The following is a 60948-nucleotide window of genomic DNA, read 5'->3' as shown; positions in this document are numbered from 1 at the left end:
TTATTGGAAAAAAAAAAAAGATTGCTAAAAGATTGTTAAAAGATTGTACACGGATGAGAGATCACTTTTACCTGGTCCCTGGGACATGTATCAGACAATATTGAAACAAGGTGCTTCCTCAAGGTCCCTAGTTTCTGGCTCTGCTTGCTGGGGATGCCTGTTGCTGGTTGCCCTGCTGAGGCTGTGCTAGTTTCAGTCTCTTGCAGATGGAAGGCTGCTGCTACCTTCTTGGGTTTGGCAATGAAGGGGCTGATTGCTGCTGCTGATATGCAGACAGACTCAGTGGTTTTGGAGGGGCTCTGCTGAGAACTGGAAACCAAACCCATGGATGTGGCTGCAGAGTTGTGTCCCAGAAAACTCCCCCTTGGCAAGAAATAAACCAAGAACCCAAACCAAAAGCAGCCAGGTGATCCTGGGTAGAAACAGGCTAATTTAAAAAAATACCAAGATGTTGTCTGAACCATAACACTCAACCCAAGCTGCATTTCCAGAACTAATTTGTGCATCGATTTTCTCATTGATCTGCAGTAAGTGCTAGGTTCCAAGCTAGATTAGCAAAGGTATTAAGATGTTAAACTGGAGTCACATTAGTAGTCAGAGTCACCATAGTACTTAAATCCAGTTGATAGTTCAGATTAGGTCTCTATGCAAGACGCTGTGATCCCACTTATCTCTTGCTATTTTTCAATAGTTCAGTGAACACATTAAAAAATCTGGTTTTATATGCCCCAGATGCTTTGAAAATGAGGTATATCATCCAAACCACTTGGGCTTTGCAAAGGCTTTTAAAACATGGACCTAAACCCCCAGCCACATACCCTATGTCAGGCTAACTGGGGTTTCTTCCTGCCTGGGAGTTAAGGTTCACAGCTTGGTGTTTCAGTGAAGTTTCTAAATATTTTTACAGCTTATCACCAACTTGTTAAAGGATTCACAGATTCTGAGCTACCAAAGACAAGGGCAGGCTATAGATAAATTGGCCAGCGGTATCATTGACAGCACATTTGGGAAACATTAACCAAAAGTAAAAGCCTTTTATAAGAAGGCCATAAAATGGCAGCAGTAATTATGTTTTCCCAAAGTTAATAATTGACTTTTGTTTATTTGTCTTTTTATAAAAAACTTTTTCCTTTCTCTCCTACAATGGATAAAACCCATAAAAGGCCCCACAAATTAGATTCAGCCTTTTTTCTTCACTCTAGTCATGCTTGAAGGCTGATGAGATATAGCCTGACACAGAAGCTTACCTGAGGAAACCTACTGAGTGGTTCTTAGCCCAGACAAGAATATGTTGGTCCACCTTTGGCTTGTCTGTGGTCTGAGCGCTGTCGTGACCCCCCAGGATGTCACACTACAAGCCCAAATGTTTCTAGAAGAATTTAACAGGAAGGCAGAAGACATCAGCTATGAAAGCGCCCTTGCCTCATGGAACTACAACACCAACATCACTGAGGAGACTGCCAGGCAAATGGTAAGTGCTCCATCCCACGGGTTTTACTGTTTTTTGAGGAATCTGACGGCTACTTTCTAGCCTATTTTGGTTCCAGTTAAGTTGGCTGAAATTGGACTGCTACTTCTTTGGTAGCTGTGGTTTAGTTTCAGGAGGGTAGAGGGTCTTGCTTTAACACAGCAATGCCTCGCTGGAGGTGCCTGGGCCACTACCAGCCTCTACAGCTTAGGGTTGGTGCCTAGGCTGCCTATGCAGTACATGGGGATGGTCAGAGGCTGGACTTGTCCCTAGCCATTACCCTGAGTCACCCTGGTGAGCGAAGAGGAAAGGCAAGGAAGTGGTGCATGTTCTGCTCTGAAATGTGAGAGAGATGCTTCCTTCTGATTGGGGTCCACCACCACCAGCGCTTCCTGGTGCACCGTTCCTGTGTAGGACCCCTTTCCTCTTGGAGAGGTCACAGGCTGGAGGCATGGTCTTCTTCCAGGGCCCAGGGGAGATGCTGCCTTGCAGCAGAAAAGACCACAGCATTTGTACGTACGTTATCTTGCAGTACAGTTCTCCCTGCTTCTCAACCTCTAGCTGTCGAGGCAGGTGGGATCTGTAGGCAGGTACCGTGTTTATGAAGAGCAGTTAGCCATGATCTAGGTGGTTACAAGATCATGGCTGCCATGCCTCAGCCTAGCATCTCATAACAGTGGAACCTTTCAAAATGGACAGACACCTTGAATTTTGTAGCTGTGTGTATTTTAAGATTAACTCAAGCTTTACAGAAAAACAATTCAGAGCAGAAAAATGAAGCTGAACATCCTACATCCAATTTTCCGTAATGGTTTAACTCTTCCACTTCGTGGTCTTATAGCTTAATTAAAACATGGTTTAATGATCGTATTTCTTAATTAAAGCAAGGAGACTGGTTGCTGGAAGAAATCTGAATGGCTAATCATTGTCAACCTGGAATGTTTTCTGAGGCACCAGGTACTTATACTCTAACATTTCCAAACATGTAAAATAAAAGCCCGATATAGTAGCTTCAGCATTAGTGAGATGATAATAAAATACATGAGAAGACACCAGCAAGAAGAATCAATTAGTTCAGTGCTCAAAGAGAACATTTTCTCTCACTTGATCTCTTCAGTAACACTTGAAATAAGCCCACTTATGAGAATCAGAGTTAATGAATACTGTCTTTTCTGGCTCCTTCCCAACCATATTCCTTGTAAACTGTGCCACAAACACCTTAACTATTCCTCTGACTTCTCAACCAGTACCTCTAATTGAGGAAAAATCAGACAGCAAGCTAACTTCTTTCCCCCAGCTTTTATAGCCAAAGAGCCCCCTCTTCTGCCTCACTGCTACTAAGGCACCTATCAATCCCTGCTCAGCACAAGGAGTTCAGACACAGATTTACACAATGTGCATGAAAGAGCTTTTCAGAGTCAATATGACATTGGTGTTTCCTGATGCTTCAGCAGGGAGGGGCTCTGCTGAGGGAGATGTTACAGGTGCCTTCTCCACAACCCAGGAAGCTCTGGCATGAGCACAATTAATTAAAATGTCCTGAGGATCCAGGTTAATTAGTACTGTTCTTGTTACCATTTGGGATGGGTATTGATATGCAATGTACAAACATTTTAAAAAGGGGAATAAAAATAAAAATAACACAGTCCAAAATCCAAATAATGTCTTTATGGGGCTACTTTGTGCACTGAAATCGGGGAGTTTCACATCTCATGGTATAAAACTGTAGCAGTGATAAAAGCAACCTCATGCAAAACATTGAGGTTTTGCATGCCCAATCTAGGCACCTATTTCTGGGCTTCTAAGCTCAAGTATAATAATTTATTTACCAGAACTTCAGGAGAAATTGATATTTGCATATGGTTATTGATTTTATATATATTGATCTATTATGATATTATTGATATATAAATTGATATATGCATATGGCTGCTGTCTGTCACTGCTACTTGAAGCAGAAATGGGGAATGACATCTGGGATGCAGACCTCTCGTGCCCTGACTTGTATCTGGTTTTTGTTAGGCACAGGTGGGTGGAAAAAAGCACTAAAGGAAGAACACATGGTGTTTTAAAGTATCAGGGAACAGAGGTAGGTGATGCTGGATCAATTATAACAAGCATGGTGTGAGGTGACAGGTCTGCTTTTTGCTATTTCCAAAGAAAAAGTTATCTGGATATGCTAACAAAGCAAAGCCAAAGCATTCTTCAATCATTTGCAAATCAGTGCAAATGCTCAGCCTGCAATCCCCAGGTGGTCTCCACAAAGGAAGTTTTCCCAGAAGTAACATTCTTGCCTACTGAGTATTTCAGGATGGTGGACTCTTTCAGCAGAGTAATTCAGGGTTTGTGTGAACCTCTTTCAGAATGAGGCAGGTGCCAAGTGGTCCATGTTTTACGAGGAGGCCTCCAGGAATGCCAGCAGCTTCCCGTTATCCAGCATCCAGGATGCTCTCACCAGGCTTCAGATTCAGGCTCTCCAGGACAGAGGATCATCTGTGCTGTCACCAGAAAAATACAGCAGAGTAAGTTGATGAATGTAGCTCATTATTGTGAGGTGAGCTGAGCTGAGCTGCCTGCCACAGCACCCCCCAAGCAAGGGCAGAGTGTTGTTGCCACCCTGCTTGTCTCAGGATGATGCCTTTTTCCAGCACCAGAATGGAGAGTGTACCTGTTCAAGGTACTCATAGCAGTGCAGGACTGATGGGGAGGTCTGGTTTACGAAGCTGGTTCCCATCCAAGTCAGCAGTTTCGTTGTGTAATCCATGCAATGAATTTCGAACATGAACACACGCCTCAAAGGTGTCCTTGACAAATAGCTGTATTGGTCCTAAGTGGAAAAGAGTACCTGTGAGAAGTGCTTGGCTAAGTCCAGACCTAGAGCAATGAGCAGAAAGAGATGGGTCAAAGGATATTCAATGAGTCAAAAAGGTGGAGGAAGACTTTCTTTCTTTGCTCATGTTTCATTATTAACCAGTGAAAAAGGGGGTGTTTTATGCAGCGGGCACACTGGGTTGCCTGAAATTGCAGAGGGTTGGTGACTTCCTTCCACAGAAGGCTGCTGAAGGCCATCAGGATTTAGCAAGATTCATAGTAAGGCTTGATGTTTCCACTGACAAGTTTATGTAAGAGGCATGTGCATGGATAATGACTATATGTGGAGTTGGAATAGCTGTGCAGACGCAAAAGGGATTTATAACCAAACACTTTAAGGCTAAATTAGTTTCCTTTTGCTGCAGATTAAATTGAAAGAGCATTGAACTTGGGGATCCTGCAGTCCTGATTCTAGAAGGATCCTGAGATTTTTCTGCTGAGATCAGCAGTGTTAACCACCATGCAAGAAAAGCAGATTGGATGGATCTCCTGTCTGATCCAAATGAGATGTGTTTCTGGGCAGATTACCTTGGTGGGAATGCTGACAGTTCCTACAAAGTTGTGTTTATTTTGGAACACAGCAATGCACTGATGGCAATACTTTCTCTGTTGAGGAGGATTTTTTTCAGTATCCTCCCTGTTTTGACGCCTGCAATTTCCCAGATAAATGGCCTTTGGGGGTGAAATTGGCTTTTGCTTGACAAGTGACTTTTTGTACAGTCCGATGGGATTCATCAATACAAAAATTTCTCTAGGCACCAACTTACTTTAATGCTAACAGAGATAAAGTTAGAGCTAGTCATTAACTACCCCTCCCACTGACAGCTCTACATAGTTATGATTTAAAGGTTTAAATGAGAAATAACATAGTCCAAAAAGAGAAGCTAAAAGTGGTACATGGATTTTTTGAGGTATGAAAATCTGAAACATAAAAAAACACCTCAAACCAGAGCTATTGCATAGTTTCGGAGGTAGAGCTGAATGATTTCAGATTAATTTGGCCTTCAGCTGACCCAAGACATAAGCTGTAACTTCCCTGTAATGAAGTATAAGCAGATCTATGCAACCAGTGCCATGTGATGTAAAAAACCGCAAGTAACAGGGAGCGTCGCAGCACCTGCAGAAGGGGCCCTTTTTGCTGCCACTGAAAACCATGACCTACCTGAAAAATTTAGGTGCATCCACGCTTACGGAAGCATGTTGCTAAACTGTATTGTTTGATTGCTACTGTACATTGCTAGCTGTCATGATAATCATTAAATCCAGGGCTCTCTCTGACTGTATACTAAGGACCTGAATATTACATCATAAATTTGGGAGATTATCTGCCTTTTCCAGCTAGGTCCTGGTTCAGTAATGCATTTAGGAAAATTCTTTCATTAATCTCTACTGAGTTTAACCGTTTGTTTAAATGCTAAGCTGGTGGGTGAAGTGTTGAATTGAGCTTTTAAGGAATTAGCATAATTGGCTGTTATTTTGCACAAAGTGTGTTTCTAACAGACTATCTCACACCTAACTTGCAGCTGAGCACTGTGCTAAATACAATGAGTACCATCTACAGCACTGGGACTGTCTGTAAAATCACCGAACCATCCGAGTGTTTGGTGCTGGAGCCAGGTACAGTACTAACCATAGCCCCTACTCTGTCCTTTACACTGAGGGTTCAAAACCAAAAAGCCCAAGAGTGGCTCCTGACTGCAAGAGACCAGGCTGTCATTTCAATAGATATATTCTGTTATCTAAAACTTAGTCACAATTTAATTGCATCGTGTGGTTCAGGGACCTCCAGCGGGCCTGCTGCCCACAAGACATACTGTCTCCTACCTGTAGTAGACAGAATTTGAAGAGAGCTTTCAGCTTGTGTGACAGTCTGCCTGTCACCTGGAGTTTGCCTGTGTCACAGAAAGTCCATTTTCTTCCCCATCATCAAAGTCCTGTTGGACTCAACATTACATTGAGGCCAGTCCCAAGAACACTGCCCGTTTAAGGGAAGCTAATGTAAAGAGAGCATATAAGGGACTCATGATCTGCTCCATGTCTCTTAAAGAGAAGGACAGGAAAAGCTCAAATCAGAAAAGGATGCAATAAAATAGTGAGTTCTTGAAAATTTCTTTTGCTTTGGCTAATTTGTTTCCTGTGAAAGAAAAACAGAGATTCTGCTCTTTCAAGTCTTAGTACTTATTTTTCTTTTCTGACAGGTCTTGACACTATTATGGCCAACAGCACGGATTATAATGAGAGGCTGTGGGCCTGGGAAGGCTGGAGAGCTGGCGTTGGCAGAACGATGAGGCCATTATATGAAGAGTATGTTGAACTTAAAAATGAGGTTGCAAAGCTTAATAGTAAGTCGCAATTTTATCTTTCTTTTCTGGCACCCAGAAAGTAACAAACATGCATGAGTCTTGCACAATTTGGAACTGTTTTCTCAAGGGACAATGGCAGATGGCTGCTAGTTTTCTTTTAAAATATCTTTTGAAGTAGCTATATTATCTGTCTCTTGGCCAAACTGCACCTGTATCACCTGCTTTCCTATATCCTTGTTTTGTGAAAAGTGTCAAGCTGGAGCTAGACATAAGGAATAAGAAATTATAGCCTGAATAGTTAGACACAAAAAAATCAAATATTAAGAAATGATCATAAAGAACTTTCTCCATATCACTAAGGAAGAGGCCTCAGCTATGAGACATTTCTACTCCAGGCTTAATGGAGCTCAGTGGACTGGAAGATTTGGTGGAACTGGGAGATGAGTTCCAGTCCTGGTATCTACACCTGCCCTGGTGATTTCGTTGCTAGAAGGGGGGGGCCATATTCAGTGTCCACCACCTTACATCTTCAGTGAGAACCCCTTAGTACACAGCCTGACAGAGGCTGCCCTCCCTCATAGCCACAGGTGCTCCAGTCAGGAGTGACAATTTCCTTTGACCTCCAACTGGAATGACCTTAATTAGCAGATAACCGTGACTGCAATAACTGCATTTCTTGGAACACTACCATACCTGCATATTCATGGAACAGAGCCATGGATGAGCACTCTCCCCCTGCCTAGACCCTTTGCAGGTCTGCATGGGATCAGCAGGGAGCAGCACTTCTGCAGACCCACGTGGTTCCATGTGTGGTATCCTGATTTGATGCATCTGTGCTTTACAGGTTATTCTGACTATGGAGATTACTGGAGAGCAAATTATGAAGCAGACTATCCAGAAGAATACAAATACAGCCGTGACCAACTGGTCAGAGATGTGGAGAAGACATTTGAGCAGGTAGAGGCAGAAAAAAGCTCTCATCTGAGCCACAGGGTTGTGTTTTGTGATGGAGGTCTCATGTGTCAATGTTGTGAAGGAAGACCTGCTTTAAACTGACTAATCCTAGCCCGCATGGGGTTAACAGATGTTGGGAAACATAAACTTTTTAACCTCCGCAGCCATTCTAAGATCAGCTTGGTCCCCTTTGGCTGCGCTGTGCCAAAGGCTGGGAAAAGAGGGGGCTCTGCAGAGCTGAGATGTCTCTCCTCCAGGCAGGGCCCATGTGGGAAACCATGTTACCCATGGGTAGATGGCATCTGTGATACTCCTCATGTAAAGTTAGCAATTCTCCCTCCCTCATATCTGAGCAGGACTTCTGGGGTTAGGATCTGGACTCAGCACTTGAGCCCTGAGGCAAAGCTCGGCTGCAGGTTTGGGGTACACTTACCTGCCAGGAGAACTTTGTCAGACACTTTTGAGGCTCTCTGTTTAAGAGGGATGAGTGGTGTAGAGCAAAGAGAAAATAATTTGTTTCCTTCTTCTCCTCTGCCTCCAGATAAAACCTCTGTACCAACAGCTGCATGCCTATGTGAGGCACCAGCTGGAGCAGGTCTATGGCCCCGAGCTCATCAGCTCCACAGGATGCCTGCCTGCTCACTTGCTGGGTATGTCAACGCGGCCGTGCCACGCAAGCCTGACTTTGTACACAGGGCAGACCCCTTCAAGGCATAAGGGAAGAGAGTAATCTGCCTGTTTAATCAGGATATTAACAAACAGGTTACAGATAAGAGAAAGGGAGAGGAGAAATGGAGTAAAGTCCCTGGCAGAGATGACACAGGTGCTTAGCAGCAGTGGCAGGTAGGGAAGGCAGGTGTCCTCATCCTTGCTGGAGCTGGTAACTCTCAGCTCAGAACTCCAGCACTGGGTGGGACATTTCCCTCTCCTCTGCAGCACTTGTCTTACTTAGAAATGAGAGTTTCAGAGAGACCCATATTCCCTTTTAAATCGTATTTTAAGGACCCGCATTTCCACAACTTTGCTTCCAAAGCACAAAGCATCAGGTTGCTGTAACTGTAATGTACCTGAACACGGCATCAACAATCATGTGGACTAACAACATGAAGTTCGGTTGTGAACAGACCTTTAGGAAGGTGACCTGTTCTGAAACTGCATTTTAAAATAATAGCTGATCTTGTAGAATAAAAGGATCTTTGATCTGACTTTGACCTATGCATGACTTCCTAGAACTTCTGACCTCCACAGCTGAATCAGACCTATTTACATGTATAGGACATCCATTTATGACACTGCACAATTTCTAGAACTGTCTAGCACTTTTGAACAATATATAATCAATCATTTAAATTCTTTCTTTGTTTCTTTCTTTATTTGAAGGTGATATGTGGGGTAGATTTTGGACAAATCTGTATGCCTTGACAGTTCCCTATCCAGCCAAACCCAACATTGATGTAACTTCTACAATGGTTCAAAAGGTAAGACGTGCTTTTATGCAGTACAAATTACGCAAGAAATCTAGATGGAATAACAATTATAGAGCAGATCTCAGCTGCTTTTTTAGAAAGCCATAGCTGCCCTAAGGCAAAACATTGCTTTCAGCATCCTTTTTTGTTTGCTCTTCACCTTAATGTGTTCATGCACTGTACCTTTTCCCTTAGCTGTTCTCCTCTCTTTCTTCTCCAGTTTCTTTGACTGGCTTAATCTTGGCTCCACATCTATTTTCCTCAGAGACCTCCATCCATTAAGAGATGTATTTTGTACATATAAATATTTCAGAACTCATGGAGTTGGCTGGTTTCAAATATGACCTTTGCCAGCCATTACCATAATCAAATAGTTTGTGTATTGCAGTTTGGGTTGTTGTTTGGTTTGTGGGTTTTTTTTCCCAGTCTTGTTTATTTGAATACAGCTAGGAACTGCAGTGCTGCCTGTTATCTTTTGATAGCTGCATGGCACCATAAGGTCTGTGTTTGAGATCTGTGGTGCTAACAGCTGTGACAACACCTTTACCAAAACGGGAACATGGATGAAGATAAATCTCTGTAGCCTTGACTAAGATTCACTCCTTTTACAAGATAAAAGAAGTGAAGCTCTGGTGGAATTTAATTTCTAAAATGTGATTATTCACCGCAAATCTACCTCCTTTTCAATAGGAGCACTCCATGCAAAAGTTATGCTGGCAAGAGAAGGAATGGAGAAATTTGATTCATAAGCAGTTTGAACAAGTCTGCATCAATCTCACCTCTGTTTTACAATACTGACCCCCTTGTAGTCATAAACTTATGTATATTAAAGTACCACTGTGAGGAGGAAAGCATTATTTACAGAGCCTTGAGGCAAAGGCTGAACTCATCCTTGTTAGTGGATGTACCCAATTTAGGATTCTCATCCAACTGATCTGTCTGCCACCTAAATGACTCTGAAAACTCAGTCCAGTACATGCAGAGGTCCTCCTATGTGGAATAATAAAACTGCTGAATGACAAAAATGTTTTGAACATTACCATGCAGTTATAATCTGAGAAGTCTTCTAGATGCATTTGCCAGGTTTTATGGTTCTGGCTGAGATCTCCTGTAATGCTCATATTCTTGGAGTGCTGCTTCGCTCTCTCAAATCAGTAGTCCCCAGCTGAAATGGCCAAAGGGTTGCACCCCAGATCTGACATGCTATTGAGAGTCATGCCTTTTTTATGTGCACTGCCTTATCTTTGGTTGAGGGCTTCTCTGGTCTGGGCCAGGTGCTATCTGCTGAACCTCTGAGTGAGGAAACCGGTTTTGTTTGTGGAGAAAACACTTAATTCCAGTTACCAGCAGAATTTACGGAAATGCCAAAGGCAAACACTACCATCTTATTCCCAGAAAATGAGGTGCTGATCTGAAGTTCATGGGAGATAAATACGAAGGCAGCTGCCCTGTGTTAAGCCCACCACAGGGAACAGGCTCTGTGGGAAGCAATGGTTAATGGTGGCGTTGTCTCCCTCAGCAGTGGGATGCAATGAGAATATTTAAAGCTGCTGAGGCCTTCTTCACCTCCATTGGCCTCGACGAAATGACTGAGGGCTTCTGGAATAACTCTATGCTCACAGAGCCAGCAGACAACAGGAAAGTTGTCTGCCATCCTACAGCATGGGATCTGGGGAAAAATGACTACAGGTACTGTGTTTACTAAAACCCCTTTTTATACCATCTCATAAAACACTCATATTTTCACTAATGGTACGCCATACTGGTATAAGTTATATTTTTTCATTATTAATAATTTTCTTCTAGCTGATAAGATGGGAAAGGAAGACAAAAGAGCAGGCATTCCTGTGGGACTGTAAACCTTTCTGTGTAACTTTTTCTATGAAGATCTAATAACTACTCTCAAATTTATATGAATTACAGAAATGGCTATGCTCTAGAGCTTAAGGAATAAGCATAAATACTGGTATTTGTGGATACCAGTGAGATTTGGGGACACTTGCCCACTCAGCAGCAATGGGACACGATTCCTAAACAGCAAGTGAAAACCTGAGAGCCCACCTTCTTCTTTAGCAGATATATCCAGTTTTGTGAAAATCCAACAATCTCTTCTGTATTTGGGAAAGGAGAGGGACAGCAAATTCCCACACAGGGAAGTCTCTTGGGGCAAATTCTGTGCCCTCCCTGCGGTTACCTGGGGAAAGGGGCTGGTCCCCAGCAGAGCCTTAGTGAAAGCTGCCAGCCTCACACCTCACCAGTTGAGGAAGCCGAAAGGAAACGCTATTTGGAAGAAATTCCATTATTTAATAGTGCCAATGGAAGGCTGAAGTAGCCAGAGTCAGTGGCACACAGTTTTTTTACACTACTCTCTTCCTAAGCTTGATGGTGGGTACTCGCTCTAACACAGTGACTTTATTGCCAAGATTCAAAGTGCATCTGCTTCTCACAAAACAACAATTTTCTCATACCCCCAACACAATTTCAAGGTGGGTGAAAGTGTTCTGCTGAATTCCCCATCCAAGTATAGCTCTTGCAGGAGAAACTGCATCCCACGCTAAGATGTGTCTGCCCAGGCTTTGCAAGGGGCAAAGGGTGTTTGCAAGTTGTGGAGGCTGCTTTGTAGGTAGGGCTTGGGCAGCAGCTGGCTGGACCACTGTCTCTCTAAACACAAACATGTTGCTCTGGTGTGCAGGATCAAGATGTGCACCAAAGTGACCATGGATGACTTCTTGACCGCGCACCATGAGATGGGCCACATCGAGTATGACATGGCGTACTCTGTGCAGCCCTACCTGCTAAGAGGCGGTGCCAATGAGGGCTTCCACGAAGCAGTGGGTGAAATTATGTCACTTTCTGCAGCCACCCCTCAGCACTTGAAATCTCTTGACCTCCTAGAGCAAACTTTCCAAGAGGATGAAGGTAAATGCATACATAAATATTATATATTTATGTGAAAACACTTGCAGGTCTTATTTTGTAGCAGAAGATTGTGTCTGCAAACTGAGTGAGCAGCTCAGAGGCTTCTAAAAGTCTTACCCCACTAACTTACCAGAAATACCATTTTTTTTCCCCAGATCACATCATGAAGCAAGGGTCACTACTTTATAATGCTGCTACATAATTTAGAAACAAATAGCTAGCACTTCATTATCTTCAGTACTGAACAACTTATTCCCAAATCTTCATTGTTCATTTAGATGAGACTCCAATAGTCTTTTCAATTTCTGTTGCATGAATCTGTACATATTTCTACCAAGTATGTACTTAGCAGTTCAAATGAAACTGAAACCTTGAGATTTCCATCTCCTACTTAAGTGAATATTGAGCAGACAATGTAGGTAGGCCTTCGTTATAATGCATTTTGTCTGGCTTCTCTGAATATTACCTTATAAAGATGGAGATGTACACTTTGTACATTCTGAGATGTCTTCAACTTGATATTCCCCAGAGCCTGGGAAGATTTCCAGTGGTATATAATGAAATGTAAATGCCAAAGTACTAGGTTATTTAAGGGGGGGGGGAGAGAGAGGCAAAAGCGTATACAATACCTAAGTGATCTTTTCTCGTGTTGCTTTTTTCAGTAGTATTCACTTTTTCTTTAGTGAAAATTTGCAATTCAAACCAAATGTAAGCATTAGCTGTAAAAGGAAGCAACTTAAGCTTTCTAATCAGATACTAATTGCTACCATAACCATTACCTTAACTACTTCTCTCTTCAGAAACGGAAATCAACTTTCTGCTCAAACAAGCACTAACGATTGTTGGAACAATGCCTTTTACTTACATGCTGGAGAAGTGGAGGTGGATGGTGTTTAGCGGTGAGATTACAAAGCAGGAATGGACGAAGCGGTGGTGGGAGATGAAGTAAGTTTGTGAAACAAAAGCAATTTTTTGCAAATGAACCTGCAAAACCAGCCCTTCATAGTTACTCAGTGCAGTGAAGTGCCTGTGCCCCGACAGGGCAGGATCTGTCTTTCAGGCTGTTTCTACATTGCCTGGTAGAATACCAGCTACAAATGCTCAGTGTGGTAGAGACAACATCTCACAAGCAATGTGTCCCCATTAGCACTGTGTATAGCCCCCAGCAGTGTACCCTGCCTCTCAGCAGACTTTCCCCTCATTTCTAATGTCAGTTCCTCTGATAAAGACAGCACTTGGCCTTCACATGAGATGTTCCAGATCCCAGGATTGACCCTGCCGTTTCCCTGACGCACACCTCTCCTAAATCTTATCAGCCATAAACTCTGGTTTGCTTCCCACCGCCTTAAGGACAAGTGGAAAGTGAAGTTCATCATGCTTGCCAGCCTGAGAAGCATAGGGACCTCAGTTTACCAAATATCTGTGCACTCTTATCTCCCCCTTCTCACGTGGTTTTGGAGGCAAATTGTCTGAAAGACTCCAGACTGATCCTTTACTTTCTTATTGAGATACCACTTTTCTCGATCAAGGAAATACAGTTCCCTTGGCAAGTAGAGTCCAGAGGTGTCTTTTCAGATAATGCCCACCAGCCAACCTGTTTTCAGTACCCTGGTGCTCAAGATTAAAAAGCAGTTTGATTCAAACTGGAGACTGTAATTTCCCAGGTTTGTTAATATGGGGGCAGAAAAATGCAAAGAAACCTAACAAGCCCACACTGAAAATGGGGTCTGAACTCTTAACATGACCAAAAAACAGCCTCCACCAGCAAACAAAATCTGTAACAAAATTTGATATAAGCAAACCTCCTGACCCACTGTAAAAATCAATCAGCTTCAATTTATTCAAAAGTAGCAGAGATGTCAGAAAATTGAGAATGACAAATTGTTCAGGGAAGCTTATCACATCTGTTGTAGCAGCACCACAAAGCTCTCTGCTGGAGCAAGACCTTGAAGTGCAGGTTTATGGAAAATATTTCCATGGGAGCTTATTACGATTTTCAGAATTTAGGGAATGGGCTTGTTTCCATAAATCACACTCTCAGGAGAGGAAAATAGAGAGAAATTTAATCTCCAGCCTAGTGGCACAACAGGCCATACAGCACAAAAAGTGCAAGTGTTAGTCTCCAAAGTGGGGATGGTCCAGGACATGAGGTGTACACATGAAGCTTATGTCTTGTAGATTATTTCATTCCACTAGTTACTCCGTTCACACTCTGCTGTCACACAAATCCCTTTCTTGCACTATCAGTTTCAAAGCAGCTTCCTCTCTGTGGTCTCCAGCTGTGGAGCAGTACTCATTTGGGGTTACTGCGAGCTGTATGGACTTAGAATCGTAGAATCATAGAACAGTTAGGGTTGGAAAGGACTTCAAGATCATCAAGTTCCAACATCCCTGCCATGGGCAGGGGTGAATACCAGGCTATGGGTGCAGCCTGGTATCCACCACGGGCGGGGACACCTCACACTAAACCATGTCACCCAAGGCTCTGTCCAACCCAGGCTTGAGCTCTGCCAGGAATGGAGCATTCACAACTTCCATGGGAAACACATTCCAGTGCCTCACCACCCTCACAGTAAAGAACTTCCTCTTTATATCCAATCTAAACTTCCCCTGTGTCCTGGGTTCAGCAGTAGCAGTCATGTTTTTCCTTTGTGTTAACTGGTGCAGTGCTGTGTTTTGACTTCCAGCCTGAGAACAGTGTTGGTGAAGCCGATGTTTTCAGTTGTTGCTAAGTGATGTTTACCCTGACCAAGGACTTTGTGAGGCTCATGCTCTGCCAGGGAGGAGGGGAAGCTGTGAGGAAGCAGAGATGGGGCACCTGACCCGGGCTAGCCGGGGAGGTATTCCATACCACAGCACGTCATGCCCGGGGTGGGGGGTAACTGGGAGTTACCCGGAAGGACACGGGCTTCCGGGTGGAACTCGCTTTCTTGGCCGGTGGTATCGTATTCTCTTCCCTTGTTATTTTCCCTTATCATTGTTTTAGCTGATAGTAGCGGTGGTGATTTGTTACTGGACTGTTCTTGTCTCAACCCATAGGTGTTGCACTCTCTCCATCCTCCTCCCCGTTCCTCCGGGAGTGGGGAAGGGGAGAGCCCCGGTGCAGGGGGGGGAAACGGACACGGACCTCGATTGTTGTCAGCTCGGCACCACTCACTGGAAGTGAGTGAACAAGTTACCTGACTGGGTTTAAACCACGACACCCTGTTTAAGTTTTAACCCGTTACCCCTTGTCCTATTACTACAATCCCTAATAAAGAGTCCCTCCCCAGCATCCTTACAGGCCCCCTTCAGATACTGGAAGGCTGCTATGAGGTCTCCACACAGCCTTCTCTTCTCCAGGCTGAACAGCCCCACCTTTCTCAGCCTATCTTCATATGGGAGGTGCTCCAGTGCCCTGATCATCCTCGTGGCCCTCCTCTGGACTTGTTCCAACAGTTCCATGTCCTTTTTATGGAACCAGAACTGCACCCAATACTCCAAGTGAGGTCTCACGAAAGCAGAGTAGAGGGGCAGGATCACCTCCTTCCACCTGCTGGTCACGCTCCTTTTGATGCAGCCCAGGATACGGTTGGCTTTCTGGGCTGCAAGTGCACACTGAAGGCAGCTCATGTTCATTTTCTCACTGACCAACACCCCCAAGTCCTTCTCCACAGGGCTGCTCTGAATCTCTTCTCTGCCCAACCTGTAGCTGTGTCTGGGATTGCTCCGACCCAGGTGTATGACCTTGCACTTGGCATGGTTAAACTTCATGAGGTTGGCATCAGCCCACCTCACAAGTGTGTCGAGGTCCCTCTGCATGGCATTCCTTCCCTCCAGCGTATCAACCAAACCACACAACTTGGTGTCTTTGGCAAACTTGCTGAGGGTGCACTCAATCCCACTGTCCATGTCAGTGATGAAGATGTTGAACAAGATCGGACCCAACCCCGATCCCTGAGGGACACCACTCGTTACTGGTCTCCAGCTGGACATTGAGCCATTGGCCACAACTCTTTGTGTGCAGCCATCCAGCCAGTTCTTTATCCACTGAGTGGTCCATCCATCAAACTGATGTCTCTCCAATTTAGAGACAAGGATGTCGTGTGGGACAGTGTTTGACACCTTGCACAAGTCCAGGTAGATGACGTCAGCTGCTCTGCTCCTGTCCATCAGTTCTGTAGCCCCATCACAGAAGGCCACCAAATTGGTCCGGCAGGATTTCCCCTTAGTGAAGCCATGCTGGCTGTCACCAAGCACCTTGTTGTTTTTCATGTGCCTTAGCATGCCTTCCAGGAGAATCTGCTCCAAGATTTTGCCAGGCACAGAGGTGAGACTGACTGGTCTGTAGTACCCTGGCTCATCCATTTTCTCCTTCTTGAAAATGGGGGTTATTCTACCCTTTTTCCAGTTGTTGGGAACTTCACCTGACTGCCATGATTTTTCAAATATGATGGCCAGCAGCTTAGCAACTTCATTCCCCAGCTCCTTCAGGACGCGTGGATGGATTTCATCAGGTGCCATGGATTTGTGTACATTCAGGTTTTTAAGATGGTCTCGAACCAGATCCTTTCCTACAGTGGGCCCAAGGTCTTCATTCTCACAGTGCCTGCGTCTGCCTTCCAAGACTTGAGTAGTGTGGTCGGAGCATTTGCCAGTGAAGACTGAGGCAAAGAAGTCATTCAGAACCTCAGCCTTCTCCAAATACAGGGTAGCCAGTTCTCCTGATAGCTTCCAGAAAAGTCCCACGTTGTCCCTAGTCTGTCTTTTATTTGCAGTGTAAATATAGAATCCCTACCTGTTCTCTTTCACATCCCTAGCCAAGTTTAATTCTAACTGGGCCATAGCTTTCCTAACGTGGTCCCTAGCTTCCTGGACAACATCCCTGTATTCTTCCCAGGCCGCTTGTCTTTGCTTCCACCTTTTATAAGCCTCCTTTTTCCCTCTAAGTTCCCTCAGCAGCTCCTTATCCATCCAAGAAGGTCTCCTGGCCCTCTTGCTGCACTTCGTTCTAGTTGGGATGCAACACTCCTGAGCTTGGAGCAGGTGATCATTGAATATCGACCAACAGTCTTGGGCCCCCCTCCCCTGTAGGGATGTATCCCATGGAACCTTACTGAGGAGGTTCCTGAAGAGGCCAAAGTCTGCTCTCTTGAAGTCCAGGGCAGTGAGCTTGCTGCACGCTCTTCTCACTGTCCCAAGGATCTCGAGCTCGACCATCTCATGATCGCTGCATCCAAGGCTGCCCTGGAGCATCACATTTCCAACCATCTCTTCCCTGTTGGTGATCACAAGGTCATCACCATCATGGTGATCATGGCACCCCTCCTTGTCGACTCTTCTATTACTTGCAGAAGGAATTTGTCTTCCACACAACCGAGGAACCTCCTGGATTGCTTGTGCCAGGCCGTACCGTCCTTCCAACAGATGTCAGGGTGGTTGAAGTCACCCATGAGAACAAGGGCCTGCGAGCATGAGGCTGTTTCTATCTGTCTGTAGAGTGCTTCATCCGCAGAGTCTTCTTGATCAGGCGGTCTGTAACAGATCCCCACAGTAATGTCTCCCATTGCTGTTCTCCCTTTAACCCTGACCCACAAACTCTCTGTGCACCGCTCACCTGTCCCCAGACATAGAGTTCCATACTCTCCAGCCTATCCCTAACATAAAGGGCAACTCCCCCTCCCTGTCTGCTGGGCCTGTCTTTTCTAAAGAGCCTGTAACCTTCCATTCCAACACTGCAGTCACAGGAGCCACCCCACCATGTTTCTGTGATGCCTATTATACCATACCCCTGTAGACGTACACACATCTCTAATTCCTCTTGTTTGTTCCCCATGCTACGGGCGTTTGTATTGAGGCATCTGAACCGAGCTCCAACTGAAGCCAGCTCATTGGCTGGAGCGGCTGGAATATCTCTACATTGCTCAGAGCATTTATTATAGGTGCTGGCAACTGACTGGGTGTGTTGGGATGGAGTGATGCCCCCCTCCCCCAACACATCTAGTTTAATGCTTTCTTGACCAGCCTGGCAAGCCTCCTACCAAAAACTCAGCTCCACCAGCCTCCAGTAGACCTGGCCTCTCAAATCTAGACCCATGTTCTAAATACCCAAACCCCTGACTATGGCACCACCGTTCTAGCCATTTATTAACCTGCCAAATCCATCTACCCTTCTTAAGGTTCTCACCTCTGGCCTGCAGGATTGATGCAAAACCTGTCTGAGCCCCAGAGACCTTAACCACCTCTCCCAGGGCTCTGTAGTCCTTAATGCTCTCTGAGCTACTGCTATCTATATCACTAGCATCCACATGGATCACTAGAAGTGGGTAAGTCAGTGGAACTTACTAGACCAGGCAGCCTCTCTGCTGAACCAGGCCCCTGGTAGGCAACACACATCCCTTGAGACTGGGTCAGGCTGACAGATGGTTGCCTCTGTGCCTGTCCAAAGTAGAGTCCCCTACTACTACGTCCCACCGCTTTTTCCTGGTGGCACCAGTAGTGATCCTCTTTACCGGTGCATCAGCCGGTTGTTCATGTGGTGAGGTGTGTGTTTCCTCGTTAGGCCCCTGCAGAACTACGAAGCAGTGCTGGGTGGGGACATCAGATTTAGGAGGAAGCCCCTTGCTTTTAATTGTCCTCTTCCTCCTTTTTTTTGTTGTCTTTTTTTGACTTCTGTTTGGAAGTGAAAGAGGTGTCCATATGTATCTGAACATATAGAGGAAGAGCAGAGTCAGGTCGTCCCCGTCCCGTCCCGTCCATCCCTCCCCACCTTATTATCTACTAACAGAAATCATGTGTTTTTTCTTTATCCCAGGAGAGAAATAGTTGGTGTTGTTGAACCAGTCCCTCATGATGAAACCTATTGTGACCCTGCAGTGCTGTTTCATGTGGCTAATGATTACTCGTTCATAAGGTAGTTCAGTGTTTAATTAATGCCTTACATTTTGGGTACAGAACAAGCCCCAGCTACCTAAAACATCTGCTGGGGAGTCTCGGGACAATCTTACTTGGTTTAAAGTCCTGATTGGGTCATTGATTTCAGTGGAAGCTTTTCCGTGAACACCAGGGGCTGCTGCATAGCAACGTCTAAGCAGTGAGGAGGCTGCTGAGCTTCTTGTGGGGCAGAGAAGCTTTGTGCTATCATCAAACCATTGGGAGCACATCTGTAGGAGGTGCTTGCCTTTTGAGGAGACAGTGTACCCTGTACCACTGTCACTTGGGCTATGCACATGCAGCCCTGAAGAAACTAACTCTGGATGTTCCTCTATGCCCCAGCCATCTCATTTCAGAATGCTGAGCTGGAGCAGAGAGTTGGGCCTTAAAAACCTTACTTGCTCCTGGTTTCTGTGGCAGCAAACAGATCTGGGATTCTTCTGCTGCATCTGATCTTGGCATTTTGTTAAATCTGAGTTAGCATAGCCTATAAATATCAGCAGGAGCACCAGCTGACATAGCGGAGCTCTCCAAAGGCAAAGGGCTTATAGGTTTCCTTGCCAGATGACTAACGAAAACTGTGCCTTCCTTATCCTTTCCCTTCCTTTAGGTATTACACCCGGACCATCTATCAGTTCCAGTTTCAGGAGGCACTTTGCAAAGCAGCTAACCATACTGGCCCTCTTCACACATGTGACATTACCAACTCCAGAGCAGCTGGTCAGAAGCTGAGGTAACAAAACAAATTTCTTGCACATAATAAATCAGAGTATAACGAAGACTAATTCATCCTTGAAAGCTTCTGGAGTCAATGAACCTAGAATGAACCTGGCTTAAAAATTTAGCATTTATCTACTCAGTTTATTTTGATAAATTGACTAAGTTTATATCTACTGAGGATCTAAACATCAAAGGTTTAATTGCCCATTAATGGGAAAATAATTTATTTTTATTAATAGGAGTGATGGGAGGAAAGGGGGAATTCAGAAGCAAAAAGAAAATTTTGATACTGCTTGCAGATTGTTTTGCTAGATTGCTGGATGGAACATAGCAATAACATATACTGCCTCTCCTTCCATGTACCCAGACAACTGCTTGAATTAGGTAGATCCAAGCCCTGGACTCAGGCACTGGAAAGCGTAACAGGAGAGAAATACATGAATGCATCACCGTTGCTCCAGTACTTTGAACCTTTATATAACTGGCTGCAAAAAAACAACGCTGGCAGATACATTGGTTGGAAAACAGACTGGGCTCCATGTATGTATGGCTTGTGGATGGATTCAGGGCCACACAGTAGTCCTCACAATTCTTGATCAGCAAATTCCCTCTCTCTCAGCTATTGAAGGCTCTTCTTCCTAGGGAAGCAGGGTTTTGGGAAATACACACTGAGCAGTAAGTTTCACTCATGGGAAGGCAGTCTGGCTTCCTCATGGCCAAAGCTGGAGAAATTGGCATACATGAGGTTTGTCACAGCTTCATCAGTTTTCAGAAATAGTTTATGTTATTGAGTAGTAGTAGCACTAAGAATGTGGGATGGCTGTGTAGAGGGAAGAAAGACCAGAGGCTTGGACTTGTTTGGTGCTTGCCTGGGAGTAGTGTGGCTGTTCTGCAGGGCTGGGAGCCACCAGTCCTGGGAAACAGAGGACCTCGAGCTGGGGGCACAAGGGAAAACCACTACAAAAAATTACCACTATTGTTTTATTTGCTGTCACATGCTAGTCAAAGAAGGGAGCTCAAGGGGAGGAATTGCATATTTCAGCCTATTGTGATGACATTGAGCATTGAACCACCCAGGTTATATACGTATAATCTCTGCCAGTACTGGAGCATACCATAACACAGTGATGTGCCTAATGGTGGGATTTATCTAACCAGACAAACAGAAACCAATATTTGCATCTGAGCTGCTCATTCCTAGTGGTAGGAAAGAGTCACTTCCTTTGGGAGATGTTTAAAGACCAGAGGACTGCGCTCTAGATGTGCTCACTCTGTCTGCTACAGAACCAAACTTGGGTACAGACAGCTCAGACATTGATGTTTGCAGTAAAGGTGGTTGAAGGGAAACAAGATCAATCCCACCAAGCTGGCCATTTGGAGCAGGGGAACCTATAAGGAAACTCTAGTCCCCCCAGCATTTCCCAGGGGCAGACTTTCTGTCACTACAGCTGTGACACAGCCCTTGTTTCTTCTTAAACCAGATTCCAACAATGCCATCAAAGTACGCATCAGCCTGAAGTCAGCACTTGGAGACCAGGCGGTAAGTGTGTTTGTGCTGTGGCACTCTTTGCATTGCCTGGGCAACAGAGATGTTGTGCTAATTCTCAGAAAATAAAGCAGGGTATAGCTGATCTTTGCATCTGAAGAGTGGCGTCTGCTCAGGTGAAGTGTTATCACGTAAACAGTGTCTTGTCTGAGTTTGTGCTCAAGACTCCTGCTACAGTTGGTGGAGGGACCTCTCCAGGGAGTGATCCTACCCATTTTAGACAAACATCTCAGCTAGATGAGTTCAGTTATTCTGTGGAAATACTGGTCCATTTTTACCTGTTACAGGACATGCCTGGAGGGTAGTGTAGGGGAAGTTGTGTACCTGAAAATGACTATATTTTTCCCAGCTATGCTGGTGTGTCTAAGCAAAGCCTCTATCTAATTTCCTCTAATTTTCTTTATGAATGGTACTGTGGCTCTCTTCAGAAATTGCTATTAGAGCAGCTATTTCACATTTGAATGTGGGGCTTAACGCAGAGGAGTTGAATTCCACTAGCTAGTCTCAAATGCTCTTGATTTCATGCTGAAACCCTTCGGTCAGCATTTCTTTGTAGATTTTTGTTTGCCTGTTTGCTGTAATCTTTCCAGGCCTTGATATATTTGGCTGACTCCCTGCCCTCCAACTCCTACGCAGAGACAGCTTTGTTATTAAGATTGCGGGGAGCAGCGCAGCTGCTTCTGTTTCAGACAAGAAGGGCTTTCATTCCCAAGAGCTTGTCTGCTTTCCCCGGTTATACCAGCTGGTCCAATAAAATGTATTACAGCAACTGGAAAAACTCATCAAAGCCAAAGATGGCTTTTATGATTTTAAACAGAGCATTGTCTTAGCCCAGCTGCTAAACCCAGGCTGAAAATTTGCTCCTTACTCTAGCTGTGCCTCTTTATGTTAATCTCACAGAGGTGACATAGAAGGCTTAAGTGCAGACACTTCATTCTTGTCAATAGCCATTTTCACCTTGCAGAACATTAGTGATTTTCCAGGAATGAGTACGTCATCAGGCAGATCATTCAGACCGGCATGTTGAAGCCTATTGGACTAGCAAAGACACAATACCATGGACTCATTTTTCATATGAATGGATGCTCTTGCTTCCATTGCTGTCTCACATGCAAACCCCACTGGAGTTTTATTGCTTCCTAGACCACTGAGTCGAGTTAGATACAATTCAAACCTGATATTAGGAGCATGAAAAGGTTCCATATTACAACACATTTATTAGTCATTATGGTTAATGTTTAGCTTAATACCATTTTTATGCCTGCTTTTTGCCATCACAGTCTTTTGTTGTACAATTGAGCAGCTGTAAAATAATCTCATGCAGATTACTCAATTTGAATTATTGTATGGACAGTAGGTTCCTAAGCTCCAAAGAGCAAGCCATGCATTTTCCTCTCAAAACCAGTCCACATTACTAACTTTCAAGAAACCTTTTTTGTACAGTAGCTTTCTGCCTCCCCACAAATTTCTCTTATGCTGCGCTCCCAGGCACATCACTCTGTATATTTGTATGCCAGCAGTGGGTAATAGCACATGCAAGAACTGGCATAGAGAAAAGGCAGGGAGAACCTCAGGCAGGAATCTCAGCCCAGCTACACAAAGCAATATGTTTTGGCAGCTTTACACACCTCAGAGCGTATAGAAGCCGAGAACCTGATGCAACTGTTTGTTTAAGATGTCTTTCGAGCTGCTTTGCACCATTATGACAGCAGAAAACAGTCTGAGTATGCCAGCAAATCTTTTAATATTTCTGCTTTTTAGCACTGAGTTGAGCAGAAAGGGAAAGATCCCCCCTCCCAGCAGAGGGAGAGCTGCCCTGGGGCAGCTGCAGCTCATGCAGGCAGTCCTGCACCCCACGACTACATACCCTGGCTATTACCAGCAGAGATGTTTCAGTAGGCCAAAGTTATGCAAATTAAGCTCCCAGACTGACGGATGGGTTTACAACAGCTGTACCAGAGTGTGTGCTACTGCAATTACCCTGCTAATTGTTTTCAGGCTGATGAGATTAAAGCTGCAGCCTAGCTTTGCTGGATCATCAGTGAAGCTGAAACACCCACAGCTTTTGCTTCAGCTGGCCCTTTATGAAAAGTGCCCTTTCAAGGGAAACTGCTACAAGACCCCATGCTTTATCACATGGGGTCTGTCTTATTTAAATTAAAGGGTTCCAGAGTGTCAGTCCCCTGAGCAAAACTTGACAACAGGACCCCTCTTCAAACATTGATTCAATATTCTCCACTGGGTCAATGTCATACATCTGATTACACTGTAAAAAGCTGTCACACAAGACAGCGTTAGGGAATGGGGAGCTGTCAGCCTGCGGGCATTTGGACATATTTTACAATGGAAAATGCATTTTGAATCAGAGGCCAGACTTACACTGTCATTTAAGTCGCACATGGGATCTTGGAGGGAACAGGCTATAATAGAGCAGAGGCACTTAGCAAAGTTCATTTTGTTCTGAAAGCAAAGCAGCCTCTGTAATGAATACCAAGCACCAAGGTAGGTTTCTGAGATGCCTAGGGAAGTTGTGTGGGTACTCATTACTCAAACACAGATCAGAAGCCAGCCAGGTACTTCCCATCCACACAACCAGTAATGGTATTTATAAAGGCACTTGAGAGGCATAGTGGCAATTAAAAGACATTAGAGTAAAAAAACCAAAATATATATGGAAATGAATAAATAATTAAAAAGCTAAAATGCTAAGTACAGAAAGCAGCAAGAAAGCAGCAGTAATCAAGCTCAATTAGCTCCTGGTTTAAAAAAAAAACAAAACACAAAAACCAAAAACACTGCAGTCTAAAGATGTTGGGGATAAATGAAAAATTGAGAAACTCCCACAGCAGCATCCTAGGCTGCGATGGTGAACACTGCCAGCTGCTGGAGATAACTGCGGTAACAAGAAGAAGTGCTTCAGCACAGGGATTTACTTGCCACTCAGCAAACAGGAGAAAGCCACAGGCATTCGCCAAGGCGATTCACAGCTTCAACCCTTGCTGATGGGAACACCCAGAGCTGGCACAGCCCTTGCCCTCCGCTCTCTAATGAGGCTGCTTTGCTAGCAGTGGCTTTGGGACACCGGTGTATTCCCGGGGCCTGATCCTGCACAAATTGACAACAGCAGGTTCTTTCTGCTTTTTCCCTTGTATGTCTCCTTTTTCATTTTATATCAGTGTCAAGAGGAGGACAAGGTTAAAATATGGGGTTTATAAAACCTGTTACAACAGAGCTGCCTTCAACCACACCTTCCAGAATGACACTTGAGTGAGTCAGGAGCTATGTAAAACTATCCCTGGCAACATTTATAGGGATTCCTGCTAGGGTACCATAAACACAGTCAAATCTAGGCAAATCTAGGGGATAAAAAAATTGCTACAGAGTTCAGACAGGAATTTTCCCTTTGTGCCCACAGTGTTGCACAACAGAGCAGGCTGCATTATCAGCTCCTGTGATGGTTTTTGTCCTGTGTACAGCTCTCAGTTCCTGGCCCTGAGAAGCTGTTTTTGATTTCCATTGCAAATAACTTTGGACTCATAAGGCAGGTCAGGATGAGTCCACACACAGGTAGTGCATTTTTTTATATCTCCCCTCTATTCTTCAGGGAAAAACAGCAATTATATGCCTGTTTCAGAAATACTGATGAAAAGAGTTTTTATTGAAATAAACCAAACCCCAAATAAAAATCCAAGCTCACCAGGCAAATAAATAAATCACCTTCACATAATAATCCCACCCCAAAGTTTCTCCTCAAAAGACTAGGTCTGCAAATAAAATGATGAGCTGGGACTGCAGCACCTTCAGCGACCTCATGTAAAGGTACCAGAAATTGCAGAGGGACAGCCTCATGCGGTGTTTGGCAGCAGGGCTGCCTGCATGTTTATTCTCCTGCAAAAACACTCAGATTAACAGAGCTAAAAGGTTTGAGGAGGTTCCTGAAGTGCTATCATGGCGCAAATAAATAATACTGAAGTGCATGCCAAGCATTACGATTGCTATTTCTTTTCAGAATGATTTCTTGGTGTCAGGTAACTTGCCATCTCTCATGAATTTCACTTATGCTGTTTCTGCAGTATGAATGGGACGAAAGTGAGCTCTTCCTGTTCAAGTCATCCATCGCCTATGCCATGAGAAAATACTTTGCAGAGGTGAAGCAACAGGAAGTTAACTTCCGGTGAGTGACTTGCTTAATTGTGCCAGCTATGTCTATATTGCTTCTGGTTCGCTAGCAGCATGAATTGGTGGAATTAATTGTGCCTTCTGTCAAATGTAAGGTGATAGCAAACAGTGTTAAACATCAGCTGGTTGCAAAAGGTAAAATGCCACCTTGGTTACATGCTGTCTTTACACTCAAGAGTCTGAAGGTTAGGAATAATGTGTGAAGCTTAGGTCACTTCAGTGGATGCAGAAGGCTTTGCCTCCCACAGTTATTTGGTTGAAGCGAGCCTTGAGAATTTGACACGTATATGGGAATATCAGGGAAGATGCATTTATGACAATGTGTGTGTATGATACTAAATATACAAGAGGTTTTGGGCCAAGGAAAGATTTGTTAATTACAAAACACTAGAATTCTGTGCAGACTTACTAATTTTATCTAGGTTCACTTACACATAAAATCTATCATCTGAAATCGATTCTGGTAGGAAAACAGCCCTTTTTATTAGGTCTCTCAAAAATTTTTCAGGCTATCTACTTAAGCTGTTTGATGCTACTTTATAGAACATCAGCCACGTAATATTTAGGACCTATGACCAGCAGGATATAAGGAAAAATGGTTAGGTACTTCGTACATCACCTCATTCACAAGACTTGCCTTGAACACTTTTTCTTCTGCAGCTGATTATGTGCCTTGGAAAAGGTACAGGGTAGAATTTCTCCATCTGAGTAAAGAAATAGCACATAGAAAAAGAAATTCTGTGAGGAAATTTATTTCAGTTTCCAGCTGAGGTCACTAGGAAGCATTCACTTATATAACTGAAATTCACTTAAATAAACTAACCCCTGGCATTGTCCATCACATCTGCTCACTTACCCAAATTTAAAGCTAATTTTGTCTCAGCAATTAAAAAAAAAAATCTTTTAATTCTGTTTCTTATTCAGAACTACAGACATTCACGTTGGGGAACAGACACAAAGGATCTCCTTCTACCTTACTGTCAGCATGCCAGGCAATATCAGTGATATTGTGCCCAAAGCTGATGTGGAAAATGCCATCAGGTGAGATTTTGCTCTCTGGGGAAAGAAAAAAACCTCATCAGCCAAACAACCAGGTGAAAGGGTGGAAAGGAAAGCAATGCTCAAGTCAGCTGAGGCAGAAGGGGTGATAAGAAAGTCATTTATGCAGTCAGCAGAAATAGTGGGATGTGAGAAACTGTTATGACAGAAAGAAAACAGTCCATCTATCTGATGATGTCTTGGACAACAGCCAATGTAAAATGCTTCAGCATGCTTGTAAAACTGCTGTAACACACCCAATTGCATCATACTTTGCCAGAAAATATCATATTGCTTGAACTTTAACAGGATCTTATATTCTGAAATACAGAGCACCGTAACTGTGTGTGAATGCATGTGTGTTTTCTCCTCTCATAAGTGAAAATTCAGTGGAAGATTTATTGTCAGTAAGGACTTCAGAACAATGATGTATTAGAAAGATAGCCAGATGTATTCAATTATACAGAAAAGAAGAGGTCAGAACAGGAGATTGTTCCTACTTATGGATCAATGAAGAGCTCCTTATAGCACAGTATGACAGTACTGTAAGTCACTGCTGTAAAAATGATAAGTAAAACTGCAATTCTGCAATTTGTCACAGGTAATCTACAGTGGGAAATGAAGAGGGCACAAATCTAAAAGCAGATGCAGTATGAGATGGGGTTGAAAAAGCAGTGAGATAAGTTGGTGAACCAAGGGAGAAGAATATGGCTACGATAGTCACTGTCTGGTTAGCACTCAATAGCAGAAGTTCAGGGAAAAACAAAGCACAGAAAATACACCAAAGAAAGGGGTTTCAGGCCAGTGAAAAACACAAGAATAAAAACTATGGAACACTGTAGGAGGGAACCAGGTCTTCTGTGGTTTCCTTCAAAGCCGTGGTTTTCTATCACATGTTGAAGAAACTTACAGATAGCTAAGACACTTAAGGTAATCATGGGAGAAATGCAAATAGAGACGGAGATCAGAAGGCTGTTTGCCTCATTTTTATAAATGTCAAGACTGAGGTTAAGAGTTCATTCAGTCTCTGAACATGCCAGTTAAGCTTCAATGCATTAAGAGCTTACGTTACTGTGGTTGTCACTCACTGACCTATGCCAGAAGGAACATGGGCTTAACAGTACCTCTTTTGCAGCCTTTCCAACTGAGCAGTCCAGGGGAAGCTGACACTGGAGATTTATAAATCAACTGAAAACTGTTTGTATGCTTCCAATAAACATGCAAAACTCTTTGAATTTGCTCTCAATGGCAGGATGTCTCGGGGACGTATCAATGAGGCTTTCAGACTGGATGATAACACGCTGGAGTTTGTGGGCATACTTCCAACCTTGGCCACACCTTATGAACCACCAGTCACCATCTGGTTAATTATATTTGGGGTGGTCATTAGCCTGGTTGTCATTGGAGTTATTGTGTTGATCATCACTGGTCAGAGAGATCGCAAAAAGTGAGTAATATTTTTGATACTATGATCATGACCGCTGGAAGATGTCCTGATGATTGAATCGCCAGGGTGCTCACAAATAGGCTGCCAAATCTAACTGAAGCAAGTTAAGGAATTACTGCTTATAATTCCCCTCCCACCAACAGTGATAGCTAAAGGCTCAGCTTCCTGCTTTTCCTGCACAGCAGATTTGGCAGCTTAGTGCAATTTCCCCATCATCATCACAGCTGGATGCTGTAGCTTCAGGGAGTTGTGAGGAGCTAGGCTTCTGCCAGCCTCACTGCAAGATTGATGGTGTGGCCTGCTGGGAACACAGTGCCTTCTCCGAGAGCAGAGTTGCCCACATTCATCACCAGTGGCAGTTTTCAGTAATCTTGTTGGAGGCTGTCCAGTAATGTAATGTTCTTTAAATATTACTGCATTAACAGCAATGTAGCTGGGTTGGTTTTCTATGTGTCTCCGTTAATGGTGTTTCTAAGAATGTAGTAGGTTTGCTACAGTTCCCTTAAAACCGACACAATTCCTTTTATATAAAGATTCCTGTTTAAACACAGTATTATTTACAGTAGGGGATTCTGGGGATCCAGAAGGACTTGAACTGAACAGAGGCTTCTAATAAGAAACTGCATTTTCATTACAGGAAAGAGAGAGAAAGGAGAGGTGAAGCAGGATCAAACTGTCAAGAAGTGAACCCTTATGCTGAAGAAGGAAAAAGCAACATGGGTTTTGAGCCATCTGAAGAGACACAAACATCATTCTAGAAGATGTGGGTACACTAAGGATTTGTGGGATTTTTCATCTCACTTTTAGCAGTAGTGCCTAGCAAGGACCAAAATACTATGGATGTCATAGTGTTATGCATAGTATCTTCTGATTGACCATTAACTTACTGGTTCATAGGCAACATCAACTACATCTATTGTTTATGTGGTAACTAGAAAAAATGCAAATTTGAAGATATATATGTCCTGTGGCTTTTCTATGAATTATGCACATAATGTTATACACTGCTGCTTTCCATAAGTGTGCTGTATCCAACTTCTTTTTGCTTCTTCTATAATGAGATGCAAAAACTTGGAAGTATACAGTTGTATACAGGTCAAGACAGACATAACAATAGTTCACACACTCCTAAGGCCTGTGAGGAAAATCTTGATCATTCAAGACAGAGACCTTAAAAGGGTGTCTAATAGACAGTAAGAAAAAAAGCCCACTGATCACCAGAAGATCTGTAGTGATGAAGAACTCAATTTGTTATGAAACTGCAATTTTTGCACCTTCAGGAAATCTATATCAATGTGAAATGGATACTACATGAAGGCTAACAAGCACTGGAACTTTGTTAGGAAGTTGTAACATAAGTTATTTTTCTAACTGCTTGCTTGATAAGTATTGTAAAGACAAATAGCCCATGCTCTCTCAGAAAAAAAAAAATAATTAAAAGATCTCTGTGTTATGTTATCATCCAAAAATGGAATAACTTTCTTAAAACCAAACTATTGTCATGGTTTAAACCCAGCCAGCCAGCTTGTTCACTCACTCCCCCCCCCCCCTTCCTTCTTGCTCTCCCCCTACTTCCGGAGGGACAGAGAGGAGAATCAAAAAAAATGCAGGTCCCACGGGTTGAGATAAGAACAGTTTAGTAACTAAGGTATAACACAAATCACTGCTGCTACCACCAATAATAATAATGATAAAGGAAATAACAAGGGAAGAGAATACAACATCTCACCACCAGCCGACCGATAACTTGCTCCCCCAGCCTCACCAAGCACCAGCAGATACCTCATCCAGCCCCCCAGTCCTAGCCCTTCCGGCTAACTCCCAGTTACCTCCTGGGCATGACGTGCTGTGGTATGCAATACCTCTTTGGTCAGTTTGGGTCAGGTGTCTTGTCTCTGCTTTCTCCCGGCTTTCCCTCCTCCCTGGCAGAGCATGAGGCTCATAAAGTCCTTGGTCAGACTAAAACATCAGCATTATCAACTCTGTTCCCAGGCCGAAAGTCAAAACACAATGCTGCACCAGCTACTAAGAAGGAGAAAAATGACTGCTACTGCTGAACCCAGGACAGTAAAGTTTTTCTATTTTTCAGTACCTCACCACCGCTATTACAAATATTGCATTACAAATACTGCATGCTACAAATACAAATTGCACTATTATATACAGGGGTCAGTAGACTGGGGCTTGAGAGGTTCAAGTTGCACCTGAAAAAGAAAATGCTCTTCACCAGGACAGTATTGCAATACTGGAACAGGTTCCCTGTTCCATGCTCTGGGAGAGACTGTGGCATCTTCACGTTTAAAGTGTCCAGAACTCAGGTAGGCAAAGGAATGGCTGACCAAGCAGTGGGGACAGTCCCACTCTGACTGAAAAAGTTTGGCTAGGTGACCTCCAGACATCCCTTCCAGCCAGCATTTCTGTGATTCTGTCTCTTGTAGGACCTATGCCATCTATGCCATTCCTGCCACCATGCCAGTGCAGTTCTTCTGTCACACCAGGGTCACTGAAAAGCACAAGGTATCTACCCAGTCATGCATTCTGACAAAAAGCTGGTAGCAAACACAAGCCTGCATGAAAGCATTCAACAACTGCGTAGACTTTTAAAATAATGTGCCTCCAAAATAACCAGAAACTGTAGAAAGCTGGCAAACATATCTGAAAACATACAGTTGGACTCTGTGGACTCATAAAACACTATCCTAATGTTTCACTCTCCCTTCATATTTAAGAGACAAAGCCCTTAAATGAGATGGTAGGCAGATGATACTGATTAACTGCAAACTAGACAGGAATGTAAAGCAATAAAAATAATTTTTCTCTAAGTTTCCTACCTACATCATATATCCTATTGCCATAACATCCCCAAATCTTAGTACTTCAGCTGAACTTCTGAGGTAAATAATTCAACTATATGTGGTCTTCCCACTTAATGTGCGGTAACGGAAAAAGGGAATGGCAAAGCTGGAAACAATCAAGTAACATAATTTGTCATGCCAGCTATCTTCAGATCTGTTGTTAAGACTAACATTTCCATTAAAGCAAGCTTTCATTTCAAGCAATTAATTTTAAAAGCTGTGCTATGAATCAAAAAAACACCATTCAGAACTGTCAACACATAAAGCCACTAAAAAAAATACAGCAGGATGTTAGAACAGAAATAAAACATTTATATTGAAAAAATCAACCACATGCATTAGCCCCAACAATACCTCATATCCTCTGTGCTGCAAGGGCACACTCCTTTCAGATTTTGCCTGTGTCAGCACTCTTTCCTGTCCCTTTCTCTGGGCCAGCACTCCTTGGCCCAACTTGATGCATAGGCAGCATCATACCATGCCCCTACTTCTCCATTAAATGCAGCTTCCCATGGCCTTCCAGGCCTGTGTAGATCCCCACAGTCATTTGAATGACCCTAAATGCTGCTTTCCCTCAGACTTGCTCACAGCTCCCAGTGCAGACAGGGATGTGCTCTGCCAGCCACCTTACAGTGCCGGGACCAGGCAACACCAGTGAGCACAGGTGCTGGAACCTCTGGTTTAATTTCCTTCTCCCCTCTCCCTACCTGTCTGCACCCTGCATTTCTTACTCTTTACATTCAGTTGAGCTCAAACTGGACCTGTAGAGGTGTCCCTGATAGGGTAGAGCCAGCTCCATCACAGAAAAGGCAAGCAGATGTGACTTGGACTCTTAGAGGCATCACACACCGAACTAGCTGGAATATAAGGAGAGAGGAGAGTGGTTTTTCAGACTTTATTTTAAACCCCCCTTATTTTATACGTACTAGATCAGCATTTTGTAAACGCCAGTGTCTAAGTTTAGATGCCTCAGTTTTTTAGCTTCAGATGTATTTGGTAACTCTAGACTTACTGAAGTTAGCACTAATTTGTGCAGTGCTGAGCACATTTGAAAGTCGGGTGCTCTTATTTAAGTGTTAAAGTCAGGAGCCAAATTTCACCTCCTCAGTAGTAAAGTATTTGGCAAAGTAATTATATTGATAGCATTTTTAATTTTCTTCAGGTTTTATAGAGATCAGCAAATTTACCATTTGCTATTGCAATGACTAAGGAATTCTGCATAAAACTTTTTTTTTCTCTATTTTTACCTGCAGCAGGAAGCAATAACGCTCTAGTAAATACCTCATCTGCTAAGTTGCAGATATCTTAGATATGTAGCTTAGAATAATTTGAAATCAAATGTACACCTTGAGGACTGAAACTTAAGTCAATAGTGCTTGTAAGCAAACATATAATATTTTACCAGTAGTAATTTCTTAGTAATTGAAAGCAAGACTATAACCTGTGTTTCTGTCACTCACAGCAGTTCTAAATTTGACCTACTTCAGGCATCAGTTTCAGGTGATTACAGAGAAAAAACACATTCAGGTGAGTTATGATAAGAAAAAAACCTAACAAGCATATATTTCCTTGTTTACATTTGCAGTTAAGGCCAAATAATAACTGCTTGATGCACTGAAGGAGTGTACACAAATGGAATATATATCTCAGTGTCTGAAAAGTCTTTTGAGACAATGTTAACAAAATGAATTATATTCTACCTCAGTATCCTTGCAAATTCTGTCACCTACAGAGTGTTACAAAAGCTTTCTCCATATGCTTCTTTCCCCAGAATGCTGATTAAATGAGAAGAACGCTAACATACAGAATAATAGGGATAGCTAATGTCAGGCAGATTTCAGACTTAGCTCTCATATAGAAGACAGGTGATATGGAACCAGTATGCAGAGTCTTCTTTTTCAAGATCTGTTGTCTTCTCTTAGTGCCTCAAAAAAAGACAAGAGCTGATAAAAGGCAAGGTGCTTTTCTGGTAGCTAAATGAAGCAAAGATGATGGATAAGGTTATTTAATTTTGAAATCATTCAGGAACTGGAATTTGCATTAGTTTTTCCTGATTTTAGCATGCAGAAATTTGCAGAGACAGTGATGACTATGAGATAAGAAAAATTAAATTACTTTTTATATATGTCTTACGCTGTGATAGTTTAAACTTCTTTCTTTGCATTAACATTTCCTCAAATGTAAGCTATTTTTCTTATTTTTCTGACAATTATATTACAAAAACACCAAACATCACTCTCATTTCATGGTATCACTACTAATGTGCCAAACAGTTCTTTGTTGCTGCTGAGACACAAGTCATGGTCCACAGACAGCTGTATAAAATTTCAATGAAGAGGAACAATAAATCAGGATAAGTCTTGGTAGAGAAGATGCAGGTGTCAAAATAAAATGAGCATGGTCAGCATCTGACTTACAACTCCTAGAAGACTCACTGATAGGGTAGCACATCCTTCTCATTCTAAGGGTGGGGCTGCTTCACAGAACTTAAGCTGTCTAAAGAGGCAGACATTTCATCTACATTTGCTGTTTAAGATCGCTGTATAAGAAAGCAGGTATTTTATTCTGTGGTGGCTGAGATAGAAAAGATAAATGACCATGGACAGGTAACAGTAATGGTCCTGTAACCATGGAAGGAATTAAGGCAGTTAGCTAGCTCAGCACCCAAATTTTAAACTATTAAATTAGATGAGAAGAATCTCATTCTGTGTATCATGTTGATGTTGAAGTGCACTTATTGTTATTTGCTAAATACATGGTTCTGATAAAAGGGAGCCAATCTTCCTTCATGGCCTGTTTCCTGTACTAACAATGTCCTGAATTAGACTGATATATAGAATGTACAATCAATGGCTTTTATAAGGGATATTTTCCACTATGAACATTAGTTCAGCTATCAAGAGGGGTTCCTAGTGACCTTTATTATTTTGTTTTCTCCAGTTTGTATGTGGAGATTTACATACCTCATGCCAGCAGTTGTACATTATCTGGTAGATGATGTCTGGAACCAGTTGCGGTCTATAAAGTCTGTATCCCTGAAAAACTTTCTCAATCACCTTCATGTTATCATAAACCTTGTAGGGGTGCTTTCCCAAAGTGACATCTCCCACATTAAGATACCTGCAAAAATTTTCATGGCAATGGAGGACAAAAAATGAAAGTCAAGACATAGAAGATTAGTCCTTTTTCCCAGAACAAGACACACATGCAACATATGACTGGTCAGACTCCACAGAGAATACAGTCCAAAGAAAAGTACAGATATGACTGACAAATGCGATTCTGTACATAAATATAAAACAACTTCTACTGCAGAATAAGGTAAAGTTAAATGATAAAGACAGTTATAAAATATATCTAATGTAGTCAATGATGGATAAAGTAGTCAATGATGGAGAAATCCCAAGATATAGCTATCCATGGACTGAGCTTTTTACAAAATCCATTCAAACATCCCTTTATGTATGTGAATGCACACAGAAAGAGGGGAAAAAACCCAAAATGACATCTATAGGTATCTATGTTTTTATAGAATAATAGGAAAGATTGCTACTGATTTTTTTTTTTCTGTGGGACATAACAGAAAGATAGCCAAATACATTATAGTGTCAGCTACACATACCTGTAAAAACAGGATTATACTGAAGCAATAGAAACACTGGATAACATCATAATCATTAATTCATAATGATAGCTTTTACAAGAAACAATTTTTGTTGTAACTGAACATATGTGATAATCATGCCAACCCTAAAGTGAAAAAAAAGTGAAATATTTATTTCACGGTGATATGCAATACTGTCAGCAATGATTGCAGCATCTGTAAAGAAAGAGGCTAAACATGCACATGCACACACACACTGCTTTCACAACTAGCTCTTCTTTATTCACCGAAGCATGGTAATACATAGCATGCAGATACAGATCTGAGCCATAAAGCCAAACAGCAACTACATCATTCCCAGTGACTGTTTTCAGTTACTGTAAATTCCAGTCTATAAACAATCACTCCCCAGGCTGCTTCCCAGCCCGACCTTGCACCTAAACTCTCCCTGGCTTATTCAAGACCCAGGTGCACTATCAGCAATTATTCTGAAGAGTGGAGCATTGTACAGTGGGATCAGAATAAAATGGTATCTGAATGCCAGCTTTCTGTGATGAGAAAATTTAAACAACAAGGTTATTTGTTCTCTGACATCTGCTTTTGGGATATGAATACATCAGTTCTTTAGCCCTTTAAAGACTCATTAGTTAAAACCAACCAAACAAGAACTGATGTATCCTGCTCTCCCCTTGCTTCCACTGCATCAACAGATAGTTTTTAAACGCGGAAAGAGCTTCCAGAGAAAATTAATGTTTCTCACTGAAATTAATGCCAATTTTGAAGTTAACAACAACGTAGCCTGGAGCCAGGATTTCTTTTATAAGAGAAAAAAGAAAAAGTATCACCAGAAAATCCAACTTCTGATTTAATCAGATATATTATAAATAACCTGTAAAGGGCATGAATGAGCTGTTTCTCTTGTGGCTGTTAATACTGGGAGACTAGCTGAAGTTAAAGATAAGAAGAAGCCCATTATTTGGAAATAGTTTCATCTGCTTTATTCACCATTGTTCAATGTCAAGAAAAGTGGATTGCCAATCTTTCATCAACTTGACAGCTGCAAAAAAAAATTCCTGCTTTAGGAGGATGTAAGCAGAATTTAAGCACATTCACAAAAGGCTCCCTTTGATACCTTTTGCAGACTTTTAGAAACAGGGAACAGGCTCCAGGGATTTGTAAATCATAGCTTGAAAAGCACTGAAGTAGAAGTTCAGATGTTTGAAATTCCTGGATAGAAAGTGATCTGCAAACGTATTTTATTTTTGCTGAGATACACAGTCCTAGCTCACCCACTCTCTTCCACAGCTGGCTCATGCACGCAGTCCACTCTGACCTCTGTGACTAACAGAAAAGCTTTGAGTCGAGCAGCATTGATTTGTTGTCTAGATACACCAAAGATACTGTTTGATCTCCACTGCCAACAGTTTAGTTTACCATATTAAAACACATAAATGGTAAATGGGGATTAGGCAGTTTTAATGTGCCTAGAAGAAAAACAGTATAGTTAGAAAAATCTGAAGAGTATGGGGCTTGGATGCATAAAACTATTAAACAAGAACATAATCTGTAAATGTTTTTTACATTCCTTAAGTGTGTAAATGTCTATCATTTCTGCTTAGTAAGCTGAGGAAATCCAAACATAGTGGCATATATGCATGTATATTTATAAGTCAAATTCCATACATACCAAAGGTCCATACGTCTGACTTGCTGCTAAATTTGGTGTAATGAAAAACTTCTGGTGCTGACCACTTTACTGGAAACTTGGTTCCTAGTGAACTTATATACTAGTCATCCAGAACATACCTACAATGCAAGAACCAAACTTGGCTGTCAAAACACTACGCTACACCAGCTACCAAGAAGGAGAAAAATGACTGCTACTGCTGAACCCAGGACACTAACTTGATAAGGAATTGCCTGGATGTTTGCACCCAAAGAGTGATCAATGGCTCAAATGTCCAAGTGGAGATTTGAATCCTGCAAATAGTTGTGTTCATGTCTGCTTGAGTTTTAGCACAAGCAGCATAGCTGAAATCAGACTACCATCACACCTGGAGTTCAGATTACAGAACCTTTGCAGAGCTGGGCATGCTCCCTGTGCCTTTTAAGTGAGCCAGTATATAACAGTGGTGTTAAGAGGGAAGACATGAGGCACTGGCAGCAGCAAAGGCTGCAAGTAATAAAAAGTGCTTTTCTAATTGGCTACAATAATGTTTAAATTTTCTAATAAATAACATTCACACATGTCACAAATAAGCCCTACGTGAATGTTCCAATAGAGGTATTTATTTGCTGTGCTGAACAGATTACATTTACAGAGTTCTACTGCATAGCAGAGTAATCACTCTACATGGAGTGACAAGGCAATGGCCTTATGGCTATCCAGTCCCCTTTACAGCGAAGCACTTAGGCACGTGAGTATTGATTTCAGGGCAGCAGCTTAAGGTTACTGTGTATTGCTGAACTGGGTTGTGGAGTGGTGCAGAAACCCAGCAGGCTTTAGAAAAATATTTATAGGATTCAGGACAGGTGGGAGAAGGTCATCTGGGAGTCGAACTAAAAAAAAAGACGTCCTGGGGTGGGAAAGGAAGAACTGAGCCCTTCAGCATCACTAATGGGATTTTTTTCTATGTCAAAGGACATCTTAGAGGTTCAAAAAGGAAGCTAAACCCAGTTAACATTCAGGGTGGTCTGGATGGTAAAGATAACTCTGTCCAGGAAAGACAAAATGGTCTCAAGATACCTTATAGCCAAGACTGGTTTCTCAGAGAACTAATCTATTGGTTTTCTGGCAGTTCCAAAACCTGGTAGATTTTCCATCAGCAGAGTAGATGATACTTCATTTGTTATGAATTCACACCTTCAGGCTCACCTCCTATGTGAATTGTCTGCAGCGTCAGCGCTTGCATAAAAGCCTTTCTCTCTTCTGGGGCAGGAATAGGAACTCCCTACCTATGTCTATAATGACTTACTTCTTCAACACTTGTAAAAATGTAGAACCTTATGAAATAGAGTTAAAATTGGGTAAAATATTTGAAATTATTATGGTGAGAATGGAAAATACATACGCACACATGTGTGACATATATACACAGATGGTCATAGAGCACTATAGTGAGTTTCATGTCTTTGGGAAATCAGATAAATTGCAGAACTTCAGGCTGAAGAAAATAATCATTGCCTTTTGTTGATCTGAAATGTTGAGAGTTTGAGCTGTTTGAGGAGTACCAATAATATTGTATTAAATCAAGAATTTTGGAAATTAGATTTTCTAATATTTTCAGGCTTCCTTTGTTGCAAAGTATTTGCAAGACTATCATGATATTGCCAACTTTGTGGTTTTCAGTCCATTCTGAAACTTCAGTGGAAATTACATCTAAATGTGAAAAACACACCCTAAACCTTCCTCTAAAAAGAGCAGAAGAGCCTGAACCATGGATGCAGGTTTCAAGTCAGTTTTTCCTCTGTCCCATGCCATGCTGTAGCAGTTGTCACTCAGCCCTATTACAAACAAATCGCTTTGTTGGTACTCAGATTTAAGACAGCTTTGTTTGAAGATGGATGGAATGCCTGCTGTAATTTCCCAATGGCATTTAGATAGCCTTCTGTTTATAAAGTATCACTATATACACTGGACATCTATGGCAGATCCCACTGAGATCTTGAGAGCTGATGTTTCTCACTTTTGAGTGCAGAGGGATCTAAGGATTTTTTTTATTATTATTATTTTCAAAAAATAATTTAGGGTTTTTTTTTATTTGGTTTCTTTTTTGTGGGATTTTTCAGGGTTTTTTAGTTGTTTTTTGGGTTTTGTTTGGTTTTTTTTTTGTTTGTCAGGTGTTTTGTTTGTGTGTTTTCTGTTTTTTTTTTTGTTCAGCATCTCTCTGCTTAGAATGAATTTTTTGAACCTTTTCAAGGTGTAGTGGTTTGTTCCCGTACCAAAAGGCAGTGTAGCTATGCTGGCATTATACACTTTCTTAACACCCACTCAGAAGTGTCAAGTCTGATATGTGATAACTTACCATTCTTCTTCTGCTTTCATAAATATCTTTCTGTCATTTCTTTCCTAATACATAGACAATCAAAGTATACTTTTTTTTCCATTTTGCATTCTACAGGATGCAGATGGCAAGATAGAGATATGACTTTTGTAATTCTTTCTGCTTTTTTAATAATATAGCTGAAAAATCATTCTAAGAGTAGTCTTGTGACATAATATGAAATTCCTAGAAGTCCTTTCCAACCCTAACTACCCTATTCTAACCCTAACTATTCTATAACCCTAGAAGTGTGTAAACAATATGAAATAAATACTATCCTATAACATGTTTCCTAAACTACTCTCTAAATATATCCTATATCCTCTGACATGTTTCTAAAAATATATCCTAAATATATGATAAAGTATATCCTCAAATTTATTTCAGAAACAAAGGAGTAATAAACACAGTAATAAAAACCAGTAATATATAATAGTAACAAACATAGTAATAAACATAACAATAAGCATAGTAATGAACACAGTAATAAACATATTAACAAACACAGTAATAAACAAGTGTCCCAGCATAAGTGTTGTGCCCTCTGTCCCACTCAAATGATCTTCAAGGCCATGTGTGAGATGGAGTTCAGAGGCCAGCTCCCCACTCAGGGAGATGGGTCAGAGGGTGGCATTTGCTGGCAGAGCTGACAAGTGAGCCAACAAGGCCCCCTGCAAGGTCTGGAATGGGTCTGAGGGCACTGCTCTGACTCTGAAGCGAGCTGGTGGAACTTTCCAGACAGAGCAGAAGGACAGGGTGGCGCTGTCCTTGCTGCCGCCTGGGTGGTGCTGGGGCAGCAGGGTGGAACTGCAAGCCCAGGAGGCAGAGCTCATCCAGGGAATCCAAGCAGCACAAGGAAATGGGCACCTGCAAGGGCAGACTCAGAAAGTGCTGATGAAGCCATGAGGGCAAGAACAGGCGGAACTTGACTCCTGGTTTTTTTTGAAGTATGCTGTAAAAGGGGATACAGGGGAGAGGCACCTGATATCCATGTTCCCCCAAGGGCATGTACATGCCCCCTGTCTAGGACTCATCCTGTTCACTTCAGGGATGTTTCCTACACTTAGAGCTTTGAAAGGTTGAAAACAGGATCTGCTATATACCCGGGTGCCTTGTTCTCCTTCCCCTGTTTGGATTTACTCAGTTGCCCATCTCTGGCAGCTCGGTTGCCAGCCTTCTCTTCCTAATGACCAGTTGTCAGTTGCTCCCCTCTTCACAGGTTGCTCTTCGCTTCCTGGTGCCCCATGAAGACCCAGGCAACCTTTCTGTTCAATAGCATAGTTAGACAGGTGAAGTCATGATTACCTTGAACCCAGGAAAGCAAGGTAGTTTTACTTTCTCTCCCCAGAAGAGCTCTTCAGGTGTTTGCTTTTGGGAGCAATGGGAGGCACCTGCAATGGCAATGTGTAAGTTAGTAGGGGGCAACGACCTCCCTGCTCAATTGCTGCCCTAGCTCTGAAAGGCACATCCCTTGGGTGGGTTTGCTCAGCTCAGGTGAGCCAGCTGTGGTGGGACCACAGCACAAAGAGGGATGGCCAACCTGCATCAGCCTTGCTTTGCGCTTTGGCAGAGCTGCAGGCTGGTGGATGACCGTGCTTGTCCCTGCAGCAGCAGCCCCACCTTCTGAGGGGGGAGTTTTTTGTTATGCTGTTTGTGCACTTCACTTACCTCTGCTGTTTCTGGTGCCGTCTGAGGTGCTGGTGGCTCCTCATCCCCCTCACTAGCCGGCCCAGCCACCTCCTCCCCAAGGAGTTCTTCCTGGTGTTCAATAAAGAGCTGCACAAGCTGCGTCACCTGCACACAGCAGAGCTCTGGTTTCACCAAGGAGGCTGATAAGGGCTCAAACAGCCTTTTCCAGCCTGATCCACACTTCTGTGCAGGAAGGTGCAGCTGTGTGGCTGCTCTTCCCAGCTGCTGATGGGAGGAGGCAGCCAGGGCCCTCTGAGCAACAAGGCTAAGGTCAGCTGGGGAGGCTGTAGCTGAGAGGTGAACACAGTGTACCTTCCCTGTCTCCTACCAGGACATCCGGGGGGAGCTCATGGTGGGGGCTGATGAGGTTTAGACCCAGGCAGATGGCCAGGTTCCTAGCTGTCAACTTGCTCATGGCCAGGTTCCTGGTGATGTTATGGAGCAGGGACAGCAAGTGCTGAAGCAGGAGCATGTTGGCCTCAGATAACTTGCTGGCCACCCAGAGGGAACAGAAGCACAACCTTAATGAAGTTGGTGTTGACAACACAGGTCTCCCAGGCTGATCTCACCCAAGGCCACCACCTGGTTTATAGTGGAGGGACTGCCTTCCCTGAGATGCAGCCACCTCCCTCCCTCCCTGCCCTTCTGAAAGAGGCCCTTGCTGGAGCAAGCTCCAATGTCTGCAGAAAGTGATTCCCACAGAGAAAAGATTTTCTGTCACCCTTTCTCCCCAGATCCAAACCCCACATCAGTAGAGGTGGCTTGCATAAACCATGGCTATTTCAGGCAGGCCACTGCTTTGCAGGCGAGTCCTGGCCTGTGCCAGTCCCTGCGGAGCAGGCAGGCTGCTGCCACACTTACTCTTTCAGTGCTGCCAGCCTCTCCTGCCTGCTGGTCTTCTGAAGGGCACTCATCCACTCCTCGTATAGCTGGACATCAAGGAGTTTGAAGGGGATCTTGCGGAGGAGATCCTGCAATGCCAAGGGCTCCATGTGAGGCTTTGGCCACTGCCCCCAGGAGCACCTGCAGCATCCCCAGGCCCTCTGGTTCATGAGCAGGTGACTGGGTTTCTGCTTGTGCTCCTGCAGGTGCCCATCAGCACCAAGAGAGCTGGGGGCTGCTGGGCTCCAGGTCAGCAGGGCTCACCTTGAAGCTGACAGCCAGCAGCATCACAGGCTAGTTCTCAAGGTGGACCTCAACCCCGCTGTTGAGGGCCTCCCTGATCTCACGGGAGGCATGCTCGCTGGCTGCCCACCAGAAGATCCCCTCTGTGGATGGTCCATGCTTTTTCAGCAGAACCAGCAGGTCCTGCGGGCACAGAGGAGAGTTGCTGGGCTGGAGACAGGCACTGAGGTAGGTGCTGGGGACAGCCCTTCTCTGGAGGAGCCAGCGGGATGGGATGAGATGCGATGGGATGGGATGAGGTGGGGTGGGATGGGGACCCCCTGGCCGTGCTGGCTTACCTGGAAGGGCTGGGGCAGTATGCTCTCCTGTCTGCAGAGAGCTGGCAGGTGCCAGCCAAAGAGAGCCTCTGCACCAGCAAAGCCTGGCGGCCCCAGTGCCTCTACTGCAGCTGAGGTCCCTGGCCACACAAATGTCTTGGTCAGCCTCCTCCTGCTCCTACGGATCCCACTGCTGCCAAGGGAAACAAAGCAAAGAGCCGTGGAGGAGAAGCATCGGGAGAGTGCTCCCAGACATCCACCTCAATTTCTGGAGGTGGCTCCTGCTTGGCACCAGCCTGCAAGAAATGTGCTGCGCTCACCAAGCAGCCCTGCAGCAGACCAGGCCCCTGGTGAGCTGCGTCAGGCCCTGGCTGTGTGTGAGAGGCTGTGAGCCTGACCTGAGCCTGGTGCTGGAGCAGCTTCTCCAGGCTGCTGGCATGCAGTGTTGAATCCTAGGCAATGGGAAAAGAGCAGAAGATGAGGAGCCATGCAGCTGATGCTGGGGTGGGGCAGCCCCTGGGGCAGAGCAGTGGCAGGAGGGACACTTACAGAATTGCGGCCACTCAGCTCCTTGAGCACCAGCTTGATGGAGGGCAGCTGGGTGACTCCTTCAGGTGGTCTGTGCATGGGGAAGGGGCATAGAAAGAGCTGTGTGAGACCCAAGCCAGTTCTTCCCTCTGCTGCCAGCCCGGGGAGTGCTTCCACACTGCTCGGAACAGCTGGTACCACCCGGCAGTGGAGCAGGAGCAGCAGCAGTGGTGAGAATGGGGCTGGGCGGTGTTGGCTGGACACAGCTGGATGAAGCAGCTCTGCCAGCTGCGTCCACTCAGCAGTGGGGGCACCTCCGCCTGCTGCTGTGGGGTCGCCTCTGCCTGCAGCTGTGCAATTCTTCAGTACATCAAAGGAAAGCAGCTATATTGATTGCGAAGATGTTAGATCAAGTTCCACCCAAACTTTCCTAAAATGTGTTTCAATATTTAGAGTATTCAATATTGGAAGAGAGTCAACATAATGCTGAGAAATACCATAAGACAAAGCAACTTAAGTAGAAAGAGCATATGGGATTACCATCTGAGTTGTGCTGATGGTAGTGTATAACCTTGGGAATTGATTCAAACAGTAATTTTTAGTGAGGTAATACTTGTTCTCAGGAGTTTTATGCACATGGTAATGTTTGAATGTTCCCTTTTTACTTCAGAAAAGCATAGAATCATAGAACAGTTCGGGTTGGAAGGGACCTTCAAAAGTCATCTAGTCCAACTCCCCAAAGTGTAGCACATATCAAAGCCTTGGAAAGTGCCCTCCAGCCCATATGCTAATAGATCAGTTGGTTACTGAATGAACTGCCACATTCCAGCTGCCCAAATAACAATCTAGTACATGTTACCAGGAAGACTGTTACATCTCCCTTGGTCTGATTTCTGCTGGCTGTCACAAACCACCTCATTGTTTTAAACGTGCCTTGGCATGCCTTCCAGAAGAATCTGCTCCAAGATTTTGCCAGGCACAGAGGTGGGACTGACTGGTCTACAGTTCCCCAGGTCATCCATTTTCCCCTTCTTGAAAATGGGGGTTATATTTCCCTTTTTCCAGTCGTTGGGAACTTCATCTGACTGCCATGATTGTCACTGGCTGGAGCTGCTGTTGTTCGCTGTTGTTCAATGTTGTTCAAAGTTCATTGTTGTTCAACAAACATTTCCATGGTTGTTCATATATAAAGAATAAAGGATATGTAGGTCCTTCTGATGGAGCAGCTGCTCATACTGGGCACAGGAGATATTACCAGCATACTGACTTCAAAGAGGAATATTGGGCTTATTATTCACAAGCTGATTTCTGAAAAAGGCACAGCAGGCACATAAAAATGCCAGTCATTGTATTTTCAAAACTGCTTTTAAAAGCCAGAGGGTAGACCTGGGACTTGTCCTGCATATGTGGCTTTAGGATATTAAAGAGAAATTGCTAGTTCCCATCTGCTTCCTCTATTCCAATGGCTCTGCTCACCCTGAAATATCTGGACTCACTCTGTGACTCTGACTTACAGTAGCTTGTTAGAGGAGGACTCTGCTGCCCTAAAGTTCTGCTAGGATCCCTACCAGAAGTAATTTACTCTGTCTCCTGCTGACCATGACATAGCTGTCTCTCTAAAAGCTGGGCTGTGCATGATTCTTTTCTAATCTTGAACCTTCTAGTTATCATAATATTTCAGTAAACTGAGAGATCCCAAATGGAGGAAACAAGCCAAACATGCTATGTCAGATCAGTTCTGGAAGCTTCAATGAAACTTTTTAAATAGCAGTTCACTTTCATGAAGCAGCCCTTTAGCATACAAGACTGATGCGTCTAATGACTTTGTCTGAAAGCAAATACATTCATGCCTTTGAAAGTCTGCTGGCTGTTACGTTGCTGATAACAATATCTGCAATTATGATAATTTTTATGACAGCCATATGTAGGATACCATTGTTCTATGTATAGCAGACACTAAAAGTGGAAAGGCAATCTCTGCCCAAAGAATCCTTTGGATTCTTATGAAGACATATTCTATATACTCACTCATGCTTAATGATACTCTGTTTCTGCCAATGCTTGTTCACTGACCCTGGTGTTTTCCCTGCAAAACCAAAACAACATGCTGAAATTATGAAAAATCAGTTACGAAAAATAACTATGGTTAAAAGCCATACTATGTATGTTTTTTGAATGGCTATGCCATGGTCTAAAGCGAATATTTTGAAAAGTTGAGACATGTTTAGTTGTTTGGATTTTTTGGGGGACTTGATAAACACACAGACTTTCCTCTCCACTGTGCAATGTGTCAGAAAGCCAAATACTCTCTCTGCATACTGTAACAGGCTATGAAACTACACATCACTTTAGTGACCTTATGAAGAGTGCATCTACCTTTTCAAAATTTGCATGGCAGACATATAAAGCGCTAGACTTTCCAAAAAGTGTTTAGTATGGCTGAAAACAGTGGCAGAAAAAGAGATGCCTAAAATAACCTCTTATGCAAAAATAATACTGATTTATGCTTGCCTTTTACAGGATACTGTAAAAGTAGGGTTTTTTTAAGGAAACCTCTGAATCTTGTGCAGTATGGTTTATGGTAAGATAATCTGTCATACATTTATGGCGTACCTTTAATGCTTACAACATCATGTCATGTTACTAAAAAGGGAAAGAGGAATCTGATGTATCACCCTGACAGACCTGGACTCCCTTTATCCTGTACTGGACTACTCACATACATACAAAGGCATGGAAGTGCTAGCAAGGCTGATTTAGTGCCTTGCTAGCACTTCCATGAGTAAAAAGATTGAAATGCCAGCATCGCTGAAGTCAATGGCAAAACTGTATTGATTTAAATGAAATCAGTATTTTCAACTGAAGTTTTTTTTTTGCATGAGTCAGGAGCACAAATTGTATCTGATTCTATACATTTCAGGAAACTCAGTGTTATTTAAAAAGAAAAGTATTCCAAAAATATTGCCTTGTCTTTACCGGAGGGGGGAGGAAAACATTTAAAACATTTAAGCATTAAACATTAAGGAAAACATTAAGGCTGCATATTTATTCATCTTGGCTCATCAGCACTCAGAGATGTCTTTCTCAAGTAAGTGCTCAGTACAAAACCTTCATTTCCACAAAAAAATAAAAAAAAGTTCACAGTTAGCATCTTAAATTTGGTCATTTAAAATAAATAAAGGGATTCAGAAAGTAAATCAGAAAGTCAATTTTTAGAATGCCACTGGCTGAAATGATTATGGTGAAAACATTTCTGCTTTTACTTACCATATAGCAAAATAGAGAAGTAATTTGTTTTAGAAAGTTACCTTTCAATGAAATAGTCTTTTCACTAGCCACTGAAATGGCTTCTTCCCCTGTGATTGGTTTCATCATATGGAATGATGGGAGCAGCTGTTCAACAATATCATTACATGTCATCTCAGCTGCTGCGATGAAGGATGCCAGTGATTAATGGGTGCCAGCAGAGCATCCAAGGTCGACTGCAGAAAGTCAATAGGTAGGCTCAGCACTCTTCCTGACACAATGACAGATGCAATTGAGAAGCTAAGCTAAGTGAAGATGGACAGCTGAGCTAGCACTTAAAAGCATCTGGCAGCACGGCATGATAGACCTAAGTTATGAGGCGCAGCAGGCATCTGTAGTAGTAAGGGGTGGGCTATATGCTGTGCCCAAGAGGAAAATAAGTAGGGGGAATAAATAGTACCTTTGAATGTAGATAGACATAGAAAGAGTTTCTTTAGCACAGATTTCAGTGAAGTGAAAAGAAAACTGAAAATGCATGAAAACAGGTGAAACAGGTAACTTCTGATGTTCGTTCCTATTACATTCAACAAAACTATATCTTTTCTTTTCAAGCAGAATTTAAAGGTTTTCTAATGATGTATGTGTGATTTGTCCTTACAGAATCAGTAATGCAAAACTCTCAAGTTTCTCAAGCCAAAGAAAAAACTGTAAATGTCCTCCCTTTCTTTTGACCTTTCCCTGCTCCTCCATTGATCTTAGAGCCCTCTATTCAGGATTTATAAGAAGAGCTCCCTTTATTATATGCTTTTACATAGCCATAAGCAGTCCAGTGAATACACCTAAGAGTGTATCTCAGCTTACAACATCTCTGAGTTGCTGGCATTGTGTGCTGCTTTCTTCATCCAGAACAGTATGCTAAGCTTGTGAGATATAAAATGCAGACACTTTAGCTTAAATTAAGGTTGCTGATTTTCCTGCAGTTGTAAACTCAAATAAATGAATTGTGAGTGGATTAAGTAATTTTATTCTGTTCCAAACTAGTTTGGGCATCCCTTAGCTCAAAAATTCTTCCCTTCCACATTTCTATCAATTATATAAAATCAAACTCAGCTAGCATCCAACGTGAGACAGACAAGGAATCTTATCTCTTCCAGGCAGCTTCTGTTTGTTGCCTTGCCTTTGCCTCCAGTGTACTCCTAAAGCTGTTTCTTATTTAATAACTTGGGAAGAGACACTCTTTTCTGCCTCAGCTGGATATTAATGAAAAATACCTTTTCTTTTTTTTTTTTTTTCTGTTGCTAAAGGGGATTCCTCATTTTGTGAACCTCAAAGAGAATAATTAAACTCTGTGTGGTATTGGGTGCCCTTTCTTCATGAATAAGTATTGCCAACACTGGGGAGAGACTGGAGTCATAAGTAATTCATGCCTCAGCAGTTCTCACTGGTCTCCCCTACTGCAATAGTAATGGAGTTGGTCTAGATGGTTTGTGTGTACGACAGAGGCAACATCTCTGAGATTTTATCTTTTTATTCATTTAAACTAAATAATTGGGAAAAAAATTACAGTTTCTGTGTACATAAGCCCTTCTTCAGGCACATGTCAAAATTAAGACCACCTTTGCTAGTGTACTAGGCAGTGACTGTTGTAAATCTTACTCAACCTGGCAGCCAAGGATGGTAATGAAAATGGAGTTGTACAGATGACAATGAGGCTTCTAAAGCAACATTTAAAACTACTAAGGTAATTCTAACATAGATCCTGAAAGGTACTAGGACTGCCTGCAGTGTTGTCTGTGAAGATGAGGTATGGGGAAGACCATGGTCATGAAACAAAAGTATTCTGCAGGGTACACTTGCCTTTCCAAATCCTTTGCATTCCATGAGTCAGAATCTTCCTCTTGCAATATATAGCATTTATTGCTTCTGACAAGGTGGATAGCTGAATTTTCTTTGAGTTCATAGTTGCACTGGGCCACAGCCATATTCAGGACTGACTTTTGTGGTGATGGCACTTGAGACACTCTTCTATGCTTCCACTTCTGAAGACAGAGGAAATAAAATTATAAAGGGATGTAGCATAGGGTACAGTAATAACATGTCATGTACAGGATCACTTATATATTCAACATGTAGAATGATACTAGTCAAATTAATTAAAGCTAAAAAGATGGCCACAGACAAGCAGCTCTTTCCTTATCCATGCAGACGCACGTCCCAAATATTGTCCATACGTGTGAGATAGGTGAGAACAGAACCAAGTTCTGTGATAATGACAACAGAAGCAATTAACTTCATGTGGAATATGTCATCCTACAGAAATGTCTATCACTCATCACTGATTGTTGAAGAGGCCTACACAAATTACTTGAAGGAGAAGCCTAGCATTAAAGTTATGGGACATCACCCAAACCATAGGCAAAAGAGCATGTAAAATTAAGGCAATGAAATGCATTTAGAAATTTGGGAAATGACATAACTGAGAAAATCCAGGCATCACAATTCTTTAAGAGCAGAGATAACTACACTGACAGCAAAGGATGAGGGAAAATAAGAAAGATTTAGGAGAAAAAGTTCCAAATGACACCTATTTATTATTGAAAACCACTGCAATGAAACACCAGGGAAGAACGCCAAGTGTCTTGAATCAGGCTGTGATTTCTTTAAATCAAGTCCAAGTGAACATAGCATTGTATGTTTGCTTGTTTTCTCTTCACTGACATTTATTTATTTATTTTGTTTAAACAAGGAGAAACCAAAGAGCCAAGTGAATGCCTGATTGAGTTCACTGAGCCAGAAGACACACATGATCTCTTCCTGCAAACACACAAAGCCTCATCTGATCCCACTAAGCTCCAGTGGAGATACTCATTCTTTAAAAGATATCACTCACAGCAGAGTCATCTTCATCTGAACAGAAGAAGATCTGTTACTCATCAGCTACTACTACTTGAACCCAATAAGAGTGGTTCCTTTTTTGTCATATCTGACTTTGGTGGAAAGATGCTTATAGCTTGAGGGTATGTGTTAGGCATCATTCAGGTTTTATATTGGCTATTTGTTTTGTAGAATAATGACAGAACTAGTGTTTCCTGCAGTTTTCAGAAAGATGGAGAAAATTATAATGCAAAGATTGAACTGTTTTCTCTTTAAAGCATCTAATGATGTTAGAGAAAGCTGATACTCAATACATGCTTTTATGAGCTGATGTGCCCCTCCTGCATTTGGCCTTAGTAATTTTCTGAGATTAAATTGTTCTTTCTTAATTTCCTGTGTTTCACTTGTGGAATGACCAGAGTGTCACTCTTTGATGGAGCTTTCATCTTTTTGTGTGAACAGAAGAAATTTCAAAGCACTGACCAAAGTAAATGGTAGAAAGAATTATTATCAAAGAAATTAGTTTTGCTTTGTCCAACCAGGGACAGGGAAAAGAAACAGCCAAAGATGAGCCCATGACATTTGTGTCCTTCTGAACATGTCTGTTTGCAATAGTCTGTTACAGTATTCTGGATAGACTTCATCTGTAACCTGATAGAGATGAATGTCCTCACTTGTGTCCCTATATGCAGCTTTCCATTTCCAGCACTAGCAGAAAGGTCCAGAGCATTTCCTAACAGTAACTTGGTGAACCTTATTATTTCCTTTATGCTGGCAGTGATATTATTGTGGTTTTCATATTGATGACTGTGACACTCTTACCTAGAAAGAGATGCAGGTGACAGTCTGTGATTCGGCTGTGATGTCCATATAGGCAATGGTTACTTTCTGCAGAACTGCACCCCTGCCATAAAACTGGAAGCATGTCCTGGAGCACCTCAGCTTCCATAAAACCTGTCCAATATATAATATAAGAAGATGTTTGTGTGCACTCAATGAACTTCTATCTGATCTACTGCACTATTGGTCTGTCCACCATGAACCATTTCCTATTGCAAAGACAGTGGATGCCAGGCATCAACAGAGGTGAAGGTGTTTCTCAGGCAAGAAGCTGTTACCAAAGCACAGGAGATGTGCCTATGGGTTCCTGTGGAGGGACCTTTGTGCCCACTATTCTTTGTAATGCCATCGCTCTTTAGGAACCAGCTCCACTGTGGGAGACTTTGAGGTATAACTGAACTGGTGAAAGGGACAGAGGCATCAAGGATGCAGGGTGTAAGCATACAAAAGTAATGCCTCATGCAAAAAGCAGTGCCTCTAGTCAGTTTTACCCACACACAGAAGTGATGCCTCTGATCAGCTGGGAAGAAAGCAAGGAGCAAAACTTTCAAGGCTGGATAGGTGAGGAACATGAACTGAAAAGTAGGCAGAAGGAAGGTTAGGGATAACAGTAGTACCTCTGGTGACCTAACTGAGTAGATGAAAGGGCAAAATGAAAATGTGCTGAGATCTTATAGAAGTAGCTCTGTGACTAAATATAGACTTTCTTACCATAAGAAGTCAGTATTAGCCTTCTTAACCTGATTATATTGTACTGCTTGGGAAAATGAAATCACATTTTTCTAACCAAATGTGGTAGTTATTATACCTACATTTACTAAACCTGATTTAGAAGTACCCATCTGAAAACTGTCATGTTCCTGCTTTTTAAATTTCCTTTTCAAAATATCATCTCTGAACTCAAGCAGATAATAAAAATAAATCATAAAAGCCTAGCAGAAGGCAGTATGTTCAGAAGCAGATTTGCATGACTGGTGATCTCTCCAGATAGGCAAAGCATCTCCTGACGGAAGTCAGGCAAAACAGACCTCAGTATTCAAAACAAGTTAAGCTGCTGCCTGTTCATAATGCTATTACTTTAAAATCTCATTATCAGAAAAAATGTCAAAAGCTTCTTTGTTCATAGCTTCTTTACAAGGCTTTATTATTATTTTTTGTAAAACTCCATTTTACAGCTTTTATGGTTTTATCTTCTGTCTCTTGATAATCTATGTGTTTCTTAAAGCCCTAGCTTTCAGAAAAAGCTAAGATATAGACCCAGATCTAAAGATACAAAACAGAAGACAAAATAAAGCAGGAAATACAGATTTTAAAATCTCATTATTTGAGACCCAAAGTGGTTTAATTTGGAGGAGGCTGTGTAACAGTGTGTGAATACACAGTCCAACCATACTGTTAGACATTTCTTTAAGAGATAAAAACATTATAACTGAAGCCACTTTGGTCTCTTCTCTTGTCATTGTTACCTCCTTCCCACCTACAAACATCAGTAATTTAGCTGGGCAGTAAAATTAAGGTCAAAGATATCACTATTGTTCTTGTATTTTACAGGAGAAGATAGATGAGGAAATAAGCATAGAAGCAGATATTCCAGTTTACTTTTTTTAACCCTTCTAACTGCTGACCTTTTTCATCAAGCAACTGCTGTGCTAGGGGACTCAAGATGAATGAAGCCCAAGTATTACCTTTTGGCATCTTAGTGTTATGTTTGTCTCTTTGGGTCTGTGAAAGCCTGCCTTTCTCAGATGGACAGTAAGGCCCAGTGAGTGCTGGTGGGACACCACACTCTTGGGCTTTTGTCCGATACAAAGTCAAGATAAAGGCAAGAGCAGATTAAAAGCTCAGATGAACTTTGCAATTTCTTAACTTAGAGGCTGCCTCTGTAAAGTTGGATTAAAAAGGCATCTGTACTCCTGACCCAGCCGCAGAGGAGCACAGTTTGGGACTTGCCTGAGATAAATGTAGTTCGTCCACCATTTCTCACCCCCACAAAGCAGGTATATTTGTTGACGTCTTCAGTCACAATATTTTCTCGAAGTACTGTGAGCACCATTTTCACTGGGGAGTGTGGTGGAGGGAAGTTTTTGGCATCTGTAGGAATGGGACCACCTACAAACTAGAGAGCTAAGTTTGATGTCATTCCCTGGTCCCACTGAAAATAGGTATATAAAGTAAAAGATATATACAATACAAGGGCTGTAGCCAGTACTGCCACCAGCATATTAAATCTAATGTGGCCGATACTTTCCCAGTTTGCCACATGGAGGAGGGAGATGAGTCTTTATGTCTGACAAACTGCTGGACACAAAGATTCTGAAGCTGCACTGCAGATTAGAAGTTTACACCAACTTCCAGTGAGTGCTGTTTCAATTCTCCATTCCATCCCACACCCTTCCTACCACCTGGGTCTTTCCCTCCAGCCAGATAATCAAATGTTTTCACCTACCAGCATTTGAAGGACTGGAGGCAGTGGTTTTAGAGACCCAGTTGTACAACGCAGAGTCACATCTAGAAGAGAGGGAGAATTAAAATAAACCCCACAAATTTAAGTGGGTTTTCATCTCCTGGGGCTCTCTCACTTCCAGATCTATATAGTGGTAGCAACAGCGTCATGACAGTTGACATTTCATCTGCCTGATATTCTGACATGCTCTAGCTCTGTGTTTTTAACATTCTCTTAATTCAAGCACCATCTCAATATCCTTAATAAACTCATCAATCATTGTTTTAATCTATGGTAAAATGTGAATTCAGAGAAATTTGTTGTTGTATTTAGCTGTGTATTTTTCCCAGTTCTGTTAGCTTAGTTGGAATAATAGAATCACTTCGGTTAGAAAAGACCTTTAAGATCATTGAGTCTGTTCTCTAACCTAGCACTGCCAAATCCAGCACTAAACCGTGTCCCTAAGAACCATGCCTGCATATCCTTTAAATACCTCCAGGGATGGTGACTCAACCATTTCCCTGGACAGCCTGTTCCAATGCTCAACAACCCTTTGAAGGTGAAGAACTTTTTCCTAATAGCAAATCAAAACCTCATCTGGTGCAACTTGAGGCCACCTCCTCTCATCCTGTTGCTTGTTACTTGGGACAATAGATCAACATACACCTCACAAAGTAGGCATTAAGTACCTCAGCCGTTTGCTCATCCTTTGTCATTATGTTTCCCCTCACATCCAATAAAGCATAGAGATTCTCCTTAGCCTCCTTTTGTTCCTAATGTATTTATAGAAACTTTTTTTTTTTTGTCCTTTATGTCAGTAGCCAGATTAAGTTCTATTGGGCTTTGCCCCTTCTAATTTTCTTCCTGTATAACCTCACGACATCATTGTAGTCCTCCTGAGTGGCCCTTTCCTTCTTCCAAACATCATAAACTCCCCTTTTTTTTTCCTGATTTCCATCTCTCTATTCTGCCAGGCTGGTCTTCTTTCCACTGGCTCATCTTTTGGCATATAGGGACAGCCTATTCCTACACCTTTAAGATTTATTTCTTAAAGAATTTCCAGCTTTCCTAGAGTTCTTTGCACTTCGGGACTGCTTCCCAAGGAACTATCAACCAGGCTTCTAAATAGGACAAATTCAGCCCTCTGCAGTTTTGCTGATCCCCCCCTTTTTATTTCTCCAAGAACTGAAAACTCACTTTGTGATTGATTTGATTGCATTCAGAAGGAAACACATGTATGCTTTATTTTTATTCTGGTTCTTTGAAATTGTTTCATTGACATTTTTAGTCTATGAAGCAATGATAAAAACTGCTTTCAACTACCCAGTGGTTACAATACTGAGGCTATCTGGAGTCATCTCTACATAGACAGTCTCCCTGTGCTCTGCACATCTCTGTTGACAACCTTAGGAACTTATTTAGGAACAAATTTAGAGTAGATACAGCACATTATCCTGCATGCTTTTTTATCTCAGACATAAACGAAGCATTCAATATAAAAAAACTCTCTTTATCATTCTTATCTTGGCTAAATCATCCATGACCGGTAATGAGGTATTGCCTTGTCCTTGTAATTGATGGGGGTTTCATGGCCTCTTTATTTGCTTTTGAAACAAGTGATTTTGAAGCTAGATTAAGCTATTAACATTACTGATATAAATCAACCGACCACTCTTTACATTATTTAGTGTTCCATAATGATGAAACCTGTAGTAATAGTAGATAAGCCTGTATAATTCATTTAAATTTTCAAAAATGAATGTCTGTTAGAAGAAGTCTCACGGATCTAAATCAGGTACCTAACTGCTCACACCTACATTTTTAGATTTAACTTCTAATTTTGTGTTCATATTTTTTTGATTGTGACTGTAAATATGTAAGACCAAGGTTCAACCATGATTGAAATTAGTGGATCTCCCAGTGCTCCACAGTTTCAAATAAACAAGCTTTAAAAGGCTGAAACACAAATACTCATAAACTGGCATTCCCTCTCCCAAACATGGCACTTGTACTGTTTGTCAGTGGCACTCTAGTTTCACTGACTGTAGAACTGAGATTCATGGAGTCTTTAGGAGGAACCTGAACTGGGCAACTGAAACAGATGAAAGGCAGCAAATTTGAAGTTATGGTTTTCTCATCACATTTAATTCTTGAATGTGTAATGCTTTGTGCAGCTCCATCTTCTGATACAGGGCATAGGCTTGGTTTTCGTGACTGTGGCACATCTGAATGATAATGGAGCAGTCAGAAGTAAAATCTTGCACTTGGTATTAAGGCCAAAACAGAAGTGGAAAGAGGCAGTGAAAATCAAAATAAGAATTTTTAAGTGCTTAATTCTGCCTCAAAAAAGTGATAATCACATAGTATAGTGATCTATATATTTCAGATAATATTAAGGCAAATATTTGATAGACCTGAACTCAATAGAACCAAGACTTGATCTAAATTCTATCACAGTCAATTAAAAATATTACATCAAAGTCACAACTTCAGTAATAGGGATTGCTTTTCTATTTGCTGACAATGTCAGAACCATGCGTCGTGGTTTAAGCCCATCCAGTAATTCAGTACCACATAGCAGTTCGCTCACTCCCCCCACTTACTCCCCCTGCTCCTGGAGGGATGGGGAGGAGAATCGAAAGAATGTAACTCTCACGGGTTGAGATAAGAACAGTCCAGTAACTAAGGTATAACACAAACCACTGCTGCTATCACCAATAATAATAACGATAAGGGAAATAACAAGGGAAGAGAATACAACTGCTCACCACCTGCCGACCGATACCCAGCCTGACCGAGCAGTGATCTAAGCCCTTCCCGGTAACTGCCCCCAGTTTATATAGTGGGCATGATGTGCTGTGGTATGGAATACCTCTTTGGCCAGTCTGGGTCAGGTGTCCTGTCCCTGCTTCCTCCTGGCTCCCCCTCCTCCCTGCAGAGCATGAGACTTGGAAAGTCCTTATTCAGACTAAACATTACTGAGCAACAACTAAAACCATCGGTGTTATCAGCACTGTTCCCAGGCTGAAAGTCAAAACCACAGCACTGCACCAGCTACTAAGAAGGAGAAAAATGACTGCTTCTGCTGAACCCAGGACACCGGACACCATGGAATCAGTTAGGTTGGAAAAGACGTTTTGAATCATCAAGTCCAACCATTAAGTATCACTAGCACTCAGCAATGTCAGGTATCTCCACGCAGGACAGGAACACTAAGTGCAACTGTTTAGGATGACTGTCATCTTGCACATGAAATGTAAATCAAACAGATTTCATGGCTAACCTGAAAAGGATATTGTCTTGCAGGAGGTGGTGCTTCCTCAAGATTCATTGTTTCAACACATTGTGTTTTCTCAATTGATCCCTTTTTTGCTTCTTTTTTTTTTCTAAGAGAGAAAAAACACAGCAGACTGTAAACTAATATTAACACAGTATAAAGTGTTCTACTTTGATGATTTCACTCAATTTCATTTTTCAAGCTGTATAAGCCACAGCTTTGTCTTTGTTAAATTTTAAAATAAAGGTAGTAAAAAACCTCCCTTGTACCCTAATATAATGTTATTCAAATTCCTTTTTAAGTCAGTTACAAGAATTGCAGAACACAGCCACACATCTGTGAAAGCATCTGCTGCAGCTGCAGGAGTACAGGGCAGAAGGAGGGGCTAGGAGGAAAAGAAGAAGGAGAAATTAGGAGGAAAACACTTTAATTGCAAACCAGAAGCCTAGCAGCAGCATCCATAATTTTGTTAAGGTAACGCAGCTTATTCTCACTGAGCTTCCCTGCAGTTTTGCAGTGGGATGTATCTCATAGGAGGAGTCCAAATGTGTTTAAAGGAGCAAAAACTTCAAGATAAGCTGCCTGGGGCATACACTTGCATTCCTCATGGGAGATCTCCTGAGTAAAAAGCCACTCTTTCACGATATACAGTCACTCCTTAGGAAAAAAGGGACAGCCATTTGCTTTGTGCAGCTGACGGACGGGATTCTGAATTAATTATTCTTTATACATGTAACTAACTTCTGAATCCCATTATTTACATCAGTTCAGAGGGAAGCCTGAAAAAGGAAACATCCTACTCAAGGCAACATAAGCATATGCCAGTGTTAATTACTTGCTTACGTTCTCTTTGGAAGGACACAAACAGATGCTCAATGGTAATCACTGTAAGATTTGTTTTGAATGAAGACACTCTCAAGCCTGCAGCTAAGTGTTTTCCTGAACTGAAACTAGGATCTGATACCCTATAATTCTACTCAGAACAAAGTACACTTGTTGTTACAACACATAATGTCTAATTAAGTTTCACAGAAGAAAAACAGAGGAGTAAGGTGACACTAGAAAATCTTAGACGTTTATGTAAAAAAATGTTTCTTATCCCTTTGTCATATTCATAGTAAGAAAGGTTTGCTTTCGTCTGAACAAACAAACTTTTCTTGTAATTAATTAGTGATATTTTTTCTTCTGTTGTGATTTCTTTAAAAGAAGTTCTTTTAGAATTGTTTTCTTCTCCATTGTATTACTACTATAAATAAGCATTGCAAGATCAACTATAGAAACTGTAATGAATATATTAAGAATCATTGTATTCTATATGTTTTATAAAATTTTATGTAATATCTGGTTACAAAGCATGTGTTTAATACTGCTTAAATGAATTTACTGAGTGAATAAACTAAATAACCTTATTTGTTTAAGCAGTATTAATAGTATGCAAATAACAGTATACAAAAATATACTTTTATTATATTTGTATACTACAATAATAGTATACAAAAATTAAGCTACAGATATACTGTAGTTCTAAAAAAAGAATCTCTGTTATTTTACTGTCTTGAGGATCTCTGCTTTTAAGACCATGCACCCTTTCTGGCAAAGAGCATAGTCTGCTTTATCCACGAATGTATTACATCTGCAGCATAACATGCAAGTCATTACAGCAGGAAAGAGAATGACAAGAAAGAAAACCGTTCTATTTATAGACCAGAAAAACATACCTAGTGCTGACAATTGTGTTCCCTGAACTAAAAATTTCTCATTCCTTTATTTCAACTGAAATAAATGCATGTTTATAGAATGGTGACACACAGAAAGATCAAAAAGTAAAAACGTTCTTGCAAGGTATGTATATGCATATATATTTACAGCTATGTATTTTTTTCTTAGCCTTGCTAAGCATACAATGGAAAATGCCAAGAAGGATGAGATCCATCATATTTCTACAAGTTTAATACAATTTCAGGTTATCTTACTGAAATGTGAAGAATGTAGGTCACGTCTTTTGCCCTGTACATTGTGGAGCTCCAAGGGGAAGTGCTGAGCTAAGCAACCCACTTAGTTTTGTCCATGTTCACTTCAGAGAGCCCAGCAGGAAAGGAAAATTTTCATGATGCTCATCATAGTCACCTGATCTCTCCACTGAATCCCACCCAACACCAGAAAGTACCAAATATCTAGTAGAAACAGTCTGAAGAGGAAAAGAGGGGGCTTTACTAACCTACTGGAGGCTAAGAGAAAGGATAGGTGAGGTGGAATTTTAGCTACCATATTTTAAAGCATTATTTGTAGCTCGTTTTTCCAGGGTTGTCACTCGGTGATCTTTACAAAATTTCTTAAATAACTGCTGCTTGAATTACTCTGAGCAATTACCTGAACTGCCAGGACTGATAACATCATTCATGTGAGATTAGGTTTCTAGTCCTCTATATCTGATAAACCTTTGAACATAAATAAACAAGATTTGATCTACATTCTATCACAATTAATTGAAAACATTTCAGAGAAGTCAGACTTTCAGAAGTAAGGACTCTAACACTAACGACTGAGAGCCCAGAGAATACCAGCTGAAGTCACATGGAGTGACTGCAGTCTATACTCGGTGTGGCTTAGAAAAAAGAACAAGTACTTCCATTACTACTTGTAGAAGAACTAACAAAACAACCTCTGGGTTTGACAAAGTTGCGCCATGAGTGCATACCAAGAAAAAGGTAATGACAAAAGGATTTATCACAGTCTATAATTTCATTTAAGTATTAGAACCTTACGTTCTATAAATCATAACTTGTAACACCTATTTGTTAATAAATGGTATTACAAATACAGGAATATTACATATATCAAATACAAAATATGAAATAAATATTAAACTCCTGAAAGATTTATTAAACATATTTCTTAAAAATATAAATACTTGTAATATATATATTATTTTCTTTTTTTTTAATATAGGCAAACCCACATACTCTTCTTTCTGAAACAATTAGCTGAAAATAACAGTCTGTTCCACTTAGGAACACGATGTTTGTGCATATGTCCTTGCATAGTATATGACATCCTGGATTGCCTTGTGATCTAATAGTAAACCTTCTACCTTGTTATCTGTGGATCTGTGGCAAGCACATGACCTGTTTCTAAGGGTGCAATAGATGGTTAAAGGTACAGATTAAAAGAAAAATGTAAAATAGCCTGTAAGTTTATTACATCCCTTGGCATCTCTAAAATAGAATACTGTTTTCAGTCTTTGAGGGAGCAGCTGCTTATGTTGCAGCTTATATAAGCCACTTCATTACTGGAGTGCTCTGGTTCAAGTTTAAAAAACGTTTTCCAGACTTTGACTTCTCATTACAATTTAAGATAGATAGAAAACAATTTCAAACTCAAAAAAAATATTGACAGCAAAGCTAATATTTGTGCAGATCCACTGCTTACTCTTCTTTGCCTTCTTGCGGACAAGAAATTGTAATAGCTGAAATTACGTCAAATCAACATTTTGGGATTTGTTTTTGGTTTGTTTTTTTCTTTTACTTTTTTTAAAATAAGGTTACAGTTGAAGGAATAAAACTTGCTCGTTTTGCACTGCCTTTTCACTGCCCAGGCTGCCCTTCCTCTGTAACCAGACTCTTCCGAGCAAGTCAGAATGTGCTTGCTCTAACCACTCAGTTGTGCTGAAGTGATAATCCTTCAGTGGAGAAAGTGCAGAGAGTGGCCTGTGCTGTGTACAAAATTCTGCCTACTTAGAGAATTGCAGGGTATGGTATCCTCCCTCTTTGCTGGGTGGAGCTAAAGTGCTTCAACTGTGAAAGCTAATTTCTCTCTGGAATAAAATAAAAAGCCATACGGAATTAACTGTAAACATTTGTTCCATATAAGTTGAAGAGACGTAAAGGATCTAGGGATCTTTGATTACTTTTGCATCCTGAAGTGTGTGTTTTGTGTTCCGAACAGTTGCGGTTGTACTGAGGATATTAAAATTTTCTTTGCTTACATAAGACAGTGTTTCAGGAAGTAGTCTAGTGATCTCATACTGTATGAGTGCTACTCTACTAGTTTTGTGACCTGAGCTTTCTCTGAAAGAAGTATGGACTTAATATACTTAAAAAGCACAGTCCATTACCCTGATAAAGTATCTTTTTGATTGCTGATGTTTTCCAGTATTTCTTAAGCAGTGATCACTTATCTAGACAAATAAAGCTAACAATATAAATTATATACATTTGTAATTTATGTATCAGGTATGATGTAATATCTTCATATTATTGCCAAGCAAAGTACCAGTCAGGTATCAAATAACCATGAAATTAAAAAGAAAAGAAATAGAATTGAAGGGTTTTTTTTATCACCTTCAGGTCACTTTAATTTGTTTTACACAAACTTGGAATCTAGTTTTGTTGTCAGTGAGAATTGCTTGTTTTCACATATACGGCTGATTTCAGTAGCCAAAGACTTCAGCAAATCATGAAGTGCCTTGACATTGTTCTACTCAGGTTTTAAATAAGGCTTTCGTAACAGACTTACATGTGCATGTAGCCACCAGCATTTCCTCTGTGCCAAAGTGCAAGGCTGACATGGCACACCATCAACAGTAGTATTAAGTTGACTGGGGACAGTCTGTACAAACTGGAGAAAAATATATTTAAAAAGGTCTGTGGGACATGTGGTGGTGTATTTGAGGTTTCTAAGAGAGCTAGCTGATGTAATTGCAAAGCCACTCTACCATTTCTGAAAGGTCACAGAAACCAGAGGAAGGTTGTGGACAACAGGAAGAGGACAAAGTACTATTCCCAACTGTGAAAAGAAAGAACTACACAGAAAGAAACTGCACACTGGTGAGCACACCCTGGGAACAGTATGTAACATGTCCTCGTGGAAGCTGTTTGCTTACTTTTGAAGTGCAAGAAGGTGGCTGGAACAAGCTAAGTCAGATTTACCAAGAGTAAACAGTGCATAACCAACCTCATTGCCTCCTGATATAGAGGAAAAGGAAGGGGAGGGAACTAGTTACATCCTTCAAATATTAATCAAATACTAAATATCAAATAATGAAAGGTATTTATAGAGAAGATTGAGACATTCTTCACAAAGATGCATAATGATGGGGCAAGAAGCAGCAGGTCTCAGGAAATTCCGTCTGCATGTAAGGAAAAAATACTTCTCTGTGATAAGAATTAATATTGAAATCATGGTGGATCTTCTTTGCCAGAAATAGCCAAGACTCAGTCTGACATATGCAAGGCCATCATTTCCCACAGGAATTTGGGCAGCAGGCTCTCCGGAAGTCCCTTTCAGCCCGGCAAGCATCCTGCGGTTTTGAGCTCTCAGCAATCTTTCTTTCTCAGGAGAGCCAGCAGATGGCACGGTTCAACAGCACTAAAAATCCGCAAGCAGCAGTAAGGTGTGCTACACGCTGAATAGAAAAAAAAGCCATGTTTATTTAGAAAAAGGACTCAGGAAGAACCACTTCTACTTCAGAGAGGGGTATTCAGCATAGGCTTTTTTTTTAAAAAGAAGTTTATTTTATTTTTACAAATTTTGTAATTAATTTTACAAATTTTGTATTGAAGGTGTGTTGTGTGTGCCCAAGCCATGTTAACACTACACTACATTGGTAGGCCTTCCTGGTAGCATAGCATTAGTTTGGTGTTAAAGGTGATCTTTCCTGGCTCTCCATTTCTGACAGGAAGGCCATTTGACCTTTTAAGGAGCACCTTATAGGTGTCTTATAGCTAGGCAGCCTCATGACCTCATGTACACATGTGAGCTTGTTGAGTGAATGAAAGACATGGGCCCTCCAACACAGCAGAGGCATTACAGGTTGGTCCTCAGAAAGGTGCACCACCAGTCATCAATGGGACCAGGACCTGGAACTTTAAAAACAGCAGGCATCTGGGACCTTGCTGCTTAACAGTTTAGCCCATACTTCATTTCTGGTGAGCATCTGTGGAATCTGTGGGAAATGCAGAGGCAGGGAGCAGGCTGCACTTTCTGTGTGATTCTTTTCACGTGAACAGAAATGGTTGTTAGAGATGATTAGGGACTTTGTATAAGAGCAAGCAGTGCTCTTTGTATAAGAGCAAGTTTTAAATGAAAAGAGAGTAGATTTAGATTAGATATAACAAAGAAGTCTTTATTGTGAGGATGGTGAGATGCTGGCACAGGTTTCCCAGGGAATTTGTGGATACCCCATCCCTGGAGGTTTTCAAGGCTGGGTTGGATGGGGCTTTGAGCAACCTGGTCTAGTAGAAGGTGTCCCTGCCCTTGGCAGGGGTGTTGGAACTACATTATCT

At 42.0% G+C, this 60948-nt stretch overlaps 2 protein-coding genes across 2 annotated transcripts; one reads left to right on the top strand and one right to left on the bottom strand.

The window, feature by feature from the left end:
* The first annotated feature begins 1225 nt into the window (after window positions 1-1225).
* ACE2 (angiotensin converting enzyme 2) lies at window positions 1226-29225 on the top strand. Its single transcript, XM_057419508.1, has 18 exons — window positions 1226-1471; window positions 3832-3990; window positions 5863-5956; window positions 6538-6681; window positions 7487-7599; window positions 8138-8246; window positions 8977-9074; window positions 10582-10751; window positions 11755-11981; window positions 12782-12926; window positions 18775-18873; window positions 19504-19626; window positions 19981-20153; window positions 21095-21153; window positions 25233-25333; window positions 26263-26379; window positions 27629-27823; window positions 28461-29225. Exons 1-18 carry the CDS (start codon window positions 1289-1291, stop codon window positions 28579-28581), a joined length of 2430 nt encoding a protein of 809 aa, XP_057275491.1. The 5' UTR covers window positions 1226-1288; the 3' UTR covers window positions 28582-29225.
* A 3074-nt stretch (window positions 29226-32299) lies between these two features.
* BMX (BMX non-receptor tyrosine kinase) lies at window positions 32300-55900 on the bottom strand. Its single transcript, XM_057419437.1, is given in 13 exon segments — window positions 32300-32651; window positions 33642-33778; window positions 33781-33798; window positions 35970-36088; window positions 38308-38351; window positions 39994-40119; window positions 40876-40943; window positions 42525-42572; window positions 42575-42648; window positions 47088-47266; window positions 51391-51452; window positions 55739-55840; window positions 55843-55900. Coding segments are annotated over 13 exon segments (1110 nt in total). The 3' UTR covers window positions 32300-32576.
* Between the last annotated feature and the right edge of the window lie 5048 nt (window positions 55901-60948).

This window comes from Pezoporus wallicus, unplaced genomic scaffold (genome assembly GCF_028554395.1).
Source record: "Pezoporus wallicus isolate ANWC-B61680 ecotype Strahan unplaced genomic scaffold, APGP_CSIRO_Pwel_v1 contig_5767, whole genome shotgun sequence".
Lineage (NCBI taxonomy): Eukaryota > Metazoa > Chordata > Aves > Psittaciformes > Psittacidae > Pezoporus > Pezoporus wallicus.
This window is presented reverse-complemented; position numbering and strand designations above follow the sequence as displayed.

Bases quoted from the DNA above. Each gene is read 5' to 3' on its own strand.
- ACE2 (XM_057419508.1), top strand. From the start codon at position 1,289: ATGTTGGTCCACCTTTGGCTTGTCTGTGGTCTGAGCGCTGTCGTGACC. The intron at 9,075-10,581 runs GTAAGACGTGCT...TGTCTCCCTCAG, and splicing joins CTTCTACAATGGTTCAAAAG to CAGTGGGATGCAATGAGAAT. The intron at 20,154-21,094 runs GTATGTATGGCT...TTCTTAAACCAG, and splicing joins GAAAACAGACTGGGCTCCAT to ATTCCAACAATGCCATCAAA.